The sequence below is a fragment of the Triturus cristatus genome, chromosome 10, assembly GCF_964204655.1.
Source record: "Triturus cristatus chromosome 10, aTriCri1.1, whole genome shotgun sequence".
In the NCBI taxonomy this organism is placed as follows: Eukaryota; Metazoa; Chordata; class Amphibia; order Caudata; family Salamandridae; genus Triturus; species Triturus cristatus.
Genome location: NC_140593.1, coordinates 988,033,094 through 988,105,182, shown reverse-complemented (window position 1 = coordinate 988,105,182; position 72,089 = coordinate 988,033,094).

The window sequence follows — 72,089 nt, the reverse complement described above, 5'->3', positions numbered from 1 at the left end:
GCAAGCTAGGGGACACGCATCCCACTGTGTCCCCCATCCAGCTGTGACTCCTGGACTGCCCTATGGGCTTTGTAAATATTGAACTTTCTACATACCAGTTTTTGGATCATGCTGAATAAAGCTATTTATTTTTTGCCCTTGGAACACTCCTGCTTTGCTGGCATTGCTGTCGGTGGGGCTGCTACATGGTTGTGGGTGGTGTTCATGTGTTGGGTTTGTGGGAAATGTAGTAGTGTGCTGCTCATAGGGGGGCCCATGGGATCTGTGTGCCATCACACGGTGTTAGCTAGCTTTCTCAATTCATGTAAGCAGTTGCTGCATGTTGCAATTGTCCCAAGGTGTTTTCCTTCCTCTGTGTACCCTGACTCCTTCCCTGCAGGGTGTTCCCAATATTTAGCGCCGAGCTGTGTGTACATTAGCTGGGTGTGTGACGGACTCCTTCAACTTTGCACATGCATGCTGAGCCATTCTCCACCTGCATCATTCGTGGCATCCTTGGTAGTCATTGTACTTGTGTATGTGGACTATTGACATGACTTCATGTGTACATGTTATCTTTTTGGCCCTATGCATGCGTATACTCCCAGCCTCGCACACATGTGGTACATGTACTGCAGGGTCTTTGTGCACCTGACTGACATTTGTGGGCATGGTATCTGTGGCTACTCCACCCATTGCGTTCCATGGGCACTGCTGGGAGTGTTAGGCACCCACCCCTCCTGTCTCTGGGCACTGCTGGGAGGACTCTGCACCCACCCCTCCTGTCTCAGGGCACTGCTGGGAGGACTCTGCACACACCCCTCCTGTCTCAGGGCACTGCTGGGAGTGATAGGCCCCCACCCCTCCTGTCTCAGGGCACTGCTGGGAGTGTTTGGCCCCCACCCCTCCTGTCTCAGGGCACTGCTGGGAGTGTCAGGCCCCCACCCCTCCTGTCTCAGGGCACTGCTGGGAGTGATAGGCCCCCACCCCTCCTGTCTCAGGGCACTGTTGGGAGGACTCTGCACCCACCCCTCCTGTCTCAGGGCACTGCTGGGAGGACTCTGCACCCACCCCTCCTGTCTCTGGGCACTGCTGGGAGGACTCTGCACCCACCCCTCCTGTCTCTGGGCACTGCTGGGAGGACTCTGCACCAACCCCTCCTGTCTGGGCACTGCTGGGAGTGTTAGGCACCCACCCCTCCTGTCTCAGGGCACTGCTGGGAGGACTCTGCACCCACCCCTCCTGTCTCTGGGCACTGCTGGGAGGACTCTGCACACACCCCTCCTGTCTCAGGGCACTGCTGGGAGTGATAGGCCCCCACCCCTCCTGTCTCTGGGCACTGCTGGGAGGACTCTGCACACACCCCTCCTATTTCACAATATGTACGCTCATGACATACACGGATGTGGGTACGCTCCATGCATTTGAGGTGGGGGTACGTGTCGTACTTACACTGTTGAGGTGGGGGTATGCTCCATACGTACGCGGGTGGGGGTACGGGTCGTACTTACACTGTTGGGGTGGGGGTACGCTCCATGCATTCGAGGTGAGGGCACGGGTCGTACTTACACTGTTGGGGTGGGGGTACGCTCCATGCATTCGAGGTGAGGGTACGGGTCGTACTTACACTGTTGGTGTGGGGGTACGCTCCATACGTACGCGGGTGGGGGTACGGGTCGTACTTACACTGTTGGGGTGGGGGTACGCTCCATACGTACGCGGGTGGGGGTACGTGTCGTACTTACACTGTTGGGGTGGGGGTACGCTCCATACGTACGCGGGTGGGGGTACGGGTCGTACTTACACTGTTGGGGTGGGGGTACGCTCCATACGTACGCGGGTGGGGGTACGTGTTGTACTTACACTGTTGGGGTGGGGGTACGCTCCATACGTACGCGGGTGGGGGTACGGGTCGTACTTACACTGTTGGGGTGGGGGTACGCTCCATACGTACGCGGGTGGGGGTACGGGTCGTACTTACACTGTTGGGGTGGGGGTACGCTCCATACGTACGCGGGTGGGGGTACGGGTCGTACTTACACTGTTGGGGTGGGGGTACGCTCCATGCATTCGAGGTGAGGGTACGGGTCGTACTTACACTGTTGGGGTGGGGGTACGCTCCATGCATACGGGGTGGGGGTACGGTCCGTACATATCCGTCCCCACTCTATGTGAGGCTTGTGCGGCCCGTACCCAGGCCATTGCCACGTGGGTACGAGCCGTCCCGCCATTGTTGGGGTGACGTGGGTGTGGGCGTGGTACGACTCGTACCCACGCTCTTCAGGCGTGGGTACGGGACGTACCTGTCTGGTTGTGTTGCCGGTTCGCGTCGTGAAGGACTTCCGTTGTGGCGGTCGCTGGCTTAGCTGGGCACGCCCCCACCCCCTCGTAGTGACCAGGGCCTGGGAGTCAGGTATGTCCAGGGCATGTGTGCTGTGTGACTTTGGTGGGGGGTTTGTGGCCTGCCCTGGTCCTGCCACCCCCACCCACTTTCCCCCCTCCCTTAGTTGTTCTGACCTTCTGCGGCGTCTGCGTCCAAACCTGTAGAGGAGGTCGACTGCTATGAGGGCCAGGATGACACGTAGGTTCGGGTCCATGTCTGTCCGTCGCGTACGGGTGCTCCTTGTTCGCGTCGTCCTGTCTGTCCGTCGCGTACTGGTACTCCTTGTTCGCGTCGTCCTGATTTCCCGGCAGTTTTTGGCTGCCGGATAATATTCACCGTGCGGGATGACGTCGGTGCGAATCGTAATTCCTGGTTCGTGAATGGCAGGCTGCGAGCGTCCCGACGTCAGGTCGGCGCTTTCCCGGATCGCATTTGTAGGTTTATTATCGTCGGTCGGGGTTTTGTACGATTCGTACGGAAATGGTGTTTCCGCATGAATCGCAAATTCCATGTTGGTAGATTTTGACGACCGGGTACGCGTCGGACGGAGAATATGCTCCGTCCGACGGTTCGTACCCGGTTTTTACAGGATCGTGATCGGCGCCCAAGTGCTTGGCAACCATAGCCACTAGTGATTGGGATACCTCTAAAATAGTGATAAACCACTTATGGTATCAGAAAACCTATGGTAACAGATTTTTCCACCATGTAAAGTCAACTCCAAGTATTTGACCAATTGGTCAACAGAGCGGCTAGTACATTGGACACCATAAACAACTGATGTCATGACACAGCAAGCTAATTCATCATGACTACAAAAGCTACTAGATCACATGTCATGCAGAAGGAGACATGACAGGAAGATTACTGGCTTTGCTCCTCTGCTTTGACCAGTGATGAGGCCCCATCACTTCAATCTGAGATGCGGATGGGTGCCTCATCAACACCCAACTTGGGATCAATGAGGCCTTTCGAGAAAATTATGCATCCCTATAGGCCTGTCCTCTGAGTCTGGCCCCTGAGGCGATTGAAGAATACTGCAGCATGATTCAGCTCCAGCGCTTGACCGTTGAACAACTTGAGATATGGGTGGCCCTGTCACACTGCAAGATGTACAGGCAGTGATAATGTCTTTAACCATGAGCAAAACTCCAAGGGGCATATTATCAAGAATGGCGTTAAAATTATCGCCAATTTAGCGGCAGGAAACTGCCGCTAAAGCGGCGATAATGGGCTTGATAATATGCCCTTGAGAATTCCAATAGAAGCCCATGTTCTGGTGTGAACATGGGCTTCTATTGGAATTCTCAAGGACATATTATCAAGCCCATTATCGCCGCTTTAGCGGCAGTTTCCTGCCGCTAAAGCGGCAAACATTTTAACTCCCTTCTTGATAATATGCCCCTATGTCCCAACGGGCTATCCGCAGAGTTCCATAAGGCATTCTTGGGGAGGGTTGCCCCTAAGTTGATGGACTAGACTCATTAAGGGAGGCACTTTTGGTCCCACTCCACTCTCCAGTGGGTACTGGCGAGACAGAAGACTATCAGCCCCTGTCGATCTCAAATGACAAAATAATGAGCAAAGCCATTGCCAGACATATCTTAGAGGTCCTCCCGGACCTCGTTCAACTGGCTTTATGCCAGGCCATAGAACATCTCCCAATATTTGCTGCCTTTTTCATATCCTGAACTCTAATCTGAATGGAAATGCCAGACCAGCAATAGTACCCATTGACCTGTGTAAGGCCTGCAACACCCTTAACTGGGCTTACTTGTTTGCAATGATGGTGAAGATTTGTTTCGGTATTGAGATGGACTAAAATCCTGTATAGTAACCCAGTGGTCAGAGTAAAGATGGAGTTGGTCATCTCAGAGCAGATCCGTATCGAATGGCATGGGAGGCCCCCTATCGCCTCTCCTATTTGCTTTAGTTATGGTGCCCCTGGCAACTAGATTCTATGAAGAAGGCAACAGTTTGGGCATAGAAACGGGGGAATTCACCACACAATCTTGCTCCACGTGGACAACTACCTGATTTACCTGGGAGAACTGACCTGACGTACCCAGCCCCAGAGAGCTTGAAGAGTGCGGGCGCAGATTGGAATTACAAGTTAACTGAGCAAAGTCCTGTATATTTCTTGTCAAACCAGATGACACAAATGCATCACTAGAACTCTGGGACTGAGGATTCCGATGGGAGCCCTGCTCCTTCAAATACTTAAGCATTTGGGTTCTCCATGAGCTCCAGGACATAATTGAAGCTAATATCAGGAAAATGATGAGGGCAATTAAGAATAGCATGGATTTCCAGAAGATGCTACCCTTGGGCATAATGGACAGATTGGCCATCATAAAGATGGAAGTACTTCCCAGATTACTTTATCACTATGCAAGCCTACCATTTTGAAATCCCCCCAAAGACTTCCAAGACCTCAACTCCCTGGTGACCTCCTTGATAGCAACTCTGGGAGATGAAGGGTTGTGCATTCCACTCTACAGCTCCCCACAACTAGAGAGGGACTGGGGACTCCATGACCGAAAAGATGAAATGGGCATAGCACCTTGCCACCCGAATGACTTGCAAAAACTGTTATTATCCAGGTATTCCCATAGGGAGAACGGTTTATCAATTGTAGTAGCAGCCGTCTAGTGAAGTTGGAATAGTAGATAGTGGGGCCTCCACGCCAACAGAGATTCTCCCTGGAAACCTTGTTGAAAGTACTCATTTTTTTTTTTTTAAATATATGTTTATTAGCATTTTGTATCATTCAATAACAATACAATCAAAAGCAAGCACCTACATGAGACAAACTACGGCACAGCTTCCGTTGCACTGTCATCCCCGCTGTTACCCAATGGTATACTAACTGATTTATCGCTCCCCCTGCTACCCTTACGGAGTAGTCCCTTGTAAATCCACCGCCCAACGTCCACATGCTGGCAGACTGTAAGCATATAAGTTGCAGAGACTCCACACAAAGGGACCTTGTTGAAAGTACTCATGGGGGGATGATCCTCCGAGTCCTCCATCTGGAAACAACATAGCTTGTTCACAGTGAGGCACCTCTATGAAAGCTGGCAACTACAGTCTTACAGCGACGGTATGGCAACATATGGGGCCCCACCTGGCCTGTATTTAACATATGGGAAACTGATAGAAGCCATCCATGATGCTTGAAGTCTACAGCAACCATTGAGCCTGAGAACATATACATACTGACCACACTATTGACGTTGGGCAATGGGCATAAAGTGATTACTTCACTCTATAGGGTTTTCCAAGATGACGTAGATGGGGACCACCACACCCTCAGGACCAAATGGGCCCAGGACCTAGGTCCCGACATCACTAATAAAATGGGCTTTGGCATTAGAGTACTCCACCCAAGCTTGTAGAAACACTAGGTTTCGACTCAAACAATTCCGCTTCTTACATAGAGATTACCTTTCCCCCAAATGATTAGGCTTTATCCACCACCACACCAACACCACGCATCCCAGCTGCAACATGGTGGACTCAGGCTTCCATCGCATGGTCTGGTCCTGTCATAAGGTGTCGGCCTATTGGGAGGAAGTAACATACCTCCGTGAGGAAACCACAGGTCGCTTGAAACTCTTGGGTCCCAAAAGTTGCCTACTGGGCATCCCCCCACCCCACGAAGGGTAAATTGGGAAATGGATTTATTAACTTAGCACTCACACTGACGAAGAGATGTATTGCCACTAGCTGGAAGTCCTCAAAGGGTCCCTACACGCGACAATGGATGGCTCTCATGAAACATTGGGCTAAGATATAGTAAGAGACCCCCCTGCTAGGATAACCACAAAAGACTATGACTACAAGAACCTCCCCAGAGATGGGAAGATTATCTTTCTGGAGTTCTACAGTTGTGAAACGGTTGCTGACCCTCCATGGCCCCAGTGTAATACCGCAGAGCCCTACACGAGAGAGATCTTAGCTAGACTCGGGCTCATCACATCTCCTTGCGGTAACACCGCTGTCACTAACTTTGATGTTTCTGCCCCCCCATCCAGGATCCTCTCCCCTCCCCTTTTACCACCTGTGGAGAATTGTTGATGTAAATGTATATGCTTCCACGCCAGACCCTTTACCCTTAGTCCCACAAACTTTATGCCGGAACCAAAGGCTATATGTACTATGTCTATTATGTTGTTGATTGCATGTTTTATGCTTTATAATGCAATAAAAAGAATTTTTTTTAAAATACATTTTTGTCTGAAATCTAATCTAATACCTAAAGAAAGATAAGAAGCAAAAATGTATGAAATGAGTGACATTAATGCTAGGAAGGAACAGAAAGGAGTCTTCCGTAAGCATTAATCCCAAACTGAGCGCATAACGTACATTTGACTCAATCTTCAATTGATCAGGGATTTGTAAAGCGCGGCTACTCACCCGTGAGGGTCCCAATCTTCACAAGTTGCATTTTCCACTTCAGTCCATACCAAACATTAGTATCATGATTTATTCTTATGATTGTGACATAACGTCACAGTCTTGGGCAAGCATCATCCTGAGATGGTCTGCCCAACGGACAAGCTACCTACCAGTGGTACTGGGCAGGGTAAACAAATTAAGAGCTACAGTTCTAATTATGATGCAGCGCAGACCTGGGGCTACTGAGGTACAATACACCAAGGATGTATCGAGTCCCTTTGAATGGAATGTTTCCATCTGTGTAGGAGGCTTGGGTCAGATGCTAGTTAAACTCTGCATCAAAAATGCAAGCCCTGGTTAACCACCAGTTGTTTGTCAGCCCATCTACAGTATGTAGCAAGACAGGTAGCTGAGCCATTAACATATCAAGCTGAATTTGTGGAACGCCAACTGAGAATAGCATTTCTGGGGTCCTCCCTCTGTCCCCTGATTTAGTACAAGCCTGCCCTAAGTTACTGCAAACTGCCACACAGTTGTTATATATATATATATATATTTTTTTTAAAGCATTAATAATATATATATATGTGTTTTTTAAAAGCTGCCCTGTGCTTCTGTGTAGTACTGGTCAAGCATGGAATAAACAGCAATACAGTCTCAAGGGCATGGCCAGGAAACAGGAGGCACCGATATGCAGAGCCACCTCACACAGGTACACAAAGGGAGGGACGGTGGACGCGTACATGCATGAGAATACATTATAACATTATGAGCATGGTCTTCCGTACAAGTGTTGCCAAAATAAAAAACAGTCTTTCCACTAGTGCTTATTTCAGTTTCAAGATTGTCTGTAAATCCATGTCTATACACTGTCTGTTTTTGGTGATATTTGCAGCCATTATTTGTTGTCTTCTCTGCTCTTCCTACCAGGTCCCCTAGGTTGACAGACAATTTTTCTTTGTAAATTTCAGTTGCAAAAATGAAATTTTCCTTGCAGAACGTGGGAAAGTAGAAATTCTGGCAAGCTAGCTCAGTATGTTAATGCCCTGAGCCTTCTGTCCTTCCGAGACCAGGAAATTGAGGGGCATATTATCAAGGACATGCGATAATTATCGCAAATCGCGCTTAGCGATATTTTCATTATCGCTGTCTATTGCTGGAGTACATCGCTGTGTTAGCGGCGTATTAGCAACGCTTTACACAATGGCGATGCACACTCTAGCGATAGACGGCGATAATCGGCATTTGCGTGAGAAAAGCAGCGATAAGGTTAGCGCGCTATTGAAAACCATGTTGATAGGGAAGTGTGGACTTAACATGTCAATCCACCTCCCATTGTGAATATAGCTTAGTCAAGTTTGAAGCAGGTGTTAAATTCCGGCGATAACCGCTGTTAGCGCGGCTTTTTTTACCGCTTGACCTGCATTGATAATAGGGCGATGTTGTGTTGGCGATGGATTCCATAAGGATTAGGTGAGGAACGCCTACTTTGCATGTCATTAGCGATAAATATCGCTGACATGAAAGTAGAAAGAAAAAGGCAGCTAACTCAAGGAAACTCGCGCTAAAGCTTGTTAGCGAGTCCTTGTAAATAGTGAGTTAAAAAAATCGCCGCTTTTTCGGCGCTATGTGCCAAAAAAGCGGCGATATGTCTTCTGATAATATGCCCCTGAGTTTCTTTAAATTGGGTTACAGTCACGTTTGTTATTTACATGATTAGAAATACCAGAATTGTAGCATGGAGTATCTATATAAAAAACACGTTACTAATGCTCAATGTCTCAGGTGTCTAGTTCTCGCACGCCCCACTGTTGACAGGCTCTTTTCTCTCTGGGTATTGGTTTGGATTTATGAACAGCCTTTTTTCAAGCCCGTGTGTGCTGGAAGTTTATCTCTGCTTTTAATTTTTCTTTTCTTTTGTGACAAAGATTACAAATGTTCTGAATGGTGTTGCAGCAGGTGTCTTTCCCAATCCTTTATCTAGGGCTAGTTTTGGGGATGTTCTAAGCCCCTAGGCACTCCACCTCTTTTTAGGTCTCGCCTGACCCAGCGCACGCGCTGGTCTGGCGAGACTTATTGAGAGGGCTCCAAAAAGTGCTACCAGGCCAGCCTAGAGCCACAGTGCATGTGCGCGGGCGCGCGCGCCTCGCTTTACCGTGATTACTTTCACTTTCGCGGTAGTTGAAGTTTGATCGCGATCAGTCCCAGAAGCTCGGGGTGCACTATACAAAGATAACTGAAAAGTGAACACTAAAATGTGAGATGTGTGCACTTGTATAGAGTGTTTTTGAACTTTTAATTCAATTTCAATCTGACCTTGATACTACTGTTTTGACTTCGCATTTTGGCACTGCTGTCCTGTCCCAGCAAGGGCTCCACGATTTACTTTCCTGCGGTTTTCTGAGCCTAGAAATGGAATTGTATTTTAGCTGCGCGCATCGAAGGGCTCTCGTACTGCGTATAGTCACTGTATTGTCACCTGGGTCACAACTGGTCCACCTATCTTCTGCTGTAACCTGGCTTTTTACACATTGTGTCTGCAGGGTCCCAATCCCTGAACAGTGGAAAGATTTCACAAATGCAGTATATTCACGCCAGCCATGGAGGTCAGGGCCAAACACATTCCGTGCGGAGACTGTCAGGCTGTCGATCCCACTAAGCATACAAATGTGGCGGGGTCAAATCACGTCACCTGTCAGTCAACTCGAAGTCAAGGCCTACTGCTGTGGTGAGGCACCGAATGTCACCACCCGAGTTTACAATATGGGTGTAGCTCCCGCCTACGGATGACCAGTGTAGACGGCAGCCGCGCTGTCATCTAGTCAAGTGACTGCCGTTAACGCATTTATTTGACATCAGATTTGAAAACGTTGTAGTTGACTGACCACTAGACCTGAGGTGGTCTTTGCTGCCCTGCGGCGAGTATCTTCACATATGAAGTGGAGTCTAAGGACGCCTTATCCATCCTTGTGTTCTGCCAGCCTTGGGTGCTACCTGGCCGGGCCTGCCTTCTGGGAAAAGTGCAGGGTGGCGAAATAGCTGTGAACTGTCACAATTCATGTCAACCTTTGAGCCAGCAGCAGCTGGGCCGGTCTGTGCTGGCAGAGTGTCCCAGGGCAGAGGTCATGTCCAGAATCAGCTGTGAGTCCCCGTCACCCTGTGAGATAATTCAGTTATGCAGACATGAGATGCGTTCATCTGCCCGGCTGCCACTGGGGCACATTCTAACACCACCCACTTCACTGCAAGCCTAACATGTTGGCAACTCGTTCTGGATGGCACTTTCCAAACGAAAGGCTTTAGAACGTTGACAGAAAACAGGCATTCGAGTGGCCAAATGAAAGTGCCAATGGTGAGTCGCTGTATTTCACCTGGGAAGTTTTCCTAGTCTCCCAGAACTCCCAGCTACTTTTCTTTGTTTTGCATATTTAATATAAAGCGTCAATCATGTACAGTAATATTTGCATGCAATAACAACAGTACTGAATTTAGAAGTTGCCGTATTACCACAAAATGTTGTCCACACACAGCACCTGTAACAAAAGACTGGAGGATGGTTACTGCCATCGGAGAAACACAAGTCACCCGCCACTTCTTCCTCAATCTTGCTTCTGTGACCCCACCCTTCACCTGGAGAGGGACACACAATGATTTCCACGACAGCAACCCTCTGGGAAATGTACCTTTTCACCTTTGTGCAAGCACAAAATCCATAGCAAAGACCAGAGGAGGGTTGCCTAAGTTGAATATGCAATGCAGTTGAGCGGAGGAGAGAATAGGCTTTACATGCATGCACTTTCCCAGGGTCTATGTTTGTTAGCTTGTTTCACCTTCCTAGGACTTGTCCATCTTGAGCTTTCTTGGTACCGCCTGTTATACAGTGCCATGACCACTCACAGGTGCGTGGTTCATGTGTGCATCCTTTGCCTTGAGAGGGAAGAGGCATTTCTTGCAACTCCAATTCTCCCCTCAGAGAGAGAATGCTGTCTGACACTGTTCAGTGCCAAGATCTGTCATCCTTTGGATTTGAGCTATTGCCCAGGTATCGTTAGCACTTCGGGGTTGCCAGATGTTAATGTTTACATTATTAAGAAACCCTAAACTGGAAGGCAAAAAAGCAATGGCAAAGCCTATAGGTCTTGCCTTTGGAACCAGCCTTTTGGCAATGCTGTACAGCAACAGCTATAAGTTGGTGAGTCGCTTATGGCTCGAGCCAGAGGCAGGCTCTGGCTCAGCTCAAGGTCCTGTTGGACACTTCAGCCCAAAACGAGCCAAGCTTTAATGTGGCTTCTGTCTGCCGCCCACACTCTACAATCATGAGCCATGAATAAAAAACCAAGCATAAACCTTTGGTTTTAAAAAGAAGAGAAATAGGTGAATTGTATAATATGAAACCATACAACCTGGGACCAGTCCTGGATTGTCATCTTAACCAAATTGTGTGATGCTAGGCAAATATTTTATTCTACAAAGCCTTTTTAGGTCTCGCCTGACCCAGCGCATGCGCTGGTCTGGCGAGACTTATTGAGAGGGCTCCAAAAAGTGCTACCAGGCCAGCCTAGAGCTACAGTTGCACGTGCGCGGGCGCACGCGCCGCGCTTTACCGCGATTACTTTAACTTTTGCGGATACACTGCCGCTTTGAAGTTTGATCGCGATCGCGAACACTTTCACTTTCGCGGCCGCACGGCCGCTTGGCATAGCCAATAGGTCTCGCTTTGGGCCAATGCTTGTATGGATTAAATACTCTGCTTGAGATGCGCACTTTAGCGCCCTTCGTCTTCCCTGTTCTCACATCACCACTTTCACAGGAGGGGACTGCTACAGTTAACGAATACAACCCCTTCACCCACGTGGGTGATGGTACAAATGAATGACGAGATGTTGTGCGCGTGCCTGGTAGCTATTGTTGGAGGGAGGGTGAGCTTGGCACTTGTGCTCACCGGTCAGCCTTCCTATGGTATGGTCACTTCCGAAGACAGGCGGCTCGACGATTCACATCTGTGTTTGAATTAATTGTGTCGAAACCAACGATGGCTTAAGGATTTACACAAAGAAGCACCCGAATCACCCTCTAACTCACTCCTGTTGCAGAAGTGTGCAAGTGGTTTCAGTTTCTGTGTGAGCCTACCACACCATAAGCGACATACAGGCGCTCTTTAAAAAATTGGGCTAACAGAACTTCACTTTTGTTTTTGACTTGGACACACACATTTGTGAGTCAGACAGCACACAAGAACATTAAAGCTGGGTGGGGAAAAATCTGAGGCTACATGTTTCCGGTCAGTAAAGCGATGCTCCTCATCCAACCATCAGTAAGCGTCACTGCACTTCACCAAACCAGAGGAAGACTAGTGGAGTGCTTATTTTTTTTTCCCTTGGGCTCGAGCGGGCCTTTACAACAATAACGAAGGGAGAGTGTGGGGTGTATTACGTACAGTGATCCCAGCTAAAATTGCAGCACAGATTCACAAGGGTTTAGTCTAACATTTGCGTTCCCGTAAAAGACTGCGGAGGTGGGGAGTAGGCCATGTGGGTGGCAGTGATCTAAAGTTGTTGTTCTTTCACAAATAAAATATTTAGTTTAGCAGATAGCTCTCCCCAATGCTGACAATGGTTAACATAGACGATTGATGTGTTGGTCTCTGTAATGCCCATCAGTTCATTGACCTTTGCTGGGACTAGACAGCACACAAGAACATTAAAGCTGGGTGGGGGAAAAATCCGAGGCTCAATGTTTCTGGTCAGCAAAGCGATGCGCCTCATCCAACCATCAGTAAGCGTCACTGCACTTCACCAAACTAGAGGAAGACTCGGTGGAGTGCTCCTTTTTTTTTTTTAGGAGTGTCAAACCTAATCGCATATTGCCTATCTAATAATGTGTTGAAAAAGTATTGCTGAAGACGTTAAACTTGCATATCTGTCCAGAGAACATTCACAAGTAGCAAGATATTGAGTTTCGAAATCCAGTTGCCTAACTGAGAAGGGGTGTAAATTGGATCATGGAGTTTTACATACAGGCTTTTTAAATAGCTAAGAAATGCCAGCATCAGCCACGTGTCATGAGCCTCAAGCAAAACCCCTGGGGAATAGAAGAAGAAACAAGCATTGCCAAAGCCAATAGGTCTCGCCTTTTGGACCTTATAAGTGTTTAGCCATGAAACAGTTGATGTTGCACCAAGGATATTGTGCTGCATAACTAAATACTTATAAGGTCCCGAAAGCGAGACCTATTGGCTATGCCAATGCTTGTTTGAGGTTTCTGTGGGGTGCTGTTCTGCTCCAGGGCAACTGTTGGGCTGTGACTTCCTGTTCTAGAGACGAGTTGTTGTGATTTGCCTATTTGGTCTGTCAGCACTGGGCAGTAAAGGGTGTTTGGGGCTTTAGACTTCATAGCGAAACAGAATTTACAGATATAATCTCTCATGGAAAATAGACAGATTTACCGATTGCTATTGCTATACAGGTTATTTCATCTAACTTCAGAACAAAAGAAGATATCTAATTTCAACACTGTTGGAATTTAATGTGCTACAATCACAGATTAGATACATATCACCTTCATGCAACCTCTTTAGCAATCAAGTGGGATAGATTGTGGCCTCCTGTTATTAATTATTCAAGATAGACTTCACATTGTTTCATTTTAACCTTTTAACATATTTTTATTAGTGACATTTCGGTTGCTCTTATATGGTTCATAGCATTTATATATAACTGTTACAACTATTGGATAGTATCTTCGTTTTTATAAGTAAATAATTTCTCTGTCATAATATCTCAATACCCTTTTCCTCTTTCTTTCTTTCTTTCGTCTTTAGTTTCTTATTTTTAAAACTCTTTCTTACCTTGATAAGGTCATTGTAATTGGCGCCTATTTATTTTAAGTTTTACTGCATTACTTGATTGTTGATGTGTATATATGTGTGTGTGTGTGTGTGTGTGTGTGTGTGTGTGTGTGTGTGTGTGTGTGTGTGTGTGTGTGTGTGTGTGTTGCACCTTTTTATGTGTTATTTAACAATAAAAAATACTTAACTAAAAAGAAGATATAATTCTGGCAATTAGGTAACCGTAAACTCTCCTCAAGCCTGCTGTTCACCCATAATGTGGTCAGTTTCAGTGCACGCAGAGATCTTGTTTGCAGAATTAGAGGTGCAGTGTTTCTGTAGGTGACTTGTCACTTGCTTTGTGCTCATTTCTTTCTGTTAGATCCCACTGCCCCCTAAAAAACAGATTGGGGAGATGATCTTGTCGCACAGTCTAAGCATTAATCTCAATGTTGGATTGAAGTGTTCTAACCTTTTATTCATGAAATTGAAGGCTGATCGTGAGTTTGTTACATGGCAGAAACAGGAATACATTGTGGAAATACTGGGAAGCTATACGAGAAAACATCGACTCCCGGGGGACAGGCCCTTTCCACTCTTCTGTTTCTGTTGTGTATCTGAACTCAATTTTTTCTCCTCCCCATTGTGTTTTTCATTCACATCTAGCACTTTTGCCCTGCTCTGTTCCCACCCTGATTAGCGGTGAAAAGTTGCTTTGCATTTTTCCTGTCAAACTGCACCGTGTTCAGGACAAAAAGCAAGCTTGATTATTGTGAATTTCGAAATTATTGTCTCTGTCTTTTCCCTTTCTCTTTTATAATTTTAAATTTTTTATTACTTTCAGTTCTGGGTCATATGCTGTTAAAAACCGTGCAGGGGATGGAGCCGTATCTCGTTAAAGTTCGCTCACAGCATGATAGGATTTTATTGGCCAGGTTTAGGTGTAACCAATTGCATCATCTCTTGGCATCACCATGTGAGTGGGCACGGCCTGAGGCGAGGGCACCCTGCGGCCGCGACAATAAGTCTCCGCAGGACGGGCTGCATTTTATAATGTTTTGCTCTTATTTTAGCTGGCCGAAGAGCGATTTTTAATTCCCCTGCTGAAATCATTGAATTATAACCAAGTTAGGCCAGCTTTGATGTATATTCAGACACTTCCCACCGATTATGTTATTTTTACAGTTTTATTCTTCTTGCGAGCATTTTTTGTGTCCAGGAGATCGAGACCTGACTAATTCATCTGGTGTTCATTGTTTTATGGGTGATCTTATTGTCTACTATTTATTAACTTAGGAGCATATTATCAAGACAGTCGATAAAATTATCGCCGCTTTAGCGGCAGAAAACTGCAGCTAAAACGGCGATAATGGGCTTGATAATATGCTCTATGGAATTCCAATTGAAGCCCATGTTAGAATTCCAATTGAAGCCCATGTTAAATGTGAAGGACATCTAACATGGGCTTCAATTGGAATTCCATAGAGCATATTATCAAGCCCATTATCGTCGTTTTAGCTGAAGTTTTCTGCCGCTAAAGCGGCGATAAGTTTATCGCCTGTCTTGATAATATGCCCCTATGACCCTGATACTGACGTTTTCGCTTTGTACTCTTCTATGGTGATTTTAATAACTGAATAAAGATTTCTGAATGATGATACTACTTTCCATATCCCACACAACCTATGTCACCGCTCTATATTTGATGAACACTACAGATTGAAGGTATTATTTCGAATATTAGGCTACTCCTGTTAGTTTTTCTTGGGTGCAAATCCCAGGATAAAGAAGCAGTGATTTCCTCTGTCACCTGTCCAGCTATACTACACACTATATACAACCTCATAAACAAACAAATAAAGAACACACACATCTATAAATAAAGGGCATTAATGGTGTAAAATGTGTTGTTGAGTTTCATCGTTTCCACTTCGAGTCCCATCTCCAGATGAGGTAATGCCTCCAAGATTGACACTGTCAACACTTCTCCGAACCGTGGTTATCGTTGGCCCCCATCTTCTTCTCAGAATACTTACCATCTGTTGCCTTTATCTCAGCCAGGTAGCTCCTGTTTCAGCTACTCGCAGCAAAGGCTGCCTGCTTCTCGCCATCACCACCTGTAAACTCACATCTCTGAGGACAGGTCATATGCTGAACTCCTACCACCCTCAACCCAAATAACGCAACAAGCCGGTTGCTCTGCAACAAGCAACATTTGTGTACATTTTTTGCATGTAGGACACCGCCTCTTATCAGTGCTTAATTTGAGCCGGTGGTTGCAGGTGGGGTCCACCGGCACCCATTTTTAGGGATCAGGACTTATTTTTCCCCATTAGACTTCCGCCCAGAACAAAAGAGAGAAAAACACCAAAGGGGGAGAAATAGGAAGATGGAAAAACTGACAAAGAAAGATAACAAGGAAGAGAAATAACGTGAAAAAGTGAGTTAAAGAGGCAGCGAGTGTCTGCTGGTGCATTAAAGAAGCATCAGGTGGAATCCACCCCTGATAGTCGATAGCACTGGCCGCGAGTTTCAGAGCAAAACTTTGGACCAGGCATTTATTCTTTTACAAATTAAGCACTGCTCCTTTGTATTTTTTATTTATCTTATTTTATTTTGGCCATTTTCTATAGCACAGACCTAGCATCGAGAAGCAGTAGAGAGCACTACAAAGACCATTAGCACTGCAGAAGTATCTAAAACAATGGCCTGTGCATAGACAATATTGTGTGCTGGGTCCAGCTGGGAATGGGATGCAGAAAAAGGAAGTGCATGAAAACATGAAATTAGCATCATACTATACGGTACACTGTAGAGTTGTTATATTGTTTTGCATATTTAGGGCCTCATTACGATGTCGGTCGGAAAGGTATTCCGACCAACTCCTTGTCAGCATCAGTTCCGCCTGACTCAGGCGCGGCAAGTCTGACCGACTGATTACGATGTTTCCGAACACCGTTCGGTCAGACTCCCATTGACTTCAATGGGAGCCTGGGTTCCGACCAACAACACAGGCTTCCATTGAAAAACGAGGTGGTTGCGGAAAACCTTGCACCCTGTCGCAGGCACCCCATGCTGCCTGCCACACTGTGCATGGTTGTAAAGAAGGGTCCCATGGGTACCCCCATGGGTCTTAACCGGAGGTCTCCGGGTGAAGGGAGGCCTGCTACGGGCCCCCAAAGTCAATTTCCGACAGCTGTTCTATGTCGGACAGACCGATTCGGAAACACTTTCCACTCCGACATCGTAATACGTCGGTCGTAAAGGCGGTCCATAGAGCTGTACGATTCAGCTCCTACCGACTCAGAGTCTCTGAATGCCGGTCGGAATGGAGTCCGAAAGACCGAACGCATACCTTTTATCATATTTGGTAGGTGGGAAATGTTTCCAAGTTGGTCGGAAACATGGGTTTTGACACAGGTTAGGAAACTGTGAATGCCGTTCGGAGCCTTTCTGACCAAAATCGTAATGAGGCCCTTGGTTGTTACATGAAAATGTACACTATATATAACTCAATTACAAATGCCTACATTATATTACACATATTTACACTTTGTGTGCATAGCTACTCTCAAATCAAACAGCATTTCTGTAGGACTCTTTGTAAGTTCTGCTCTCCGTGGGAACAGCAGTACAGCCTTCCACAGTGTTGTGGGCCTCATTTATGGCATTTTAGAGCAGGGCAGCGCTGCAAGACACCTTGCTGTGCTGCCCTACGCCAAAGTAAAAAGGCAGGAATACACAGTATTTAAGCAATACGGTGCATTCCTGTCCTTTCTGCCTGCACTGGCACCATTTTGGCAGCCTAGCACCAATGTAAGCACCCTTGCACCATGGTGCAAGGGAGCCTCTGTTGCATCACTGATTCGCCATGCGGCCGGCGCAAGGTAAGTGGATTTATTTATTCATTTATTTTCAGTGGCGGCTCCTCGAGTGAATGCTGCGGGGCGGTGAGGCGGGGAGTGGCAGGGTGGTGGGTGGTGGGTTAGTAAACTCCGGAATTGGGCCGAACAGAGTTGAGTAAAGAAATAAAGAAATAAAACGAATTACATTGCGGTTGCTGCAACGCCAAATTGGCGACACCCCCTGCTCCTACCTGCGACCGTCGCGGGGCAGCCGCAGCAGGAATTGCCAGCACCCATCCCCCTGCCCACTCTTACATACGTCCTCTTCGGGCCAGCCGCTGCAGAGACCTCTACGGGCTGCAAACTGTCTTGCTACGCCACTAACTGCTACTTCTTCCAGTCCTGGTTAACCCAGAGCAGTGCATACCCCTTGGTGCCCTTACATAAGTATGCAGTGGAGTGGATTTCCCTCAGTGCCCTTACATACTTATGTGAGGGTATTTAGGGGCATATTATCAAGACAGGCGATAACATTATCGCCGCTTTGGCGGAAGAAAACTGCCGCTAAAACGGCGATAAAGGGCTTGATAATATGCTCTATGGAATTCCAATTGAAGCCCATGTTAGATGTTAAGGACATCTAACATGGGCTTCAATTGGAATTTCTACGTTTACTGCACCCATGCTACTCCTGCCAGTTCCTTACATGGGCCTGTAATGGGATGTCGCAGGTTTTCACACATAAGAGGTGTTGCCTCTCTCACCTCATTTGCCAGAGTGACTGGAGTAGGTAGGCAGACTGCTCTGACTTGCTTTTGCAGTTATAGAACAATGGGGTAACCCAAGAAATCACCGGACCCAGGTAAGGTGCAGTGCAACAAAAGTGGTCTCAGTGTTTCATCAGTCTATGATGTATATATTGCACATTACCTTTCCTCTTCTACAACCCTCACAAGCGCCCATTTTTTCCTGAGCACTCTCTCCTTCCTCTTTCTGGAGCGCCGATTTTGGAAATGTACACACAAGCGTGCTGTCCTCTGAAAATATAATCATGTGATGATTAAGAATAAATTACATTTAATTGATTTGTTATGGTGATGTTTTTACTTTTTTGTTAAATTAATCTCCATTGTGACCACTTTTGTTGCATTGCTTTTGCAGTTCGCGGGCTTTCATCGCTCTGAAAGCAGAATGCCGACGTATAACTGCGGTGCATTTTGCATTTATCAAACACTCCTGTCTTTAATACTTCCCCTGCAGGTATGCTTTGTAGTGCCATTGGAGTGCAATTATGTTTTCCTTTTTAGGTGAAGCCTGCAAAAGCATGTCCTCTTGGTTGCGCGACTCTTGTTTCTAATAATGGGTTTGGACCCGCCCATAGATTACCATTCATTGGCATTATTGTCTCTCTTCTTTGATGCCTTCTCTATAGTTCTTATTTTAAAACGTAATTAACTTATTCCCACTCTCCCCTGTTTCTTTTACCCTCCCACCATCCATCCCATTCCTTTTTCTTCTCCCCCTTCCACCGTCTGCCTATCTGTGTCTTTGCATGACGCTGCTGTCTGGTGTGTTTTTTTAATTGCTTTGTTCCCATGCCACACTTCAATGATTTACCCATAATTTGGCTTTCTTTGGTACACTTTCAATCTCTGTCTCTATTTCTCCCCTAACATTATCGCTCTCTTGTTCTTTCTCTCCTTCTCCCCTTTTCTCCCACCCTCTTGTTTTCTCCCTCCTTCCCACTCTCACTTCCCATTTCGCTCTCCTATAATCTCTTTCTTCCTCCTTCCTCGCCTCCTCCCACCCACCTCCGTCTCTGCAGTCTAGACCTAAAAAGATGAAACAGCCAGCGCTGGTCCCATTTTAAAATCACCCCTCCTCCCCCACCTGATTACCAAAATCAAAAGCTCTCCCAGAGCGAGACCTATCGACTTTGCTAATGCTTGTTATTTTTTCCAGCAGTGGTAGCTTGTTTAGACAGCTGCTTGTAATATTATTGTTTTCAATTGGGGCACAGCAGCAGATGCTTCCTTGTGCCCATTATTAGAAAAACAACAATTCTCCTGCAGGAGACAGTGCCTACAAGTTGTCCCCACTCAAACTGTGCGCATCCTATGTGTGTTGTGGTGAGAGGAGGCAGCTGCGAGGGAACAACAAGGGATGTGGCCTGAAAACAGATCAGTGCCTTGTCATTCCCATGTGCCTTAGAAATCCTGCAGTCCGGTGCCAGGCAAACCAGTATCGAAATATGAAATATACCATTCCAAAACCTTTACCCTGTTTTGTGAGAAGATGAAAGTACTAGGACACTGAGGTGCCGATCAGGATCCTGGAAAAATTATCCCCGTACGACTCGTATCCGGTCTTTTTACAGCACGGGTGGGGGTAGCGCGTAGCGCTGGGGGTACGCACCGTACATACACGGGTAGGGGTACGACTCGTACGTACACGGGTGGGGGTACGACTCGTACGTACACGGGTGTACATACACGGGTGGGGGTTCGACTCGTACGTACACGGGTGTACATACACGGGGGGTTCGGCGCGTACATACGGGGGCTGGGGGGTGGTTCGGCGCGTACATACGGGGGCTAGGGGGGTGGTTCGGCGCGTACTCACGGGGGCTTGGGAGGGGGGGGAAGGCGCGTACCGGGCCCCCTAATCTGGTCGTTTCACGGCGTACTTCGCTTTTCTGGCACTTTTTGGGTGCCGTAAAAATATTGCCGTCCGGACTGCTGTCGGTTCGAATCGTACTTCCTGGGTCGTGAAACGCTGCCTGAAAGCGTCCCGACGTCACGTCGGAGCATTCCCGGATCACATTCGTATGTATATTATTGTCGGTCGGTGTTTTGTACGACTCGTACGGAAATGGTGTTTCCGTGCGAATCGTACTTTCATGTTTGTAATGTTTTTGTCCCGGGTACGAGTCGGACGGAGAAAACGCTCCGACCGACGGTTCGTACCCGGTTTTTCCAGGATCCTGATCGGCACCTTTTTTGGCCAAATCTTACCTGCCGTGAGGGGAACGGCCTTTGCATCGGGGTGACATTGTTTCTCCTCTGCCCACGAACTTCGCCGCCGTGAGGGGAACGGCTACCAAGAACCACATCCCCCAGCATCCCTTGGTATCGGCGCTGCTGGTGACAACGCCTGGGTGCGCCGGAACACTTCTTAAGCCGCCAGGTGCCCCCGCAGCGCGGGACGCGCTTTGTGATTTCTGCTGACATTATTTTGGCCAAATCTTACTTGCCGTGAGGGGAACGGCCTTTGCATCGGGGTGACATTGTTTCTCCTCTGCCCACGAACTTCGCCGCCGTGAGGGGAACGGCTACCAAGAACCACATCCCCCAGCATCCCCTGTTATCGGCGCTGCTGGTGACGACGCCTGGGTGCGCCGGAACACTTCTAAAGCCGCCAGGTGCCCCCGCAGCGCGGGACGCGCTTTGTGATTTCTGCTGACATTATTTTGGCCAAATCTTACCTGCCGTGAGGGGAACGGCCTTTGCATCGGGGTGACATTGTTTCTCCTCTGCCCACGAACTTCGCCGCTGTGAGGGGAACGGCTACCAAGAACCACATCCCCCAGCATCCCCTGTTATCGGCGCTGCTGGTGACGACGACTGGGTGCGCTGGAACACTTCTTAAGCCGCCAGGTGTTCCCGCAGCGCGGGACGCGCTTTGTGATTTCTGCTGACATTATTTTGGCCAAATCTTACCTGCCGTGAGGGGAACGGCCTTTGCATCGGGGTGACATTGTTTCTCCTCTGCCCACGAACTTCGCCGCCATGAGGGGAACGGCTACCAAGCACCACATCCCCCAGCATCCCCTGTTATCGGCGCTGCTGTTGACGACGCCTGTGTGCGCCGGAACATTTCTTAAGCCGCCAGGGGAAGCCCGGGCCAAGGGCGGGCCCGTTTGAGCCCGTTAGAGGCTGTGTCAGGCTGGGCTGGGCATACTCTCTTTCATGTTCCCTCCGGATGTCTAGTCGCCCCATGGCCTGAGAACACTGCCAGTAGTATACAAGCCTTCTCTTTGGTTGTGATTTGGATGTGATACACGCAGCCTGTGCAATTTACCCTCTGCAAACGTATTATGGCCACTGGATCCACGAGGTTGGCCTCCAAGGGCTGTAATGTGGCTGGGACTTTGGGTAATTTCATCACCCGCGCTAGTAATGTTCTTGCCTACGAGATAGCTGCTACAGAACGTCGCTTATCTTTAGACCCTCTCTCAGGTAAACGTTCTTCATTGGGAGGTATCATGTCCGTACCTTCCCCTGAAAAGTCTATGAACTTGCATGCTGAAGGACTATTAGATGAGTTACTGTTATCAGACTTAGGTGCCGATTACGATCCGGTAAAAACCGGGTACGAACCGTCGGTCGGAGCGTTTTCTCCGTCCGACTCGTACCCGGTCGTAAAACTTTACAAACATGGAATTACTATTCGCACGGAAACACCATTTCCGTACGAATCGTAAAAAACACCGACCGACGAAAATATACATACGAATGTGATCCGGGAATGCTGCGACGTGACGTCGGGACGTTTTCAGGCAGCGTTTCACGACCCAGGAAGTACGATTCGAACCGACAGCAGTCCGGACGGCAATATTTTCACGGCACCCAAAAAGTGCCGGAAAAGCAAAGTACTGCGCGAAACGACCAGAGTAGGTGGCCCGGTACGTGCCGTACCCCCGCCCCCAGCCCCCGTATGTACGCGCCGACCCCCCCCAGTCCCCGTATGTACGCGCTGACCCCCCCAGCCCCCGTACATTCGAGTCGTACCCCCCCAGCCCCCGTACGTACGTGTCGAACCCCCCATTGTATGTACACCCGTGTACGTTCGAGTCGTACCCCCACCCGTGTATGTACACCCGTGTACGTGTCGTACCCCCGTGTATGTACACCCGTGTATGTGTCGTACCCCCGTGTATGTACACCCGTGTACGTGTCGAACCCCCCGTGTATGTACACCCGTGTACGTGTCGAACCCCCCGAGTATGTACACCCGTGTACGTTCGAGTCGTACCCCTACCCGTGTATGTACACCCGTGTACGTGTCGTACCCCCGTGTATGTACACCCGTGTACGTTCGAGTCGTACCCCCACTCGTGTATGTACACCCGTGTACGTGTCGTACCCCCGTGTATGTACACCCGTGTACGTGTCGAACCCCCGTGTATGTACACCCGTGTACGTGTTGAACCCCCGTGTATGTACACCCGTGTACATTCGAGTCGCGCTGGGGGTACGCACCGTACATACACGGGTGGGGGTACGACTCGAACGTACACGGGTGTACATACACGGGGGGGTTCGACACGTACACGCGTGTACATACACGGGGGTTCGACACATACACGGGTGTACATACACGGGGTACGACACGTACACGGGTGTACATACACGGGGGTACGACACGTACACGGGTGTACATACACGGGGGGGTTCGACACGTACGTACGGGGGCTGGGGGGGGCGGCGCGTACATACGGGGGCTGGGAGGAGGGGTCGGCGCGTATGCGGGCACATGTCTCCATGGTTGCTATGGGAGTTCGGTGCGGACGGTGTTTTTTCCATACGGTTGTAACATCGGACGCACGGGATGGATCGTAATTCCGCGGTCGGACTTCACTTTTCACATTTGTACGGTAAATCGTCCGTGGACGTGTCGGACACATTTTCCGACCCGAGGACGTGTGGGGAATAATTCCCAATGCGATTCGTATGGACTTTTTCCCATGCGAATCGTAATTGGCAGTTTGTACGGCACTTGTACGATTCGTACGGTAAAAAGACCGGATACGAGTCGTACGGGGAATTTTTTTACCGGATTGTAATCGGCACCTTAGTCTCTACAGTTGGTTCTATGCCATCTAAACCCATATGTGCAAAGTCTATAGAGTCTAATGTATTAGGCCCCGAGTCTATCCCATCTGCCCCAATTTTTTCTAACTTTGCAACAACAAGGTCTATGACAGATCCGACTGTAAGAAGTAAGGGCCCAGGCGCGAACTCATTGGCTACAAAGGGGAAGAAGCGAGAAGGGTGCCCTACGAGGAACTCTACTAGGAAAAAACAAAAAAAAATTGGTCCCAACCCCTTAAACCAGGAAAATGGTCTGCCTAGAGGCCCTGTGTTGGATTCCGTGGTCCCGACTTCACTTTTATCAATAGGGGAAGAGGATCCACGGTGCTCACTTAATGATGCTTTATGGGCAAAAATGGAAACTGTAATTGCTGGGAGTCTATCCCCCTTAATTAAGCGTTTATCCACACTCGAAGATACAATAACGTCGATTGCAAATGCCATTAATTTGAACTGTGCAGCAACGGCCCAGATGAGTCAGAGGGCTCTATGCCAACAAATTGTTTCTCCATGTGTTGTTAAACCAAGTGAGTCGGGCCAAGATTTAAATCCCCTTAGTAATCCACCTCTAACCGAAAGGGACGTAGTACCCAATCAAGATGGAAATATTGCTCTCCCACCTATCCCCCAAGCCTGGCAGGTTTCAGGAGATATGAGGCGATCAGGGCGGTCTTTACAACATCCCAATTTACCACCCCCCACCCACCCCAGAAAAAACACACCCATAAGACAAAAGGATATACCGAGAATGTATCTGCCCCCAGAGTGTAGCCCCTATGTTGTGGTCCTAACAGGCGTCCCAGAACTCCCTCCTGATAGAGTTGAACCATACTTGTCCCTGAAGCACAAGGTAATCCACTGGTTGAATTTAAATAGACCTCTTCCACCCCAATTAGATGGGGAGATTATGATGGTACGTAGAGTGACGTGGGTAGGCCAGGGTACGAAAAGCATAAGGGGAGACTGCATTGTTGTTAACTTTAGGGACAAAATGGTGGTTAAGTACCTGGGGGACGGGAGGTGGATCAGAACAGTTGACGGAATCCAAACTTCCTTTCTCCCTTATTTTTATCCGCTGGAAGTATTTAACCATAGGATGGGCACAGAGAAACTCCGTGGGGCCTTAGGGGGGAAGGGTACGGGATCTTATGGAACCTCAGAGGCTCACCATCACGACCTAGGTTTTACCATACCATGTTACAATAGGTATAGTTCGCTTGAATGCGTCGATTGACTGTACCCAGCTGATGATGCTAGACCTCGTAATGTCATGCAGGGGGAGGCCCCTGCCCAGGGCCAGGACATTCCACAGAACGACGGTGTGATAACACGGAAGGAAAGGAATGTCCTAAGAGTAGAGGGGGGTGATTGTAGATCCCCTGCCCCCGCTTTGATCCCTGAGCAAGATGATAGTCCTACCAAAGGGACACACCAACAAATAGGGGTGAATACACTGGAGACATACCGCCCTATGATAAAAGAGACCCATTTCGATACCCCTCCTAACTATTTGATGTCCCCTGGGCTTTTTATACCACCAGGGTTAGTTGATAACACCAGGGAAAACACAAGAAAACTCCATGGAAAAAATACCACCCCCCAACCTATTCATTGTGACATTTACTGCCCAAATCAAGCTGAGGGTCTAAAAATGTTATCCTGGAATGTGGCGGGTCTACCCTCACTGATGGACTCCGCGGATTGGGGGGAGTTCATCGATGAGCATGACATTTGCCTATTCCAGGAAACATGGGCACTGAAGGCCTACCATCGCCTAGGGTATGTCACCTACTGGGAGCCGGCAGTGAGGGCCACAAGGGGGAGGCCATCAGGTGGGCTGACCATATGGGTGAGAACGCATCTGGGATGTGCAATTAGGAAAATCACCACCGACTCGGCTGATATCATGTGTCTGGCCATGGCTTTCTGTGATAACAATGAGCTTAGACTGATTAACATCTATTCTCGCCCAGTGAATCATGGCCAGGTTTCCAGTACTCTCACTAGTCTAGAAGAATTCCTGTGCTCATTTACTACCCAAGATCAACTGATCATTGGCGGCGATTTCAATTGCCACTATGAACCTTTGAATGGGTTGTGTACCCCAGTTTCCCAGGAAGAGGAGCAAGTATGGGCTATCCCCTTATGTAATTCATATACCACAAGGGGATGGACTCCATTGGTTCTCCAACTTACTTCGCTAACCCTCACTTTTTCACTAAGGGCATGCAACGGAAGGTTTCCGGCAGATAACCCAGGCAAATTTACTTTTGAAAGGAATGGACAAGCCCCCATCATCGACTACATATTGCTTAATTTGGGCTTGTGGTCTAGGATCTTGGATTTCCAAGTAAAGCAACGTTGTGAAAGCGATCATAACCCCACTGTTGTTACCATGGGGGGCTTTAGGAACAGCTTACATCAGGGTAGAGACCTGGTCCCTATAACATCTATGGTCACAACCTCAGGCGCTCGAAGAGTCAGATGGGAGAAGATTGCCCAATCCCAAATGGAGTTAAAAGACATGTATAGAGAGATGTATCCCCTCTTGGAGAGGACGTTGGGTGAGGCTGCCCTGGGTGAGGGTCCTCCAGACCAGGCTATGATAGGTTCCACACATGTAGAACTCTGTGGCATCTTGGCGGGTTATTTCTACCGGGAAACCAGGAGGAAACCGCAAGCTTCGAGGGGGAAAAATGCATGGTATAATAAACCCTGTAGGGAAGCGAAGTTAGTCCTTTTAACAAACTTAAAACAGGGAAATAAGACACTGATTAAGGAAGCGAGGGAATATTTTAAGAAAGCTATCGAAGAAGCAAAAAAAGAATGGGAGCTTAACAGATGGGAGGAGATCTCCATTGCGTTAAAGAAAAGGAATTCTAGGTCATTCTGGAATTTGGTTAAAACAGGAACATCTGGTTCCCAGTACGCAGTACAACCTAACCTAGGGGAGGAAATATGGCGTCGACATTTTGAAGACCTCTATGCCTTTAAAACGACAGAACCAGACGTCCTTGCTCCTTTGTCTAATGGAACTTTACCCCTTAATCTGGGTGCGGTTCAAATGTGCACGCTTGCAGAAGTTAAAATGGCTTTGAGTAAAGTTCTGCCAAACAAAGCCCCAGGCCTAGATAGGATCCCAGGTGACCTATATAAGAGCGAGCCAGACATCTGGGTCCCCTATCTGCAGGCTCTTTTTAACGCAATTCTGCCGCCACCACCGACATGGGCTGGCACTGAGATTATACCCATCCACAAAAAGGGCTCCCCCCTCGACCCGGCAAACTATAGGCCGATCAGTTTAATTGATGTGGCACAGAAGATCTTTGCGCGTATTTTACTAGGGAGACTCCAAGATTGGATGGATGACTCTAACATTTTGACACCACTGCAGGTAGGCTTTAGAGCTAAAATGTCGACAATAGACCAATTGTTTAGATTACAGATGATTCACTGGAAATCTATCACTTTAGAAGGAGGCAGCCTTTATCTCTCTTTCGTAGATTTAAAGACTGCCTTCGATATGGTAGACCGTCGACAGCTGTGGGAGTTGCTAAAAGGGATGGGAGTGCCACCTTATCTATGCCACTTACTAGAGTACTTACACAAAGACACTTTTGCTAGGGTAAGGTTCGGGCTAAATGGGGAACTAACTTCCCCCTTTCGAGTCGAGAAGGGAGTTAGGCAGGGCTGCGTACTTGCGCCAACCCTTTTCTCTCTTTTCTTAAATGGGCTGGTCGATGAACTCCTGGATCTAAGAGATGTAGACGCACCCAGGTTGGCGGGCAGGAAAATACCTGCATTAATGTTCGCAGACGATACCCTGCTTTTGTCCAGGACACCCATGGGGCTGGAAAGAGTCTTGGACGGATTTGCCTCTTTCTGCAGGAAAAGGAACCTGGTCATTAATGTGAGCAAGACCAAATATATGGTTCTTCATGCGGACACTACAAATTGCCCTATTCCAAAACTGGATGGTCTACAACTAGAACGGGTGAGCATTTTCGACTACCTGGGCTTAACACTCAATAACAAAATGGATTGGGGTCCCCAGATATCTAAAGCCATCTTAAAATGTATGCAGATAACAGGGGGCATCCTAAAGATGTATAAAGATAGCCCACTAAAGTTAATTAGCCCACTCGTAGAGGTATATAAGGCCCAGGCGAGAGGTGTGGTGGTCTATGGTGCTGAACTCTGGGGCCACCACCCAGCTCAGATTTTAACTAAGTCAGAAAACCGCTTCCTGAGACAACTTCTGGCACTACCTATGAGTACCCCTATCCACCCCCTTAGGATGGATATGGGTATACACCCAATAGCTGACCTGGTAGCGTCACGTCCGGTCATGTACTGGCGCCGATTATGGAGCACTCCTGAGCTTGTTAACTTCCGGGAGGAACTGAAATCAATCTTGATGCTCCCAAAGGCAGGCGCCATTCCGTGGCTTGCCTACGTTAAAAAATCCCTGAGGGCAATTGGGAGAGAAGATCTTTGGCACACACCAGAGGAGTTATGCCCTGCCTTACCAAAAACGTCTCTGGCCAAAGCCCTAGAGGAATACAATTTGATGCAGATTTTACGGTCAGAGAATAGAACTAATCTGACTTCGGTATTCCTCGAGGCAAAAATTGGATATAGCTTTGAGCCGGCATTGGATTTGATCCATCCGTTAATTGCCAAGAAATTATACATGCAGTTTAGACATGGATCACTCCCTCTATATTCTAGGACGAACAAGTGGGCTGGTTCTAGTAGGCAGCCCTGTCCTGACTGTGGTGTTGATGAGGAGACAGAGGTGCATGTTATATTTTTCTGCTCGGCCTATAAAAACCCTTGCAGAAAATGGATCATTTAACTCGCCAAAAACCTGGGGGTTAGAAATCATAGAGATCTGTTTAGGCTGCTGAAATATGACCCATTGCCTGTATTTGTCACAGTGATCGCCAAATTCCTATTTTCAATGTGGTTGACCAGAAGACGTTTAATATCATGTTGAGGCATTTTTTGCACCACCTTTTAAACCTTAGTGATAAACTTCTTGTTTTGGTTTAGGTGTATATTTATATTTTTTAAGTCATATTTTTAATGTTGGTTGTTTTACCACTTTTATTGTTTTAAAAATTGTGATGTATGAACTTTCATGGCTGATAGCCGAAATAAAGTTTTCTGACTGACTGACTGAAATAAAGTACTGGAAATTGTGACAAAGTCTTCCTGAGCCTTTAGCACGTTTATGTTTATTCATTTTTAGGATTTGTACCGACTAATATTTTTGGATGTCGGGGTGGGGGGTTCTCTTTTGTAGCTAAGGCTCTTTTTCATTCCATAACCATCCATGGTGAACAGTCATAATATCGAATTTTTAATATCGAATTGCCAAAATATTGAGATTTTTATATAGAATGGACAGAATATCGAATTGCCAAAATATAGTGGTGCAGACTATCGAAATTCAGGTAAGAAATATCGATTATCATAATATCGAAGTTAGTAATAACGACAGTCATAATATAGTTGTTAAAAATATCTAATTTTTTTATAGTGTTTTAAGTGTTAGTATATGTGTTAAAAGTATGTATTATTTTTATAACGTATGTTTTAATTTTTTTACAGTAATGAATTTTATGTTATTTAATTTTTACATAATTTAATTCCGTAGTGGGTTGTGGGTTTATAGTGGAATAGGGTGGAGAGTAATTTAATTATAGTAAATTAAACATTAATTTTTAGGAATTATTAATTATTTTTAATTTAATTGTGAATTTTAGTTTTGCAGCGGGTTGTGGGTTTATAGGGGAATAGGGGGGAAATTAATTTAATTGTAATTAAGTAATTATTTAATTTTATTTATTGATATTGCTAAATATTGTATTGTTAATTAATTATTAATTGGTAATTCATTTTTATTAAATGGTAATTCATTTTTATAACTTTTTTAATTGATAATTATATTAATTGTATTAATTTATCATTTGGACCGGGTTGTGGGTTTATAGGGGAATAGGGTGGGAAGTAATTTAATTATAATTAAGTAATTATTTTTATTTATTGGTATTGATAAGTAATTTCTTGTTAATTAATGATTCTTTGGTAATTCATTTTTATTAATTGGTAATTAATTTGTATTAATTGATTAATTGATAATTATATTAATTGTATTAATTTATTATTCGGAGCGGGTTGTGGGTTTTTAGGGGAATAGGGTGGGAAGTAATTTAATTGTAATTAAATAATTATTGAAAATATTTTTGTGTATTGATAATTAATTTACTGTTAATCATCAATTGGTAAACATTTTGTATTACTTATTAATTTTTGGTATTGAAAAATAATTTGTGGTTAGTTAATTATTAATAGGTAATTACTTTTTAATAATTAATAATTATTGGTATTTATAATTAATTAATTAATTATTAAATAATTTGTCATTGGTAAGTAATTTGTAATAACTTTTTATTGGTATTGATAATTAATTTATATATATTTAATTATTAAATTATTACTTTCCCTACTGTTGCACTCACTGGAGGGGGGATAGTAATTTTTACCCTCCCGCTAGCCAACACTTTCCCTACTGTTGCACTCTCTGGAGTGGGATTAGTAAGTTTTTACCCTTCGCTATCCAACACTTTCCCTACTGTTGCACTCACTGGAGTGAGAATAGTAATGTTTACCCCTACGCTATCCAACACTTTCCCTACTGTTGCACTCACTGGAGTGGGAATAGTAATTTTTACCCTCCCGCCATCCAACGCTTTACCATACTGTTGCACTCACTGGAGTGGAAATAATAATTTTTACCTACCTGCTATCCAACGCTATCCCTACTGTTGCACTCACTGGAGTGGGAATAGTAATTTTTACCCTCCCGCTATCCAACGCTTTCCTTACTGTTGCACCCACTGGAGTGGGAATAGTAATTTTCACCCTCCCGCTATCCAACGCTTTCCCTACTGCTGCACTCACTGGAGTGGGAATAGTAATGTTTACCCTCCTGCTATCCAACGCTTTCCCTACTGTTGCACTCACTGGAGTGGGAATAGTAAATTTTACCCTCCCGCTATCCAACACAAAAAATATTGAATATTTTTTAATAATATTAAGTTAACATATATATGAATTAAAAAATAAAAATGCATTTACTTTTTTTAATTTACATTAATTATTTATTAATTTTAAGATTATTTAAGTATTTTTAAGTATGTTTTACTTAATTATATTTATTATTTCATTATTTTACATTAATTTTAAGGCACTTCAAAAATTCGATATTTTAACAAACTATGGGGCATATTAGCAAGGACTTGCGATAACTATCGCAAAGTGCGCCTAGCGCTGGTTTTTTTATCGCCGGCTATTGCTGGTTTACATCACGGAGATAACGCTTTTATTATCAACGTTTATCTCCAAGGCGATAATAAACCAGCGATGGCGGCGATTCTCCAGCAATAACGCGGGAATTCCAGTGATGAATTCCCATCGCTAAGGATAAGGTCACTAATAGGCAGGTGAGAATTCAGCCGTAGAATCCACCTCCCATTGACTATAATGGGTAAGTCAGGTTTCTACCAGGTGTAAAATCTAAGCGATAAACGCGGTTAGCGTGTGTTTTTTTATCGCTTTGCTGGCCTTGGTAATAGGCGGAAGGTGTGTTTATGACTGCTTTCAGTCGCTTTCAAGTTGGGAACGCCTCCTTTGCATGTCATTAGCAATAAATATCGCTGACAGGCAAAGCGGTACAAAACGGGCGCTATCGCCTGTAAGCTGTCGCTAACAGCTGTTAGTGACAGCTTGCTAATAGGGCGATACAAATATCGGCAAAAAGTGCAGCTAAAGCGGCGATAAGGCCCTTGCTAATATCCCTCTATATTATTTACAACGATATTTTGGATTCAATTTTTTTGTACTTACCTGTTTGTAGATAGGAAGTCGATATTCTGTCATTCTATATTTTGTCATCGATATTTGGGCAGGTCGATATTTTGCTCCTCGATATTCTGTCAGTGATCTGCCACCCATATGAATGTCTGTCTTTCTGCAGCCAACCTCGTATCACCATGGACTACTTTGGCATCAAGCGATCTCAGAATAGATGCCGCTCTTGCTTCGCTCCGCCCCCATGCCTGTCCTTGCAGCTCAAGTGTACCACTCTCCTCCACTACAAGTCCTGTAGGTCACATTTTGAGCTCAACCGTAGTGCCCACTTCATAGATCTCTGGATCACAACACTGTTCCATATCCAGGCGAGTCGCATGGGCCCACTGCTGTCCACCAGCCTGTGCATGCTTCCAGGATACCTATGTGAGTCCCACCGCTCAGACCTGTACAATCGCCACAGGCAGGTAAAACCCCATAGTGCTGAGTTCTACATCTAGGGAACTGAACAACAACCCTAGTGGGCCCACAAGCTAACAAGGAAGCATGTGTTTGAGACAGCCCAATTGCCTCCGTCTGGAGATGGTAGATGTCTCATTAGCCCAGGTCATTCATAACCTGCCACATTTAGGTTGAGGATGCCCACTTTCCTGACAGCAAAATCCACAGCTCAGCCTTCACCAATGAACATATAGCTTTGAAATACCCAACCAATAGGTAAAGTCTTTAATCGCCATATCTGTGGAGTTTTTCCTGTCTAGGACCACAGAACATGACGATCAGGCCGGACACATTTTTAAACACGCAGTGGGCAAAAACTTCCAGCACATAAGTGACTTTTTAAAAAAAAATTCAAAAGAAGGACCCCAGCTATGAGGATGTGTCATCCCGAGATTAAAAATAGTGCTGTCATGTCCACCATTCTATCATCACAGAAGCATATACTTCAATTACTTTACAAGCTTGCTTTGAGCAATCACTTTACTCTAAGGGGTCTATTAGGATGTAGGGCGGATCGCCACACTTACAACTTAGGTATTCAAGACCTGTTTCCATGGGTTGTGGAACATTGGGGTTTGAGAGACCTGGGAAATTGAGAGGGTTGCCAGTATCAGAGTTATTGGGAGGCTCCTAATTGAGCTGGGGTGGGGGGGAATTGCAGCCCATGCAGGCGAACTTATCTTCCAACATTTTAACTCAGCTCTGAAGATCAACCAATCCGATTGAAGACGAAAGTCTGACTGCGACAAAGAGATTCACGGGTTAGCGAGGAGGGCCTGGGAACAGGATTAAATGTCACGCAAGAAGGGCATCTCTTTGAAGGCATTGTGGGACTGGGGGAGTAGTGACATATAAGGCACACAGGATCAGTTTCCGGCCGAACTCAGGGCCATATAATCAAGATCATTGTTAAAATTATCGCCGCTTTAGCGGCAGTTTCCTGGCGATAATGGGCTTGACAATATGCACTTGTGAATTCCCCTAGAAGCCCATGTTCAGTTGTTCACACCAGAAAATGGGCTTCTATGGGAATTCACAAGGGCATATTATCAAGCCCATTATCGCCGCTTTAGCGGCAGTTTCCTGCCGCTATAGCGGTGATAATTTTAACGCTAATCTTGATAATATGGCCCTCAGGCTTGAGAACTGAGCAGAAGAACGATAATGCTTGACTCTTAATAAGGCCGGATGAAGCGTGTGACTTTTTTCTGTGCATATAATAGTGTAAAAACATGTCAACACTTTTACTGTACTGTGGGCATTCCATTATGTTCCTTTGTTTTGCTTAATTTTTAGGAAGGGGGTGCAAATAAAGATTAGAAAATATCCATTCAGATACAATTTTAGTTCTAGGGTCTTTTGTGGTTAGGGTAGTTCATTGATTACACCACATCTAGGGAATCCATGTGATAGGCTAAGACAGAAAGATAAGGCGATAGGGCTCGCTTTGTAACACACAGATTCTTTCATGTTGATACTGCTCCCCCTCTGAATCATCTCGATACCTCACACAGATGATGTGGATGTCCATTTCTATCCAGGTGTGGACCTCGAGGATTTGACATCCTTTTAACTAACGTTTAATATCACATAGCCAAAACAGAGAACCAGCTACCATGAAGCAGCAGTGGGGTGGGGTGGGGGGAAGGGGTGAGGCGGGAAATCGGGTAAAAAAGAAATCATGTACTTTTTGACCAGCCAGCTGCTCGGCTGCCGCCTGTTCTTCATCCTCTTCCTGGCTTCTTCTGTGAAACAGGAAGCAGGAAGCACCAGGGCTCCCACCCTCCCCGCAGCCAATCACATTGCTGCAATGCAGCATTGTGATTGGTCTGAGGGCCGCTCAGCCAGGGGCTGGAGGAGTGGGCATGTTCTTCATGCAGGCTGTAATTCAGCCTGCATGGGGAACATGCTATGCGCTCATAAGATTTTTGGGCAGACCGAGAGGGACGGCCAATCACTCGTGCTCACAACGGGAGTGTAAACCACTCCTCACCCTGCTCTAAGAGCAGACCCGCCCCTCTAAGACTCCGCAACGGGAAAAACTAAAATGATAATAACCACGAGTTGTCATTTTATTTTTCCTTTTTTAACACTGCATAAAGCGGTGAGGCGACGCTCCTCCGCCTTAGCGGAAGAGCCCCACTGAAGAGAACCTTTTAGGTTTAGGGATACTATAGGGTCCCTTAGCATGCTGAAGACAAAGTAAACACTGTTTTTGTTTAATACACAGCCTAACTGAGCACATTAATCCACATCCTCAAGACCTGAATGGCATCCGGATTCATTGCGAAACAACTCCATTGAGAAAACTCCACAGAAAAGACCAAGGGGATCATCCTCTAAAATCCTGGGCCCTGGCGCAGTGTTGGGGAATGAGAAATCCTCTGATTTTAATGTTAAATCTGTAGGGGAATTGTCTGGTGGATTTTCCTCCAACATCCTATCCCTACATTTGAGATTCCACCTTTGGGGTTTCCTCTGGATGCATCACTCCCTGAAGGAGTCTGATGATTTTTCATTACCACTCAATTGTAAATCGGGCATGCTGTCTCCTATCTGGGATACCTTGGGCGATACAACTCTATAAGAAATGTTGTCGTCTGTCTTGTGCCGTGTCATGTTCATTTTTTTTGTCCATCTGTTTAATGAGGCGAGAGACTTCCAGCTAGTCTGTAGCATTCTAGCAAATTCTAGAGTTTTCACCATCAGCAGTTTTGTGGGTTGTTCATTGCACTGAATCAAGTTAACAAGGGCCATTTCATTTGTTTACTAAACAGGACGCTGCCTGGGTCCTCCCCCAAGCACCCTCTGACACACCTCCCCTTCGGCTGAAGTCAGAAGTCATCTGATTCCAGGTGTGCACAAGCAGAAAACTCCTTCATTATTAATTGACTCAGCTGTGACATAAATCCATTTGGCACACAAACAGAAATCCGTGGGAGTTATTTTTGACTCGCGATGAACTTGCACCATCACCTTTCCATACTTGCACCATCATATAACTTGATTTATCATATAAGAGAATCAAAAGGATCTGACACTTATTCGTCAAATAAACACATCCCCAAATGTAAACCTGACCATTTCACTATCAGCCCCAATTAGGGAGGACAACACTGAGGTGTTCTGTCCTGTCACCCCTTACTTCATGATGACGCATCGAGGTTCACAGAGGTCACGGTGACCTCCAGGTGGGATATACGAGTGCTGTGCTCCTGCAGGCCATAGGCTGATCAGCTGGAACTTGTTCAGACCAATATTGAAAAATACAACGGCCCCCTTCTTGCTCACTGTAACTGTGAGGATTTAGTGCAGGTACTTACAACACGAGGTTGCAGTTCTTTCTCCATTGAAGGAAGGAGAAATAGGGTTTCCAAGAAGGTCAACGACTGATGTGTATAGACAACCCTCCAACTAGAGGCACAACCACAGGGCCCCAAAAGGGGAAGCATCGTGAACATTTGACACAACACATATATGTCTCTCACGCTCTCTCTCTTTCAATCAAGCTCCCTTACTTACGTTTAGGATTTTGCAAAGCCCACCTACAACTTTGGCATTCAAGACCTGTTTCATGGGTTGTGGAACATTGGGGTTTGAGAGACCGAGGAAATCGAGAGGGTTGCAAGTATCAGAGTTATTGGGAGGCTCCAAATTGAGCGGGGGAGGGGGGGGGGATTGAAGCCCATGCTGGCGAACTTAACGTCCAAGACTGTCAACTCTGCTCTGAAGATCAACCAATCCGATTGAAGAAGAAAGTCTGACTTCGACAAAGAGATTCACGGTTTAGCGAGGAGGGCCTGGGAACAGGATCAAATGTAATGCAAGAAGGGCATCTCTTTGAAGGCATTTTGGGACTGGGGGAGTAGTGACATGTGAGGCACACAGGATCCGTTTCTGGACGAACTCTGGCTTGAGAACTGAGCAGAAGAACGGAAAAGAAGTCCCAGAAGAAGAGTGTGACCTTTTCCTTTGCATATGATAGTGTAGAAACATGTCAACACTTTTACTGGATACTGTGGACATTCCATTATGTTACTTTAGTTTTTTACTTTTTAGGAAGGGGGTGCAAATAAAGATGAGAAAATATCCACTCAGACACAATTTTAGTTCTAGGGTCTTTTTGTGGTCAGGGTAGTTCATTGATTACACACACACCTAGGGAATCCATGTGATAGGCTAAAGCAGACAGATAAGGTGATGGGATTCACTTTGTACCACACAGATTCTTTCATGTTGACACTGCTCGCCCTCTGAATCATCTTGACTCTTAACACAGATGATGGGGATGTCCATTTCTATCCAGAAGTTGACCCACTGATGTGGGCATGCCACAAGCTGAGGAAGAGGACAAGACATTTTTTTAACTAACGTTTAACATCACGTAGCCAAAACAGAGAAACAGCAGCGGCTGCTACCTTGAACCCGCAATGGGGCAGGGTGGGAGGAAGGGGCGGGGGGGAATCGGGTAAAAATAAAAATCACCTACTTCTCAGCCGGCCGTCTGCCTGGCCGCCACCTCTCCTGCAACCTCTTCCTGGCTTATTCTGAGAAACAGGAAGCACCAAGGCTCCCACCCTCCCCGCAGCCAATCACAATGCTGCAATGCAGCATTGTGATTAGTCTGAGCGCCGCTCAGTCAGTGGCTTGAGGGGTGGGCATGTTCTCCATGCAGGCCGTAATGCAGCCTGCATGGGGAACATGCTATGTGTGCTTGAGTTTTTGAGAGGTGGCCGGCCAATCACTCGTGCTCACAAGGGGAGTGTAAATCACTCCTCCCCCTGCTCTAAGAGCAGCCCCGCCCCAAAAAGACACCACACCGGGAAAAAATAAAATGGTAATAAGCTCGAGTTATTATCATTTTTGTAAAAAAAAAATTACACTGCATAAAGCAGTAGGGCGATGCTCCTCCACCTTAGCGGAAGAGCAGCCACTAAAGAGAACCGTTTACGTTTAGGGATACTATAGGGTCCCTTAGAATGGTGAAGACAAAGTAAACACTGTTTTTGTTTTATACACAGTCCAACTGAGCACAATAATCCACATTTTCAAGACCTGAATGGCATCCGGATTCAAGACCCGAAACAACTCCATTGAGAAAACTCCACAGAAATGTCCAAGGGGAAATCATCCTCGAAAATCCTGGGCCCTGGTGTAGTGAAGGGGAATGAGAAATCCTCTGATTGTAATGTTAAATCCATAGGAGAATTGTCTGTTGATTTCCTCCAACATCCTACATTTGAGATTCCACCTTTGGGTTTTCCTCTGGATGTATCACTCCCTGAAGGAGTCTTATGGTTTTCCATTACCACTCAATTCTAAATCGGGCCCATTGTTTCCTGTCTGGGATACCTTGGGCGAAACAACTCTGGGGCATATTATCAAGCACGGCGTTAAAATTATCGCCATGGGGTAACTGGAATACCTTTCGGGGGAACATATGTGCCCCACCACCAGAAGACTCAGAACCGGACTTGAGTGACTAAATGCTGATGCTGTGCTACCCATTGGGGGTCTCTGTGGAGGGAGAAAGGTGGCGATATGTGAATGGCATTGTAAAAGATTTGATTTTAATATATTTCACTTTACAATTTGGAATGTAAATGGATAGAGCGAGGTATGTGATGTTAACCAACGATGGTATTACTCATGATGATGTATGGCTCAATTTTGTTGTACTTATTAATGGCAATAAAGAAACAAAAAAGAAAAAAAAATAATTAGCAGCAGAAAACTGCAGCTAAAGCGGCGATAATGGGCTTGATAATATGCCGCAGAGAATTCCAATAGAAGCCCATGTTGACACCAGAACATGGGCTTCTATGGGAATTCTTAAGGGCATATTATCAAGCCCATTATCGCCGCTTTAGCTGCAGTTTTCTGCTGCTAAAGCGGTGATAATTTTAACGCCGTTTCTTGATAATATGCCCCTCTATAAGTAATCTTGACGTCTGTCTTGTACAGCGTCCTGTTCATTTTTTTGTCCATCTGTTTAATGAGGCTTGAGGCTTCCAGCTAGTCTGCATCATGCTAAAAAATTCCAGAGTTTTCAACATCAGCAGGTTTGTGGCTCTTGATTGCACGTCAAGTTAACAAGCGCCATTTCATTTGTTTACTAAACAGGATTCTGCCTGGTTCCTCCCCCAAACACCCTATGACACACCTCCCCTTCGGCTGAGGTCAGAAGACATCTGATTCCAGGTGTACCCAACCAGAAACCTCTTTGATTAATAATTGACTCACCTTTGACATAATTCCGTTTTAATAACTCACTCAAGAGAAAAGAAATAGAAACTACAAAATAGATTCACCTAGGAGGATGGAGGAAAAATATCCGGCAAAAGGAGAAAAGAAAAGACATTGCTTTTCTTAATACTACCCTCACACACTTTGCAGTGTCATGCTTCATCATAGGGCCGCATCAAACGTCCACGTGCAGACCAACACACTGGACAGAGCGCGATTGTTTTGTGTATGAAGAAGAGTGGTGAGGGAAGTAAACGAAAAAAGGAAAAAAAGAAGAGATGAAAACAGAGGGAAAAGTATTCCCTCAAGAAGGGACCAAAAAGTGCAGACAAGTGTAGTTAAAACTACCTAAGGGGATAACCAATATATGCCTTTATTCATGTGTCCCCTTGATAGGATTAAAACATAGAAGATGGGATATTCAGGAAAGGTAAAAGCCCCTATATCCCTACTGCAAAAACCAACATGTTTCAGCCAGTGCTACGTGTCCATCTGGGTCACGGCCTTCGTTAGGGTATTGATCCCTTATCTTTTATGATCTTCACCCTTACTAGGGTGTTTACCTTAGTTGCAAAGTGGAAAATCTCCAATAACTCACTCTTCAACGGTCGCAGAGAGGAGTCCTTTTTACGAGTTCACAAGTACTTCTCTGAACCCGGGACCTTAGTGGGAATGTGGGCTTGAAGTCACACTTACTCCAAAGGACTGCAAATGTCAGTTTCCGCACATCGGTCCACCAACGCACTCCGTCCAGTGTGTTGGTCTGCACCTGGACGTTTGATGCGGCCCTATGATAAAGCATGACACTGCAAAGTGTGTGAGGGCAGTATTAAGAAAAGCAATGTCTTTTCTTTTCTCCTTTTGCCTCTCTTGTTAAATTGTTTAGCCATCTCAGTGGAGGGTATTACAACGGATATTTTTCCCCCATCCTCCTAGGTGGATCTATTTTGTAGTTTCTAGTCCTTCTCTCTTGAGTGAGTTATTCGTTTGGGTAGGGGAGTCAGAGAAGGCTCATTCCCTTGTCTCTTCCTTTCGTGAGATAGATAAATCCATTTTGCACACAAACAGAAATCCGTGGGAGTTATTTTTGACTCGCGATGAACTTGCACCAACTCATTTCCATACTTGCACCATCATATAACTTGATTTATCATATAAGAGAATCAAAAGGATCTGACACTTATTCGTCAAATAAACACATCCCCAAATGTAAACTTGACCATTTCACTATCATCCCCAATTAGGGAGGGCAACACTGAGAGATTCTGTCCTGTCACCCCTTACTTCGTGATGATGCATAAAGGTTCACAGAGGTCACGGTGACCTCTAGGTGAGATATATGAGTGCTGTGCTCCTGCAGGCCATAGGTTGACCAGTTGGAACTTGATCAGACCAATATTGAGAAATAGAAAGGCCTCCTTCCTGCTCATTGTAACTGTGAGGATTTAGTGCAGGTACTTACAACACGAGGTTGCAGTTCTTTCTCCATTGTAGGAAGGAGAAATAGGGTTTCCAAGAAGGTCAACGACTGGTGTGTATAGACAACCCACCAACTAGAGTCACAACCACAGGGCCCCAAAAGGGAAAGCATCATGGACACATACACTACACATATGTTTAACTCATGCTCTCTCTCTTCCAATCGAGCTCCCTTATTTACGTTTAGGATTTTGCAAGGCCCACCTACAACTTTGGCATTCAAGACCTGTTTCCATGGGTTGTGGAACATCGGGGTTTGAGAGAGCTGGGAACTCAAGAGGGTTGCAAGTGTCAGAGTTATTGGGAGGCTCCAACTTCAGGAGGAGAGGGGGGGGGGTGACTCGCAGCCCATGCAGCTGCATGAGAACTTAACTTCCAACACTGTCAACCTCTGCTCCGAAGATGAACCAATCCGATTGAAGAAGGAAGTCTGACTGCGACAAAGAGATTCCCGGGTTAGCGGGGAGGGCCTGGGAACAGGATTGAATGTCATGCATGAAGCGCGCCCCTTTGAGGGCATTTTGGGACTGGGGGACTAGCGACATCTAAGGCACACGGGATCCGGTTTCCGGCCGATCTCGGTCTTGAGAACCGAGCAGAAGAACGGAAATGCTAGGCTCGCGAGAATCTCTGGTGCAATCTGGAATGCAAGCATCTGTGTTTGTATCTCTCAAAGTTAAAAGTGGTCCAAGGGGAGAAAACATGCGTGTGGCTCAAATGAGGGCAGCAGCTGAGTTTGTTGATAACATAAAAATAGAGAAAGGCCAGGTCAGGTATGCGGAGGCTGGTGGACGGCCTTATCTCATCCCCTTTCACTCATGGAAATCCGACTTCAACGGCAATGAGGGTGCCTCGGCAAAATAGCTGTCTGAGCACTGAAGTTGCATCTTTTCAGTGACAAAAAAATTCCGGTGTTGTTCAAGTTTACACCAGATGGGATTTAGTCATTCCTTGTCCGCTTACCTACAATGGTAATCGCAAAGGTACAATGAGGGGTATGTTCATGGTTTTATATCTTCACCAAAGGATGTGCCGTCGCGGGCCAGACATGATGACTTTGAGATTGGGCAACCAGGTTCGAGTCTCGGTGTCGGCTCAACATCCAGTAGGTCTGGGCAAATCACTTAGGGCCTCATTTACAAGAAAGTGCCGCAGCACTTTCCAAGCACAGGAATGCTTCATATCTACAAGGATATGACGGATCCCTTTGCTCGACCCGCGCTGGCGCATAATTTGCTGCCATGCACTGATGCAGGCACCCTTGCATCACAGGGATGATTGTTTGTGTGCATGAAGGTGTCCCTTTCTGCACATAAATAATCTGAAATGGCGTTATTCAACTCCTATGCTGCATTAGCACACATAGAACTTGCAAAACGTTATTTTGTTAATGATTGTTTATGTGTAGGAAGGGACTCCTTCCTGCACATAAACAATCACCAGAAGTGATTTCCTCATTCTATGTGTGCAGCAGAATGCACCACGCATAGAAAAAGGAAAAAACGAGGAGCAATGAATACATTTCTCATCGTTGTGCCTCCCTGCGTAGCATTTAGACTCATTTCCAGGTTCATGATTCCTCGTAAATCTGGGAATGTGTCAGGTTCCATGGGTGTTGCGTGGGAACACCCACAGCAGCACCCATGGAACGCCCCTTTCACGCAAAGTGCTGCGTATAAAGGGGCCGTATTTACAAGGACTGGAAAGGCCACGCACAGTGGCATTTCCTGTTCTTGTAAATATGGACCAGCAAAATGCGCCGGCGGTGCGTCACAAAAAGTGAAGCACCGGCGCGCATGGGGCTTGTAGATAAACCCCTTAGGCTGTAATTACGATGGCGACGGACCTGAGTCCGCCAGACACCGTATCAGTCGGGAACCGCCCGACCATAGGTCGGCGGTTCCAACATTCCAATTTGGATGCAGCCGCCCATAGGGTGGTTGAAACCATCCATTACATTATGGCAGATTGTGCTGTGGGTGGAAATCACTGTGGGGCCCAAACCCCAGAGCGGAAGGCCAGGAGGGAAGGAGGCCCTTCTGGGGGCCCCCAATGTTACTTTTCGACAGCCTTTCCATGTCTGAAAGGCCGGCACGGAATGGCTGTTGGAAACTGACATTATAATCCTGCCGGCAGAGCAACGTCATAAAAACATTGTTAGGCTTTCGACGCACCGACAGGCTATTTGAGCCAGTTGGAAGCACCACGGCGGTCCCTCCGCTCGATGCCTCCGCCCGCCGCATCACAGTGCGCCAGGACCAGATGTTGGTGGGTCTGACAACGACGTGGCGTCAGTGTCAGACCCACCAACATCATAATTGGGCCCTTGATCTCCCCGTGCCTCAAAAAACATGAATGTGACCTTATGTAAAGTAACTGGTGTTCGTGGAAAGCACTTCAATAAATTCAAGTCTAGTTTGCGCTTTCTAAAACAGCAAAAAAGTACAGAGCAAGCCAAAGACATATTGGAGGCCTTAAATATGCATTTACACTCTATAGTTTATATTTCTGTTTAGTTTAATTATAGAATGAATTTGCTATATGTTCTGTGCTGTTTGTTCTCTCCCTAGCTCACTAGTACTCATGACTCATTTCATCATCTGTAATCTCCTTGGTCAGTCTTTTAAATGGCCTTTGAACTCATGGAATCAGTGAACATAAAGTTAGGGTGACCAGATTTTTTTAAACCAAAAACTGGGACATTTTAGGACTACCATTTTACATCAACTCAGAGCGTAGAATGATGGCGCTCATCAGCATAGAATTACAGAAGCGGCGCTAAGAATATAAATAAAATGCAATTTTCAGAGCCAATATCATGTTTGTTAATTAAATTGCTTTCTTATAAGAGCTGTTAACTAACCCTGCTTTGAAAAACATAAAAAAGCTCTTCCCTCTGTTTTCAGTCGACCCTCTCTAAAAACTGGGATATGAGCTAAATTTCCCGAAGACTGCTGGCTGGTGAAAACCAGGACTGTCCCTGCAAATCTAGGACGCGTGGTCACCCTACCTAAAGTTAATTTAAGAGGTACTTTCTGTCCTGCTGCCTTTTTAGGTCGAGGACTACCGGTCTGCCGAAGGCAGAACCGGAAGTCCGGAGATCTGATGTTTCTGAGAGTGGCTATTTAGCCCGCCTCTCTTTTTGCCTCTCCTCCATTGGCTGGCTTCCCAAACGGAGGCCAGCCATTGGAGGAGAGAGCCGTCCCTCCAAATAAGCTCCGTCTTTTTCAGATTCGGGGGCGTGTTCCGTGCTGTTCTTTCCACTTTTAGCCACGCCCTTTTTAGAACAGCAGGAACACGCCCCCGAATCCGAAAAAGTTTAGAAGCTTCTATCCGCCATTTGTTTGCTATCGTCTGGCCGCGAGGATCTTCTTGCTGTTGTGCGTCGAGGACCCGCACTCCGCACCGAGGCAGACAAAGAGGCCTGTGCTTGCGACATGCCAGCTGTTACTTCAACACATGTGAACAAAAAACACAACGCCTTAGGTTGGTGCAAGATGCAAAAACGTTAAGCTCATTTGAAGGCCAGGAAGGAAGGTACGGAGGAAGCGGAGGGGGCGGCAAGCGTTCCAAAAGGCACCTCTCGCGGGAGACAAAAAGTGCTTATAAAAACACGTGGGTCTTGGGGAGTCAGGGCACAGGCGCGGCAGAAAAGGAAGCTTTTATTAACAACACATCTTCTCTGTGCGAAGCTTCAACCCGTGCGTTTCGTTCTCTCTTCTCTAACAGTTCACCTTTTAGGTGTCTGCCCAGGACTGAGCAACGTTTATCTATTTTTAAAGATTCACAGGGGGGGGGGGGAATAAGCTGAAAGATTAACAGCAGCACCCAGTCTGAAAGGAGCGCGTGCCACCAATTTCACATTTTCGCGAGCTCCCTGGCCCAGTTTAAGATATTGATTCCTTAGGGAGTCACAGCACTAAGTTGCGGTGTGAGCTTCTTTTCAAGGGTTGTATTTTGTATTGCAGACAGGAAATCCAATTCACTGCAGCCCTGCAAACCCATGTCCTACCTCTAAAGATGGAGGCTGCGCATGGCAAAACACGAATGAACCAAAGGCGTGGCAACCATGACTTGGTCTCTATTCCAAGAAAGAAAGAAAAATGTGCCTATGCATCTTGTTTGATAGTAAAAGACCTCCCTCGTTGAGTTGCAAAAGCCCTCTCTCGCCCCTGGGCACCAGGGCCACGACACCTGCTGGTTTCTTACAATAACTGATGCGCCGAGATATACAAAAGGCCAGAGGTCAAAACAATATGGTGCACAGATGTCCACGTGTCAAGCCAGCAGCGGGCAAGGGCGACCACAGCCCTAGTTTAGTTTGTATTTGCATTAGCCAACTGGCTTTTGTACATCCATAATGTACAACATACACACATTTTGGAAACTGTTAAATGATTAGAAGAAAAAGTTTAAAAAAAATAACGAGAGGGCTGCAGAACAAAAAAGAAATGGCATATGAATAAAAAGAAAAATTCCATTTGCAGCTGACTCCGCTGTCTTTGCAGATCTAAGGATGAGGTATTTTGGTCAAATCCTCAGTTAGGAGTTCAAAAGATTCCGCAGTTTCAGACCAAGCATCCCAGATAAATAAATGGTCACTGTGTTTCTGTCAGTTGAAAAGGGCATTGTCACTCACTAACTCACTCTTTCACTACCTCACTGTCTATCTACTTCACTCTCTCTCACTAGATAACTCTATACATCACTACTCCCCTCTATCTATATCACTACCTCACTCTCTCACTACATAACTCTCTATACATCACTACTCCCCTCTATCTATATCACTACCTCACTCTCTCACTACATAACTCTCTATACATCACTACTCCCCTCTATCTATATCACTACCTCACTATATCACTACTTCTCTCTCTAAAAAGATCACTACCTCACTCTCTCACTACCTCACTCTCTATATCACAACTTCACTCTCTCTCTAACTCACTACATCACTCACTCTCTATCTCTCTACCTCACTCTTTCTATCTCACTAACTCACTTTCACTGTCTCTTTCACTACCTCTCTCTATCTCACTACATCACAACACCACTCTGCTTACATCTCACTACCTCACAACATCCCTCTCCCTCACTACATCACTGTTTCACTACCTCACTCTCTCTCACTACATAACTCCCTCTACCTCACTACTCCACTCTATCTCACTACCTCACTATCTCACAACTTCTCTCTCAAAACATCACTACCTCACTCTCTAGCTCACAACCTCACAACTTCACTCTCTCTCTAACTCACTACATCACTCACTCTCTATCTCTCTACCTCACTCTTTCTATCTCACTAACTCACTTTCACTGTCTCTTTCACTACCTCTCTCTCTATCTCACTACATTACAACACCACTCTGCTTACATCTCACTACCTCACAACATCCCTCTCCCTCACTACATCACTGTTTCACTACCTCACTCTCTCTCACTACATAACTCTCTCTACCTCACTACTCCACTCTCTCACTACCTCACTATCTCACAACTTCTCTCTCAAAACATCACTACCTCACTCTCTAGCTCACAACCTCACAACTTCACTCTCTCTCACTCACTACCTCAATCACTCTCTATCTCACTACCTCACTCTTTCTATCTCACTAACTCACTTTCACTCTCTCTTTCATTACCTCTCTCTCTATCTCACTACATCACAACATCACTCTATGCTTATATATCACTACCTCACAACATCCCTCTCCCTCACTACCTCACTCTTTCACTACCTCACTCTCTCTATCTCACTACCTCACTCTCTATCTACCTCACTCTCTATCTCACTACCTCACTCTCTATCTACCTCACTCTCTCTCACTACCTCACTCTATTTCAATACCTCACTCTCTCTCTCTATCTCACTACCTCACTCTCTCTCTGCTAATGCAATAGGTATCACATATGCAAAAAAAAGCTAATGCCAATAGAAATGACAATGCCATTTATTTAGGGATACAAAAATGATTAAAAAAAATGAGCAATACCAATTGCTCTACCTATAATATTGCCGAGACCATTGCATTGCAAATGCTTGTTCCTAATTTGCACGCAGTAGGACACGCCCACATCGCACACAATAGCAAAGGCTCAGACTCACGCACACGTAGCGTAGGCACGCGGGCGCGGGCTCCCACATACACGCCCCTTAGTGATGTATCTCTATTGAATGACCTGCTGAGCTCTGTACTTGAAAGAGTGCAGTCACTTGTACATGAAAATGATGAAATGTGCCAGCTCAGCAGTTTTTCCAGCGCTTGAACAAGGTGACGAGGGAACTCTGACCGGATTTGTTCACTTGACTTCATCAGAACATTCACCAACAAGGACATTTCTGGAATTTAGCTAAACTTGATGCACCTGTGGAAGGTTGTAATCTGTCTCTTTTCCTTCACACCTGACATTATGTTCTTCCCACTAGAGTTGGACGAGGCAATAAATTAACAGAGAGAGCTGAATTAAGGGTGGGCTCTGGCAAATGAGCGGAACCTTGTTAATATTTGGTTGGCATGTACAAAATTGGAGAAAATACAGGACCTTATGTCTTTACGCTACAATAGGCTTATACACACAATCAGGGATTCCATGCTTAAGCCAATCAATACTTCGAACATCGACCCAAGATCGTTCGACAGGGCCTGTTCCCTGGCAAATAGGAAGCTGAGGAAAGTTCTAAACGCTTCCCCCAGGAATGGTGGTGAAATCTCCCTGGCACGCACTAAGGGGCATATCATCAACGAAACTGGATAAATATCGCATTTGCCGCTTTGCGCGATTCTGGTTAACGCCGCGTATCGCAGGATTTAATCGCCGAGATATTGCGTTATTATCAACGCATATCTCCACGGCGAAAAAATCCTGTGATAGCGGCGTCGAGAAACAGAATTGCGCAAAGTGGGAAATGCGATATTTATCGCGTTTCATTGATAATATGCCCCGTTGCCTCAGCCGTACAATCCACCTGCCATTATAAGTATGGCAAAGTCAGGGGCATATCAGCAACAGACGGCGATAAATATCACAAAGCGCGCTTAGCGCTTTTATATTTATCGCCGTCTATCGCTGGAAATTATCGCCCGGTTAGCGCGTTATTAACAACGCGTTACTCCAGGGCGATAATATTCCAGTGATATCCAGTGAAATGGGTCAACATCGCTGGAAAACCAGCGATGTTGCACTCAAAACTGCGATAGCCTTGGTGATACGACCCTGTGGTCGTATCACCATAATCCACCTCCCATGTTAGGTAGGCCTTAGTCAGGAATTTAACAGATGTTAAATTCCTGCGTTAAGGCATAGTTAATGCGATGATTATTATCGCTAAGGCTCTTTGCTGATATGGCGAAGCTGCCTTAGCGATAATTTCCCATGTAGTTTTCCCATCCACGCCTACTTTGCATCTCATTGGCGATGTTTATCGCTGAGATGCAAAGTGGCGTTGGGAATTCGGCAGCTAACATGTGCTAATGCATGTTAGCGCCGCCTTGTTGATAGAGCGTTAAAATTATCGCCGCTTTAGCAGCAAAAAGTGCCGCTAAAGCGGCGATAATGCCCTTGATGATATGCCCCTCAGTTTCAAACCAAGCGTAACAAACCCGCGGTTAGCGCGGTTTATTTTATCGCATCGCTGGTTTGCTCGAGGCTTCCTGATAGTGCGCTGCTGTGTCAGCGCGGATTTTGTAAGGGAACGCCTACTGCAAAGTGGCGTTTAAAGGGCTGCTTACTCAAGGAAACACGCGTTAGCGTGTCCTTGATGATTGAGCATTTTAAAAATCGCCGCTTTTCGGCCAAAAAGGGCCGCTAAAGCGGCGGAATTTTCCTTGATAATATGCCCCTAAGTACTTAGTAAAGTTATTTAGATCCAAGAACTCCCCCATCAACTCCCTTCTGCAAAATAATATCTTGGGCGCGGACTGGCTTACCCACTTCGCTTCTATCCAGGGCTTTAAGTGGGCCGGGTCTCTCCGGTGCTGAGCACTGGCAGTTTTTTAAAGGGTGCCTCGATACAGGTCTCTATCGGGCTCTGTTTTATGCCTGGCACAGACGGTCCGTTTTTTCACTTCGATGTGCGCTTGCTTACACTGCTCACTTCTCACTAGTGGAGAAGTTACGGCATGACGTCATGCCAGGTGAGCGTTGTAGGAGAAGGGAAGTCCTTTAAAGAGAGTCATTTTCTCTCTGGATTTCCCTTCTCTTTTTCCAACTCAGGAGCAGCAACACTGTTGTGGTGTCACCAGGGCTTTAAGTGAAAGCTTTTTCAACATTATATATAACAAGCCATAGTTGCTGCTTATTTATCTTCTGCAACTAACAACCATTGACAAAGCCAATAGTCCTGACTTGTTTTAGGTATGATGTTAATTGTTTTACCATATATCTGGATGCAATGACAGAAACAGCAAAATGCAAGTCGGGCAGCACACTATGCTAAGCACAGATCTTTAGTTTGTGATTTTAAGCCAAGCCTTTAATTACATTGGCCATGTCCCGTTGAGAGACCCCCCAGTTGTTTCATCCCACTTAAAGCGCTGCCTCTATCTGTCATTCTGAGGAAGCACCAATTATGTCTCATACCCTCCTTAACAGATTGCGGAACACTCCCCCACTTTTATTAACTCTGCCGGAAGACGAGTTGGCCATCCATCACAGTAAGGTTAGGAAAGCTCCAGGTCCAGATGGGGTACTGATGGATTTGTTGAAATCCAGGCCTGAATTTGGGGTCCCATGATCACGAATACTTTTAACACTTCCCTATCTACTACTATTCCCCCCTCATGGGCTACCGCAACAATAGTACCTATATTTAAAAAGGGTGACCGTATGTCGCCCAAGGGTTATCGACCTATCTCACTCATCGACAGCACTATTAAAATCATCGGAAGAGTCATCTATGATCGTTTGGTCGAATGGGCAGCTGACAAGGACATACTCTCCCACTTTCAATTTCGATTCGGGCCAAAACTAAGAACCAGCGAGCAATGTCTGAACTTGGCTCTGACTATTTCAAACTATACTAAGGCCAAGCATTCCCCCATTTACTTAGCCTTCATGGTTCTATCCACCTTCATTGATTCAGTGAACAGAACCAAACTCTGGTTAATGTTGCTGGATCAAGGCGTGGACCCCCCTCTGGTGAATTTCTTGCACTGCCTGCACTCAGATCTTTCAGCTCGCGTTCGTTTAAATTCCCATGGGGAGCTGTCTTCTGATTTCTCTCTGAAGAGTGGCGTGAGGCAGGGATGTATATTGGCACCTTTATTAATTATTTGATATATTAACAGTTTAACAGCCCACTTATCTACTTCCCACCCAGACATACCCAGAATCGTAGGCTCCCCAATCCCCTCTTTACTGTATGCTGATGATGCGCTATTGCTAGGCCTTACTCCAAAAGCACTGAGACATCACGTGGTCTGTTTTGTTTCTTTTATGCACAATCTGAACCTAAATACTAATTATTTTAAGTCACATATGTCCTGTGGCCCGGGTAAACTAAGGCTAAATAAAATTAACAATAATGGGCATGTTTTGACGACCGTTGACAACTTTTGTAATTTAGGGATACATTTGAGATCATCAGGGATTGCGGAATCCCCATCTTGCTCAGGCCAGTGTTAAATTAAATAAAACTGCGGGTACAGTCTGCAACCTCAATTGACCACTTATCAGGGGGGACTGTGTTTCCACCACTGAAAGTTTATAACTCGCAATGCATCAGTGTAGCCACCTACGGAGCTGGAGTCTGGGTTTCAGTAAATGCTGTTCTCTTCAGGCCGAGGAAAACCGCTTTTTGCGACGGTTGCTGAGTTCACCGCCGTCCACTTCTAGTTTCATTACCCATTTTGAGTTAAACCAGGGTTTCTTAGAGGATAAGATTCAGCCCCACTTTTATTATGGGTTAGTATTTGGTTGTAAGGACATAATATCTGATTGCCTAACTTTGGATAATGTGCGTTCCATACCGTGGTTGAGTTATATACAGGATACCTTTTGTTCTCCCGGAATATCATGGTAGTTTACCGAACCCAGTCGTATATCCAAAAATGCTAAGATGGAGGTGAAAGCACTATTTAAGGACGGCTATCATGCAAACATCAGGCTGAAATATGAGTTATCCAAACCCTCAATGTCGCATTACTATAGTCTCTTATATACTGACGAACCCCCTTTGTATCTGTCTCTGGACTTGTCAAGATGAGAGCGCTCACTCCTCTCCTGCCTCAGAGTAGGGATAATTTATTGGTCTCTATTCTTCAAACACTTTTTAGATCCAGAGGAGAACTAAGGGGCATATTATCAAGGGACTTATCTCCGCTTTTTTGGCTTTAAAAGCCAAAAAAGCGGAGATAAAACTATCACCCTATTTACAAGTGGGTGCTAACATGCATTAGCGCATGTTAGCACCCGTTTTCCCGACGCTTCGCTTTGCATCTCTAATGAGATGCAAAGTGGGCGTCACTGGGCAGTACTGCATGTAAATTATCGCTGATGTGCACTTCGCGATATTTACAAGGAGGCCCACGCATCTTAGCAGACGTTAGTTTTGGGCGAAAACCACTGTTTTCGCCAAAAACTAACGTCTGCTAAAATACTGACTTACGTATACCTAACATTGGGGGTGGATTATGCTGATACGACCACAGGGTCGTATCAGCAAGGTTATCGCCGCTTTCCATGGAACATCGCAGGAAAACTAGCGATGTTCCATGGAAAACACCGCTATCCCTGGAATAATTATCGCCATTGCGCTATGCGTTTTTAATACAGCGATAGCATGGCGATAATTTTCAGCGACAGCCGGCAATAATAAATTGCACGCTAAGTGCAGCCAGTGATAATTATCGCTGCCGCTTGATAATATGCCCCATAGTCTCCTCCTGCCCTTGTAATAATCATTCTGTGCAATCACTATTGCACATTATGTTTTTTTGCAAATTGCACAGCCCAGCACGAAAGCTCTTTCTGATACCCTTGTTACGGAGGCTAGGCATCCAACGTTGTAGACTAGCTCTCATTCATTTAGAATCCCTATGTTCACCCGAAACCTTTTTCAGTGTCTGTGCCTTCCTGAAAACAGCACTCAGGGCTAGACACACCATGATGGGCTAGTCTGGTAGAATTGTATGTGCATTGTGGCTCAGTATATGGAGTTGGCAGAGATGTTGGGTTTACTTTTGGGGGACAGTAGGAGCGCATAGCGAACCCTATTTGAGGTTTTTGCTCTCTCTCTCTTTCCCCTCTTCATACTTTTTTCTAACTACAGCTACTGCCAAAATCATTGTAATGGAGCTTGGAAATCTGACTTTTCTGCTCATATTAAGCACAGTTATTTGATGTGTTGACGAACCCTAAAGTCTTTAACGCAATTATTTTTTAATTGTTTTTAATGTATGATCCTTTTTTATGTGAGACTATAGCTATGTGCAATACATCTATGTACTTTTATGGCCTATTTTTATTTAGACTGACTAAAGTTATATTGATTGATAGATATTTCTTTAACACGCTGAAGTGTTTCAGATTATTTGAATCGTTTGTCTTAAAAGTAGGAGTTTCTAAACACAAACTGAGAAACATTCCTTCCCCTACCCTGATGATAATGCTATTAGTGAACTAAGAGGCAAGTCATTTGTCTTGTATATAGTGTATGTGGTCTAGATACTTTTTACAGATGGGTCCGACTTTATAAGCTATTAAATCAAACACAAGATATGTTTTTGTACAGCACACATCCTAAGCTCAAGTATTTCAAGGTTCTCGCATATGTGATTACGAACAAAAAGGATGCTCAGTGAAATAAAGTATGTCCCTAGGATCATACAATTTTGCCCAGAAGGGAAACCGGAATTGATTCCAGATTTTCCAGTTCCACACTGTGCAATTCAGCCACGAGATTGGTATCACTTTCTGCGCTCAAAGGGTAAAGTTTTGTTTTTAATTGTTGTAACATTAGAGTTTGGGTGACAGGCAGAATCCACATTTTACTTTGGGCAGATTTACATATCGCAAACCTTGTCCAAGGATATAACAGCCTTTCACAACAAATACTGACTATGTTTTATGTCCTTTTTTTTGCCACACAGAGGGGTATATTCACAAGAACGTGTGATAACTACCGCAAGAGTAGCATAAAGCAACTTCCAATATCGCAGCCCATTGCGGGAAAATAACCCTGTGTCAACGTGGAATTCACAACAAGGCAGTACCATGCGATAGTCTGCCGACACCGCGGACAATGTCAGCGATACAACCACCACGACGGAGATAAAAACACAAACCACAACACCAAAAAATGCGTGATGGGCCAAAGCATGATGAGGAAATTAGCGATAAGCAGCGCCAGGCCTGCAACACACACCTGGCAGGCCGAACAAATCACCATAAAAGTATCAAAAACACCCACACCCAAACTGACTTACACCCAAGCACCATGGAGGCAGCCGGAGCAGGAGCAGAGGACGAGCGCAACCCCACAACCACCCCGGACGACCAGCCTGGGACCTCGGGGACGGGAAGGGCAAGGTCAAGAAGAAGAGGAAGACGCAGTTCATTCCACAGGCGAACAGGATAATAGTCACGGAGGTGATGGAACACCATCAACAACTCTTCGTCAACTCCAACGTGTCATTGGGCACCAAAACTGCAATATGGCGGGACATCGTCGACAAGGTGAATGCCGTCGGGGACCACAAGCGGACAATGGACGAGGTCAAGAGGCGATGGAATGACATCAAGCGGAAGACCAAGAAGAAACTCTCTGCCAACTAGAAGGTAGCAATGCAGACCGGAGGTGGGGGCCCAGCGCCACAGCTCGTGCTGGATGACATGGAGGAGCTGGTGTCGACAGTCATCAGTTTGGATACTGTGGCCGGAGTCCGCAACCGCAACAGGGTGAGTGACCACAAGGTACTGGGGGGACGGGTGGAGATGGCCACGATGGCACACATGTAAAATCAAGCAGGGCACAGTACACACCCACAATGACCCTGGCACCTCGCCCAGACCCACAGACTGCAAAAACAACAGCTGATGGACAGAATGAAGAACAATGTCATACATTCACCCCAGTACAGAGATTTGGGCCTAAATCCATCGTTTTTTTGCTCACCATGCCATTCCAGTTTGAACACAGCCATATGCAAATCAGTCTGGACCCTGTGCCTCATGGGAACAGTCCAGCCTGAACTGCCAAGCCAGGTCCTCCCTGGACTGGAAACAAGCATCCTAGGACCAGTTTCGGGGTTTCACCCCTCTTCAGCCAGGATAGCTTGATTCCAGTGGCATGGAGCGCACAGGAACCATATCTGGACATATCCGTCCCACTCGGGGCAACAAATGCAAAAACAACAGTTGATGGACAGAATGCAGAACAATGTCATACATTCACCCCAGTACAGAGATCTGGGCCTAAATCCATCGTTTTTTGGCAATGACCAATGACACGGCGGACAGACTGCGGACTGTACCCTTCCTCACCGCAGTACATGTCATCCCCGGATGGACTCTGGCTGGCCCTCCACGGGCCCATATTGTGTAGTGTGCTCAGCATTACCCTGTACCGCTATAGCTGCATAACTGCGCTGGATGTGCAAATAAACATCCAGTGACGCACTGCTGTGTCATGTCTTACATCATTTAGGTATGGATGTGTGGATGAATGTGGGGACAGTGCCTTCCCTTGCGTCAATGATGTTCATCCTGTGGGATGCGACATCGCTTTTTGTGTACCAGGTCCTGTGAACACTACAACAGGGACACACGCATCAGTCAATTCCTTGTCCGGACATGGACTGGACCACGCCATGAGCCCACGAGTCATTGTGCTGCGCTGGTCCGGCGTACGGAAGGCCAGACCACTCCGATGAAGCACCGAGGGGGGCCATCATTGCTACCCGTTGCAGGCGTACTCGCTGGTGGTGTTGAGGTCACTCGTCTAGTCGTCAGCATGTCGCAGCCACTCCCTGAGGGCAGGTATGCACACACACCACACCCATCCGACACAGGCGTCACTGGCCATGTGATGCCGCCAACATAAGGGGACGACAACGTCACATTCCCCTCTTCTGGTGGTGACTGGATGACAGCCGCTCCACGCACGGGCCACGTGGCGCTGACTGGGGTTGCACAGGGTTAGTGGCACTCGGAGCATTGCGACCGGCACAGGCACCCCGCCATGGGACGGTGACTTTGGGTGCACTTAGTCAGTGGCACCTTAAGCTGCTGAGCGGGTGTGCAGTCTGCGATGATGCCCCATTCCGGCGGTCCGAACAGCTCAGGTTTTGTGTGCCCTGCTGGACCACAGTGTAGGCCAGAGCCAGCGGGCAGCACAGGCCTACCTCCACGTGGCGTCGCTTCCGGGACCCCAGAGTTATTGGCACCCATTGGGCTGAGCGGGTGTGCAGCCTGCGATAGTGCCGGGTGCACTGGTATGTCCTCTGCCATGGAGTAATCAAGACCCAGCACCAGACGTGAGACCTGTTGGCCTGCGCAGCGTGGTTGCATGGTGTGGAGGGTGCCATGTCCGCGGGCCTCGGGCTTGTGGCTTGCAGCGGCACATGGTAGGACCTCCCGTCTACGCGCCAGTGGAGAAAGGTGAGCAGTGAGGCCTGGGTGTGCATGGGCGGCATGCTGCGATGGGCGGCAGGAGGGGTTGGGGTGTCTCTGCCTGGGTGTGCATGTTCTGGCAGGCGATGTTGTCTTGTGCAGGTGTGTGTACTGTGCCAGTCATGTATCTGGACTCTGTTTCAGCTGGTGGCTCTGACTCAGTTGTGTGACTTGGTGAACTGCGATACATACCTGCACGTGGTTGGAGACACACCGGTGGCAGCAGGTGAGCAGTGTGGCCTGGGTGCGCAGGGGCGGCACTCTCTCTCTCTCCCCCTCTCCTCTTCTTCTCTCTCTCCCCTCTCTTCTTCTCTCTCTCTCTCTCCCCCTCTCTTCTTCTCTCTCTCTCTCCCCTTCACTCTCTTCCCTTCACTCTCTCTCTGTCCTTTGATATGCGGAGGACACACCTTCTCATCATGATTTCTGTCTTGCAGGCTGGGACCTATGGATTGTCCCGAGGGGAGTGGCCATGTGTCTTCATTTCATTTCAGTGTTCATTTTAATAAAGTTTCATTTGTTGCTTCGAAAGTGAATGTGTGCTTCTCTTTTCTGTGTCGACACATGCATGTCACCAGTTGTGATTGTGCGACGTCAGGAGAATTATTTTGTGCATGTTTAGGTGTAGCCGATGTGGCATGTCTTTGGTCGGGGGGTGCAAGGGATGTGTGGTGTTGGTGGGTGTTGTGGCCCTCTTGGGTGTCCGGGCCACATGATGGGTGGCTCCATGGCTTCTGTTGCATTTCGGGTGTGGCCCTGGGCTGCTCTCACTTTTGTTGTGCTGGCTGCCGTCCGACTGTACACCAGGTCAGAGCAGGTGTAAATTTCCTGGTGCTAACGCGCCTTATCGCCTGTTTTGTGTTTTTATCACCGATGTGGCTGGTCGTTGAGAATGTTGTGGTGTGATGTTGTCGCGGAATTTGGCACAGGAACGCCCACTCTGCATCTCATTAGCAATAGTTGCGCGGGTCCTCTGTGGCGATGTTTTTTCCGGCTGCTATCACGGTTAAACTGGTGCTGTGGGCTGTTAACACCAGCTTGTGAATGGGGCGATGGATTTATCGCAACTTTGGCTGCGATAAAGTGCTGTTGACTCGTCAATAGTTTCTTGTGAATATGCCCCAGACTTTTGCCAGGATTCACACGAATCCTCATCCCGGTGATACATGGTCGGCAGCTGTAGCTACCAGGCCAAATCACTTGCCATGAAAGCTCACCAATAGAGCCAATGCCTGCAGCAGGGGGACCTCAGAAGTCACCACTGGAAGCTTGATAGAGTCTCTTTCAGATCTAAATCTTACTCCATCCAAGTAACTCCCTTATCAGAACATTCATGGCCACTCCTTCCGCACTAAAGCACCTTCAGTCATTCATCACAGGTATGTGCATTTCTCTGTAAATAACCTGTAAAAGCAGTCATGTTGGTTACGCCACATGCATTCGGTAAGCAGCGCTTTCTTAGAAATGACCGTGTTTCTTTGACTTTCAGCTTCCTTTATCGTTTAGCAGAAAACTCTGCTCCATGGAGAGTCTAGCCTATTGTTTTCTACTTTCATATCTTCACACATATTGAGAATGGAGGGAGCTAGATTAGAGATTCAAAGTTACATTTTGGAAATGTTCATCATAACAGGTAACAGAACATGTGTCAATGTAGAAAATCCACATTTTCTCTGTGGTCACCCAGGACTTTTCACCATTTGACAGACCCTATATTTTCGCTGGCTGTCGAACTCTGTCCATTTACCCCTGCTGACCAGAGATAAAGTGCTTGTGCTCCTCCTTTAAGCATGATAAAATATTGATACTACTATTTGACACATTACCTTACATACAAGCCCCTAGACTATGCTACAAAGTGTATCAAGACCTGTAAGTTAAATGTCACAAGTGCACTCCAACATCCATTGTGCCATCCGCTACAGTGACAATGCAAACTTGACTGCAGGCTTACCCTGTGTGGCCTGGCTGTGCAGTTTTAAAATGCAAGTTTGACCTGTCAAAATAACCAACTTCGACAGGCCTAAATCTTCCTTTTAAATATTTATAAGTTAGGTCTAAGTAGACTTTATTGTCCATAAGGAAAGGTGCATGGTATTTAAAAATAGGACACGTAAAAGTTTAATGTTACATATGTACTGAAAAGTACAAATGTACTGAAAAGACTCAAAAGCTATTTTCACTTTAGCAAGGTTGGCTGTTCCATAGGAAAACACTGAAATGTGACTTACAATAAAAATAATTATAAACTACTATTTTTAATAGTTAATAAAAATCCAATTTAATGATGAAGTCGGCATTCTACAAAGTATTAAGTAAAATTAAGTTTTAGAAAGTTACCTTTCCCTGCCTTAACTTTCTGGAGACTAACCTGCATTTTGTTCTCCCACTTATGCCAGCCAGTAATTAGCATTTGAACAGGTGTGAATGGGTGTGAAATGTCACCCAAGAGCAAACGATAGGCTGATTGGAATGGGCAGAGATGATCCCTCCGAGCCTGACAGAATATGCAGGGTGAGGCTTTGAGTATCCTTGTTGACATCAAAACCTGCTGCGGTTATATATAACACTTGGGGTGCACTTCAAAGGGCGAAGACAGGGTGTCAAAACAATGTTTATGTCTCCACACTTTGGCTATAAAATACTCCTTTTTGTTCTTCCAGTCTCCCAGTCTTCTGTCTCTGGGTTTATTGGAGTAACGTGGCTGCTTCAACATGGGGGTTAGTGTTAGAAGTGGAAGGACACTAGCAATACTGTAGGGCACTCCTCACACACACACCCCACTCAGAGATCATATTTACTGTGTGACCAAAGACTTCCACAGTCTTGCAAATTGCCAAATTGGGTAGGGTTAGCCTCAACTTCCATGTCTTCTACATGTACTAACTAAAAGAAAATACTACAACTTCCAAAACTGTTAACCTGCCGTCAAACAACACAAATCACAATCCAGAAAAAAGACCTAAAAAAGTAATTGCATTTTTATTTTATCATAATTATATATTAATTATGATAAAAAAGAAACTCATCTCAACAGCAATTTAAAAAACCTAATGACTTCATACTCTACAAACTATCAACAAATACAATTTCAAAATGATGCTGACAATGATGATTTCTTCCAATAGAAAAAAAATAACCAGTTGCAAAAAAGTGTGAAACATCTAAGAACATACATGTAAGTATAAATTATAAACGTAGTAAAAATAACAAATTTACAAACATTTTATCATTGTAATTATTTATACTGCTACACTACTTTCAGACACAGTGCCAGAAAGAGCAAGATATATAACATCCCAGAAAGGAAAGCAATTACTAAGTCACAAGGGCTACAACAACAAACAAGCAAGTACACCTATGGAAAATATGAATTGGAAATGTACCAAATATTATTCCAATGCAGGCTATGGGAGGGCTACTATAAAGGATGATGTTTTATTTAATGTAAGGGAACACAACCACCCCCCAACTGTGACAGAAATTGAAGTAAGGGAGGTATTGCAAGACACAAGAAAGGCAAGCACTAGCTCCCAGGTGCCCACAACCAAAATCCTAAAAGATATACTCCCTAAAGTCCTTGAACACATCGCGTGTCAATCACCACCTATACCCACTTTAACACATTTAATTGCACAAACTAAAAAAGCCACCAGCGATACTCCTCCTGCACCTAGAAGATACCAAAATATAGACATGCCTGACTACTTAAAATTTTACATAATGAGGAACCCTTCCTGTTATATGGCAACCTAAACAATGATGACGAATCCTGATGGATAGGGCTTTCAAAATGTGTTCCAAACCATTCATTTAGATATACACCATGTATGGTGAATATCAAAACCCCCTTTTATAGATGCCCTACTTTGAAATAAGCAAAGTTGTACCTACTACGAACTCTTAAACTATATTAAACAAAAAACAAATAACTACTACCCACAAAAAATAATCATGGACTTTGAACAAGCCCTGATTCAAACCATTTTAAAACAACACCCTGACACAGCCACAAAAGGATGTTACTACACTTTTAATCAAAGCATATGGAGAGACCTCCAACAATGTGCACTACGTGTAGAATATGCTACAGTCTCTTTACCTTTGAAATGAAATAAATGATAGCACTAGCCTATGTCCCTGTCACAGAGGTAACTAACCACTACAATTTACTAATTGAAAGCCCTTTATACCAACAAAGAAAACACAAACTATGCCCTCAATGGATTATTTAGAAGATACTTGGGTTGGCAGACTGCATTGCTCCAGACACAGCTGCCAACCCAAATTCCAAATACTATGGTGGAATGTCTATAACATCACCTTGTCACAGGAAGCCAAAACAAAGAACAATGCAGTGGAAGGATGGCACAATGCCTACCAATCACTACTAGGTAGAGCCCAACATACACTCATACATTTATAGAAGCACTACAAAAATTACAAAGCTACCAACAACTCCAAAAGGAGCAGCAATCGTTTACCCAAATTGCACCTAAACTTAGCAAACACACCAAAATAATGTATGACATGTTACAATTTAAAGTAAAACGCTTCATAAAAAATAAAGGAGTACTTTACTTAGAAATAATAGCCAAAAGCATATTATAAAATAAATACTAACCCACAAAACTCACAAATACTATGACATAATCTTAACCAACATAACAAATAATTTTTATATGAATAATAAACATAATATTTTATGTCAAAACATTAAGGGGCCTATTACGATGTTGGTCGGAAAGCCTCCGACCTCAGGATGGAGGCTTTCTAACCGACATTGTCGGTTTCAATTTCAACCGCCTAATTACAATCTAGTCGGAATTGAAACCAGCTGATCATTCCAGCTGGATTCTGACGGGCTCAAGGAGCCCGTCCGCCAGTCGGAGAACGACCTGTAATCCCAATGGACAGTGTTTCAGCCATTGTGATTACGATGCTCGGTTTCCCACAGGATTTCCATGCTGGGCTTTCCGACAAGGAAAGCCTTTCAGAAAGCGAGTTTGGGGGCCTCTAGTAGAGACCACTTCTCTTTGCAGCCTCCGGTTAGGGGCGGAGGGGACACCTATGGTGCCCCCCTGTTGATCCCTGCACTGTGTCACGGTGCCTCCCACGTGGTGCAGAGATGAACGCAATCATCCATTTCTCTAAGGGAGCTTGTGCTACGGCCGGTTTACGGCCGCAGCACAAGCTCCCATAGGAAAATGGGGGTATGCGACCTCACCATGTGCGATCGCATCGTAATTCTGCTGTCGGGACTGCTGACCGGAGGCCGGTCGGTCCAGATTCCGCGATGATGTCGGTCGGAGGCAATCCAAACGTCATCATAATCGGCCCCTAAATAAAACTCCAATCTTAAATAATACTGAAATAATTAAATAACATATGAATTATTTATGTTGAAAATCTAAACCTCACTAATCAAAAAGTTGAAAGAACTCAATCCATTACAAAACATAATTACAACACATAAAATACACATTTCCACATAATTATCACATATTAATTACACAAATAATAAAAGACAATATTTCCCAACTAAAATAAACATGACTTACTGTTCTCTAACTGCAGATCTTCCTCTGTATCCTTGTAGTCAAAAAGTATAATCCGCTAAAAATGAGAAAAATGTGATTCAAGAAGCCTCCAGAAATAAAACCAAAGCAATGGAGTTCCCTCGAAGCAGTCAAAAGTATCTAGGGGCATATTATCAAGGGGCCGCGATAAAATTATCGCCGCTTTAGCGTCCGTTTTCGGGCGAAAAGCGGCGATAATTTTATTGCATTATCACCAAGGACACGCTAGCACGTGATTCCTTGACTTAGCGCCCGTTTTTCACACGCCTCGCCTCGCATCGATAATGAGATGCAAAGGAGGCGTGGCTGTGAAATCAACATGGGATAATATCGCGAAGGCAGATTCGCGATGGGTAGCGATATTTGAAATCACGTTAAGTATGCCTTAATGCAGGAATTTAACATCTGTTAAATTCCTGACTAAGGCATACCTAACATGGGGGTGGATTGTGTGGCTAAGACCACAGGCCCTATCATCAAGGATATCGCCGTTTTCCATGGAACATCGCTGGAAAACCAGCGATGTTCCATGGAAAATACAGCTATTGCTGGAATAATTATCGCCATTGTGCTAAGCGTTGCTAATACAGTGCTAGCATGGCGATAATTTCCAGCGATAGCCGGCGATAAAATTCCTCACGCTAAGAGCGCCCAGCGATAATTATCGCTCCCGCTTAATTATATGCCCCCTAGAAACCATAAAACCCTCCAAAAAGTTAGGAAAATATGGAACTCTCATGGAAACCGTAAAAAAAGTAAATCAAAGTACTAAAATATTGGTTTACTATAAATTAAAAGAGATTAACTTTAACACAAAAAAAGGTAAATCCCAATGCCCATAGGACACGTTCGTAGACAAAAACCTACAAAGTAAAAGAGAAAACTCACCCGCAAAAAACATTACGTTCCCAAAAGTACATATATATCACACTTATTCATCATAAAGCAAGTAACATAACACAATATAGCATACATTACTAGAACAGTGTACAAAAACCCAAACCTACACACTAGTGAAAAACATTGCAATGAATCCAACTAAGGGCCTCACTACGATGTCGGTCGGAAAGGCTGCGAACGGCATTCGGATTTTCCTAACCGATGTCGGAACCTATGTTTCCGACCAACTTGGAAATATTTCCAACTGACCACGATGGAAATGTAACCGTTCGGTCTTTCCAACTCAGTTTCAACCGGCATTCGGAGACTCCGAGTAGGTCGGAGATGAATCGTACAGGTATATGGATTGAGTTTCCGACTGACGTATTACGATTTCGGATTTAGACAGACTTTCCAAATCAGTCTGTCCGACACAAAATGTCTGTTGGAAACTGACTTTGGGGGCCCGTGGCAGGCCCCCTTCACCCAGAGGCCTCCGGTTGGGGCCCATGGGGCTCCTCTTTACAACCATGCACAGTGTGGCAGGCACAATGGGGTGCCCGCCACATGGTGCAAGGTTTTCAGCAACCACCCCTTTTTTTAATGTGAGCCTGTATTGTCAGTCGGAACACTGGCTCCCATTGAAGACAATTGGATTCTGACGAAAACATCGTAATCAGTCCGTCAGACTCCCCGATCCAGAGTTGTTCGGAAATGATTCAGACAAGGAGTCGGTCGGAATGCTTTCTTACCGACTTAGGAATGAGGCCCTAAAAAACCAACAAACAACACTATAACTAACCTCTAGACCTCCCCCTACATTCCCCCTAACCTCAAAACCCTAAACAAACCTTTAAAAAGGACTTAGCTGTTCCATCAAACAGCAGCACCTTATCCGGACCTGACCCCAGAAAATAGACAAAAAATGGCACATATAGGTGCCGATCACGATCCGGTAAAAACCGGGTACGAACCGTCGGACGGAGCATATTCTCCGTCCGACGCGTACCCGGTCGAAAAAATATACAAACATGGAATTACGATTCGCACGGAAATACCATATCCGTACGAATCGTACAAAACCCCGACCGACGAAAATAAACATACAAATGTGATCCGGGAAAGCGCCGACGTGACGTCGGGACGCACGCAGCCTGCCATTCACGAACCAGGAATTACGATTCGCACCGACGTCATCCCGCACGGTGAATATTTTCCGGCAGCCAAAAACTGCCGGGAAATCAGGACGACGCAAACAAGGAGTACCTGCACGCAACGGACAGACATGGACCCGAACCTACGTGTCATCCCGGCCCTCATAGCAGTCGACCTTCTCTACAGGTTATGACGCAGACGCCGCAGAAGGTCAGAACAACAAAGGGAGGGGGGAAAGGGGGGGGCAGGACCAGGGGCAGGCCACAAAACCCCCACCAAAGTCACACAGCACACATGCCCTGGACATACCTGACCCCCAGGCCCTGGTCACTACGAGGGGGTGGGGGCGTGTCCAGCAAAGCCAGCGTCCGCCACAACGGAAGTGCTTGACGACGCGAACCGGCAACGCAACAATACAGGTACGTCCCGTACCCACGCCTTAAGAGCGTGGGTACGAGTCGTACCACGCCCACACCTACGTCATCCCAACAATGGCGGGACGGCTGTACCCACGTGGCAAAGGCCTGGGTACGGCCCGCACAAGCATCACATAGCGTGGGGACGGATATGTACGGACCGTACCCCCACCCCCGTATGCATGGAGCGTACCCCAACCCCAACAGTGTAAGTACGACCCGTACCCTCACCCGCGTACGTATGGAGCGTACCCCCACCCCAACAATGTAAGTACGACCCATACCCTCACCCACGTACGTATGGAGCGTACCCCCACCCCAACAGTGTAAGTACGACCCGTACCCTCACCCGCGTACGTATGGAGCGTACCCCCACCCCAACAGTGTAAGTACGACCCGTACCCTCAGCCGCGTACGTATGGAGCGTACCCCCAGCAGTGCCCAGAGACAGGAGGGGTGGGTGCCTAACACTCACAGCAGTGCCCAGAGACAGGAGGGGTGGGTGCAGAGTCCTCCCAGCAGTGCCCAGAGACAGGAGGGGTGGGTGCCTAACACTCACAGCAGTGCCCAGAGACAGGAAGGGTGGGTGCAGAGTCCTCCCAGCAGTGCCCAGAAACAGGAGGGGTGGGTGCAGAGTCCTCCCAGCAGTGCCCAGACGCAGGAGTGGTGGGTGCAGAGTCCTCCCAGCAGTGCCCAGAGACAGGAGGGGTGGGTGCAGAGTCCTCCCAGCAGTGCCCAGACGCAGGAGGGGTGGGTGCAGAGTCCTCCCAGCAGTGCCCAGAGACAGGAGGGGTGGGTGCAGAGTCCTCCCAGCAGTGCCCAGACGCAGGAGGGGTGGGTGCAGAGTCCTCCCAGCAGTGCCCAGAGACAGGAGGGGTGGGTGCAGAGTCCTCCCAGCAGTGCCCAGAGACAGGAGGGGTGGGTGCCTAACACTCACAGCAGTGCCCAGACACAGGAGGGGTGGGTGCAGAGTCCTCCCAGCAGTGCCCAGAGACAGGAGGGGTGGGTGTAGAGTCCTCCCAGCAGTGCCCAGAGACAGGAGGGGTGGGTGCAGAGTCCTCCCAGCAGTGCCCAGATGCAGGAGGGGTGGGTGCAAAGTCCTCCCAGCAGTGCCCAGAGACAGGAGGGGTGGGTGCAGAGTCCTCCCAGCAGTGCCCAGAGACAGGAGGGGTGGGTGTAGAGTCCTCCCAGCAGTGCCCAGAGACAGGAGGGGTGGGTGCAGAGTCCTCCCAGCAGTGCCCAGACGCAGGAGGGGTGGGTGCAGAGTCCTCCCAGCAGTGCCCAGAGACAGGAGGGGTGGGTGCAGAGTCCTCCCAGCAGTGCCCAGAGACAGGAGAGGTGGGTGCCTAACGCTCACAGCAGTGCCCAGAGACAGGAGGGGTGGGTGCCTAACACTCACAGCAGTGCCCAGAGACAGGAGGGGTGGGTGCAGAGTCCTCCCAGCAGTGCCCAGAGACAGGAGGGGTGGGTGCAGAGTCCTCCCAGCAGTGCCCAGAGACAGGAGGGGTGGGTGCAGAGTCCTCCCAGCAGTGCCCAGAGACAGGAGGGGTGGGTGTAGAGTCCTCCCAGAAGTGCCCAGAGACAGGAGGGGTGGGTGCAGAGTCCTCCCAGCAGTGCCCAGAGACAGGAGGGGTGGGTGCCTAACCCTCACAGCAGTGCCCCTGCAAAGAAAAGGGTGGAGTACCCATAGATCCAATGCCCACAAATGTCAGTCAGGTGCACAAAGATCCTGCAGTACATGTACCACATGTGTGCGAGGCTGGAAGTATACATATGCATAGCGCCTAAAAGAATACATGTACACATGAAGTCATGGCAACAGTCTACATACACAAGTACAGTGACCACCAAGGACGCCACGAATGATGCAGGTGGAGACATCGCTCAGCATGCATGGGCCAAGTCTAACGAGTCCGTCACACACCCAGCCAATGTAGACACAGCTCAGCCCCACATATTGGAAAGACCCTACAGGGAAAAAGTCAGGTTACACAGAGGAAGGAACACACCTTGGGACGATGTCACCATGCAGTAACTGCTTACATGAACAAAGTTATGTAGCCAACAGCTTGTGATGGCACACAGATACCAGGATCCACCCTATGACCAGCACAAGACGACAATTCCCACACACCCAACACATAATCACCACCCAAAATAATGGGGCAGGTCGACCAACAGCAATACCAGACAGACAGTAGTGTACTAAGGAAAAATAAATTGCTTTAATCAGCATCCAAAAATATGTTTGTCCCTTGAAAGTTCAAAAAGTACAATGCCCATAGGGCAAACCAAAGTTCCAATCCAGGTGGGGGACACAGTGGGACGCGTGTTCCCTAGCTTGCCTGCACAGTCAGACTCCTTCGTCTTCCAGAGCCGGGAGGGCATCATGTGGGGGGGAAGGACCAGGCACCGCAGGGACATGAGGGCGAAGGGTAGGCGTCGTGGGTGCAGGGATGGAGGACTCCACCACAGGGGGTGGGTCAGGGCCAAAGGCGGAGGCCAGGATGGCGCTGCACACCTTTGCAAGGTCCTCCAGCGACTCCCCTGCACCCGAAGGAACCACAGGCCCCAAGGAGGGGGGGGGCAGAGGGATGGGTCGCAGCGCCACAGGGGGAGGGTGTGGACAGGGGGGGGACTCAACCACCCTGACCGGGGACTCCCTTGACCGCTTGTGGGGTGGTGTCACAGTGGGGCTCAGGGACAGAGCGGCCATGAAGGAGTCTTTGCCGGATATGTGGCCAGGAGAGCTGAGGGGAGGGGATTTGGAGGGAGTGGATTTGGTGGAATGCGGACTCCCACTCTGGCTGCGTGACTTACGTTTGCCCCCCGACCCAGTGGGTGTGCCTACTTCACCCTGTGTGTGCGTGCCAGGAGGTGTGCGTATGACCTTCCCTGCTGGTGTGGTGCCTGTGTCTGTTGTGGTGGGTGCATGCTGACGTCTGGGTGTACGTGGGACAGGCATGGGAGTGGGAAGTGTGGATGTGTCAGGGGTAGGGGGTTTGACGTAGCGCTGCAGGAGACCCACTGCTGCAGTCAGTGTCGAGTCAATGGACCTCAGCAAGTTGCGTTGGTCAGCCTGCGATGAAAAAATGCCCTCCAAGTATGCCTCCATGTTGTTCAGCACTTGGCTGTGGCCATGGAGGACATTAAGCATCGCAGCCTGACCAACCTGCAACTGCCGCTGTCTCCACTGACTCGGCATTGGCGGCAGCAGTGGAGACAGGGGCAGGGGGTGCGGTGCCTGGCAGGAAGGAGACATGTGGTGACCGGGCACGCTGGGAAAGGACATGAGCAAGTGGGAGGCGGCTGATGGCAATGGAGGGGGCGGGCTGAGATGTTGTGCCTCTGTCAGCTGCTGGTGCAGCCTCCGCCCACTCAGAGAGATCATCCTCGGACCCGTCAGCTTCATATTCTGTCGTGCCAGTGGACAGGTCCTCGGCCTCACTCTCCTCCGCCTCAGTTCCACTCAATGTGCCAGCCACGATGTCAACGCTGGCACTGGTGCTCTGTCCCTCCGCTCCGTCTGTGCTCATGTCTCCCTCCGTGTCCCCCGACGATGCTGTGGGCAAGGTGAAGAGACAGCAATTAATCATACACCTGTATACATATGTCACATGAGTCCAATCTACATAGGTTACAGTGCATAGCCTGAAAAGAAAGATCAGTAACATCTACAAAACAAGGTACAGATGTAGGGCATGCAACACACAGTTGGTTGACCCACCATGCCACTGAAAAACCATGGAGAGCATGACACAATAGCAAATGACATGAAATGGAGTTTGACAGAGGAGCCAGGCCCTGGGGACAATCCAGCACTGCATCTGCACCACACAGCGTTGCCGAAAATAGGGATGAGCAGGGACCATATCCATGAATTTGAGGCACATGCAGCATAGGTAATACTGAAAACATGCCCACCATGACTGGCTCACTGCACCTTGAGTGTATGTCCAGACAAACATCACACACTGGCCAGAACCTAGCAAGGAGATTTCAGGTTTTGACATGTAGGCTTTGCCCGCACCAACCACCCCCTACATGAGACAATTTGTTGAGACACAGGAAGCACTTACATCTCTTATTCTGGGTGAAATACACAGAGGCTGCATAAATGCAAGATTGGACGCCAAATACCCAAGGTGCGCCTGTCCAAATAATCATGTACAAATGGTCATCATCAGATGATTGTAACAAGACACACAGGCACTGGCCCCCGTGAGTATGGACAAGGAAAATCAGGTCAGGCTGTACAGTGGACACTTGTACTACATTTTACGTCAATATACATGGTGCCAGGGGACAATGGCACAGAGCACAACCTATGCTGTAGACACTGAGAGTGTCCACGTTTTGTGATGACACACATGACACCTAGGAAAATATGCCCCAGGGGACAGTAGTGGCCACACAACTCCATGGTCCTGAATGGGAATGACTGCAACACACGCCACCATCCCTGCACTATGCGTATCGCACACTCATGCACATCATGTCACAGGCCACAACATAGGACATGCGTGCTGTAAGGCATGACACTTGAGAGACTAACTCCCATGTCTGGACTCAGCATCAGTGCCAACTGACATGGAACCCACATGTACTGAACTGGACAGGGCACAGGCAAGGTCCCAAAACCTGTTACACACCACCCCCACACAGGATGCTACAGGCATAGTTCACGTGGAGAAAGCGCCAGCCTACATTACCTTGTGCAGGAGTGACTACACACAGACCAGGGAACACATTGCAAGGAGGGGAAGGGAGGCAGGAGAGCACCGCTATACTGTGGGTAACTGGATCTGCACAGCACCTTTAAACCCTGGCAGTGTATCCATGCAACTGTGCACTTACAAATGCTGGTGACACACAACAAACACACATGTACCTACCCCCTTCCTGCTGCTGCTTCTCCTGTAAGCGCCTGTCCAAGTCTGGAAATACCACTGCCAGCACACGCTTGTGGATGTGGGTCAGACGGCGGCGCCCGCGGTTCTTATGGATCTCAGGTGAGTCCCCCAGCAGGACCCGTGCGATCCTCCGCGTCCAGCACCGGATATCCTGTCAGCGTTTCCTCACCTGGGCCAGGCGCCGCTTGCGACCGTCCGTCCTCCTCACGGCACTGACGGCGTTCATCCATATCTGCTTCTTGGCAGAGGCGCCTACCTGTGAGGATGAACATGTGACACTACATCAATACACCTGGCACATGTCACAGAGAGACATATTAGAACAAATTTGCTGTTTACAACAAGGCATAGTATGCATCCAACGCATTGCACCTTTGTCATAGGGACATGATCCTCTGGGGAAGGGCAAAAGCAGTACGTGCCATTGAAAGGACACAGGTGGAATGAGGGCAACGACACAATCTATGATCCAGGCTCACACTGTGCATCAGAAGGTACACCAGGATAATGTGCAGCACCTCTAAGCAGTCACATGCCACAGGCCACTGACGCTACCGCAGCAGAGTACACAGACACACACAGGCACAGGACATTCACCTGCCATTGCCAAATGCAGCGACAAACCTCACTCTGCACATGTGCCACTAGACGGGGGGCTCACAGGTGTGGGGCTGGCTCTGTACGTCAGACACACAGCACTGCTCCCTGCTCACATCACATGGGCAGGGTATATCCATCCCTCATGCAGCCCGGGTGCCACACTCCACATATGCACCCACCCACATGACAGGGGACTTACACACACATCGATGTCCAGGGTACAAACACATCATGTGGACACTCTCAGCACAGGTACACAGAACTAACACACATCTGTGGGTACAGTCACCTGTCACACTGGGCTGACCACATAATAAAATGAGGACTGTAGAGGCTACATTCCCAGGAGGAAAAGACAGGCAGAATGGGGCATGCACCATGCAGTGATTGTCACAGTAAACACAATGCAAGTGAGGACGGCAGACATGCACCACAGCATGCACTGGCTGGGAGACATCAGGCATTCCCCCCCCCTGGGACCCCCCTACAGTACATAGCATGTGTGTCACACCTGGACACAATGCCTGAAGTCACAGTCACAAGCAAGGGACACAGTCTGTGCTAGTAGACTCTGCACTCACCTGATACCCTGGTCGCCCATACAGCAGGGGGTACTGTGGGAGGATCACATCCAGCAAAGCCAGGTTCTCCTCCAGGGTGAAAAGCTGTGACCTCTCCACAGACCTTGACATGGTTCCAGGGAATCAGTAGCAGCAGCTGGGTCGTCGAATCCAAAGATGTGCAGGCAAGTGCTCCCTCATGGGACCTGGCTGCCTTATATCTGCCTTGCTGGCCTGTTTCATGCACAGGAGTATAGAGTGATTGGTCACTCACATTTGCATCCTATGTTTCCTCCAATCCCTTCAAACCTAGCACAGTCAGTGGGTTCTTATTGTGTTTTTTTCTTGAGCATGATGTCAACTCCAGAACCACATTGCAACAAAGTAGATTCATTCAAACTGACTACTGCAGTGCACCTGCTGAAAAGAATTCTAACTTTAAACTTGGTCTCCATGACAACCAGCATGCATGTAGGCCTTTATACTTGTCCCTCATGTGTCCCCTATGTAATTTGGAGTTTCACACACAGGTACGGTGCGTCCCGGGGCCCTAGGGCACCACAAATGCATTGCAACGGCCCGTACAGGCGTGTGTACGGTCCGTATCACTATGGGTGTGCTTGCGTATGCGTACCCATAGTGAAAGTGAGCGTACGCACGCGTGTACGGTCCGTACCACTATGGGTACACATACGCGAGAACACCCATAGTGATAGTGAGCGTACAGGCGTGTGTACGGTCCGTACCACTATGAGTAGGCATACGCGAGAACACCCATAGTGAAAGTGAGCGTACGCACGCGTGTACGGTCCGTATCACTATGGGAGTTATCGCGTATGCGTACTCATAGTGGTACGGACCGTACACGCGTGCGTACGCTCACTTTCACTATGGGTGTTCTCGCGTATGTGTACCCATAGTGGTACGGACCGTACACACGCCTGTACGCTCACTATCACTATGGGTGTTCTCGCGTATGCGTACTCATAGTGGTACGGACCGTACACACGTGCGTACGCTCACTTTCACTATGGGTGTTCTCGCGTTTGTGTACCCATAGTGGTACGGACCGTACACACGCCTGTACGCTCACTATCACTATGGGTGTTCTCGCGTATGCGTACCCATAGTGATACGGACCGTACACGCGTGCGTACGCACACTATCACTATGGGTACACATACGGCAGCACTCCCATACTGATAGGGAATGTACACAGGCCCTCTGAGCGAAAGTACGGTGCCTTTCACACATCACAGTGGTGACAGGCAGCACACGGGAAGGAATAGGGCTGACATACTTGTCCATGGATGGACATCAAGGCATTGTCTGGGCAGTACTACATGTGTGGGGCACAGGTGTGAAAGGCTGTGATGTGGCACATTACTCCTGAGTCGAGAAGGCACCAGATGTATGATGAGATGTGTACAGATGTTATGTGTGACGGTGCAATGTGTGCCAGGCATGCCCTTAACTCCTTTGACATGTGTGCATGTCGTACTGCACACTTGGGATGAGCGTCACTGGCATGGCACAGTCAACAACACACGCAAGTGTTCCCTGATGCCCGCTACAGGGGTTACCACACCAGACATGTGACTACCCACGGTGCACGATGTGACTATGTCATATATGTGTGGGGGGTTCCCATTAGCTTGATGTTGGAGCTCCCTCAAAAGCATCAGCTGTTGCAGCAACCAACATGTGTCTGTGTGTAGATGGACATGGCACACTGTTCCGCACACCAGGCCACATGTGGTATCGGATGTGAGGTGCGTATGTATGCATGGGACACGGAGTAGCGTAACAAGGACATGTCTGCATCCTCTCTATGAATGTGTGGTGAGTCATTACATGTACACCTTATTGGCAAGGTGTGTGGGCTGTCCTAGTGTAATGTCATGTGACCTGTGGCTCTAGTGTTCCGCTACCAGTCTCTGCAATCGACATCCTACTTCTGCTGGTGTGTTGATGTATGTCGCTCCTGTGTTGCGTCTGGCTGTTCACTTACACTGGGACACAGCTAATCCCATGCCATGGCATGTGGAGGTTCACAATCTCCGTGTGTAGCTGGGTCTTGGTAGGAGTGTCACCTGGCAGCCATACGTGTCCAGGGCATGTGGCACATACCTGACTCCGTATGTCGCATATGTGTATTGACAGATTAACATGTGCTCAGCACCAAAAAATTGTTGTTCTAGTGAACTCACTCTTCCTTGTCACTTCCAAATTACTGCAGAGCGCCGCCTCTTCCCCGAGCAATTCCGGACTTGGCTGACATGCGGGAGAATGACTGTATCCGGTGCAACCGCTTCCCCCCACCGTTGATTGTGGAGTTGACGGCGAGGCTGGCACCACACCTGCAACCGCTGCACAGGTATCCTACGGCACTGACACCCAAGCTGAAGGTAATGGCAGCCCTACATTTTCTTTCCACGGGTACCTTTCAAAATACCATAGCTCATGTTGGTGGCATGTCCCAGAGCATGTTCTGCCGTGTGCTGCATGATTTCTTAGAGACCATGTTGCTTCACCTGGATGAGTTCATCCATTTCCCAACCCCTGAAATGTTGACTGGGGTCAAGCGTGGATTCTATGCCCTGGGAGGGATGCCCCATGTCATTGGGTCCATAGATGGGACACATGTGGCTTTGGTACCACCACAGGCACAGGAGGTAGCGTACAGGAATCGCAAGCACTACCACTCCATCAATGCCCTTGTGGTGTGTCTGTCCAACATGGTGATTTCACATGTCTGTGCTCGTTTTCCAGGATCAGCACACGATGCCTACATCATGAGGCGTAGCAGGGTGCCTGAAATGATGACGCAGCTGCGCAACGAACGAGCATGTGTTTTTGGTGGGTACACTCTGTCTGTCCTGTATTTTGCGTAGACTTCCAGCACGACCGCTTCTCCTGTCCTACTTATGTCCATGTGCTTTCCATGTAGGGGACGCTGGCTATCCCAATATGCCATGGCTGATCACACCTCTCCGCAACCCCATCACGCCGGCCCAGCTCCGCTACAACACCGCCCATGGCCGGACAAGGCGAGTGATAGAGAGGACATTTGGCCTCCTGAAGAGCCGATTCAGATGCCTCCGCAAGACCGGCGGCGCCCTCCCATATGCCCCGGCGAAGGTCTGCAAAATCTTCATGGTGTGCTGCATGCTGCACAACATGGCAGTTGAGAAAGCTGTTCCACTCATCCTGGATCAAGATGATCAGGACCATCCACCCGTGGAGGACCAAGGTCTTGGCAATGGGGCTAGTGATGTGGAGGATGTGGTTCCGCAAGAGGACATCCGGACTCGGCTCATACGCGACTTCTTTGCTTAGTGGTGAGTACCAGTGTCTGTGTGTGCACGCATTGGTCCCCGTGTGGCATGTGTTGCGATGTGTGTGTCCATCTGCATGTATGGCACGTGAGTCAGAGGTGTGTGTGGATGTGTCACTGGAGTGATGGTGGCAGTGATGTGTATTTCCCCAGTCATAATTGTGACCTAGCATGTTGTCATCCTTACATGTGTCGAGTACATGCACATGCAAGTGGCTGTGCTTTTTGTGGCTGACTTCTTGTGTGTCTCTCATCCCCAGGTACTTGCGCATGCCGTCTGCTGGTTGCATTGTTGTGGCACTGCTATTCCTCATGGACACGTCATCGTGTGCTGACTCAGTGTTACACGCACGGACAAGGTTGGAAGTCTCCTTAGGGTAAGGGATGCATCAGGGGTGTATTGGGTGTGGCAGTTGTTTACAATGTGTGCACACTGCCCCTGTCGATGTTTGGTTCCTCTGCAGACATGTCGCATCACCATGGGACACATGACATGCAGCTGGGTACACCTGAATAGATGGTCAGACTTGTTGACAGTCATCAGTGATGGGATTGTGGATTGTGATGATGGCATCAATGTGTGTTACACTGCCCTCCGACACATACGGTTTGCATTGGCTTGACAT